The sequence below is a fragment of the Salvia hispanica genome, chromosome 4 (assembly GCF_023119035.1).
Source record: "Salvia hispanica cultivar TCC Black 2014 chromosome 4, UniMelb_Shisp_WGS_1.0, whole genome shotgun sequence".
Classification (NCBI taxonomy): Eukaryota; Viridiplantae; Streptophyta; class Magnoliopsida; order Lamiales; family Lamiaceae; genus Salvia; species Salvia hispanica.
This window is the reverse complement of record NC_062968.1, coordinates 30,734,296-30,797,414: the sequence shown is the minus strand read 5'-3', so window position 1 is coordinate 30,797,414 and position 63,119 is coordinate 30,734,296. Positions and strand designations below refer to the sequence as shown.

Sequence of the window (63,119 nt, the reverse complement as noted above, 5' to 3'; positions counted from 1 at the left end):
AAAAAAAAAGAACTCCGAATACTCAAACAACCACAGATCTGTCATCAAATTCCACATCAAACACCTCAACATCAAAATAAACAGAGATCGACATAACAATTGAAGAAATAAGCTAACAGCAGAGAGATCTATGCAAAATGACTTGAAATTTAACCGCTAAACGCAGATCCACGAACGGTAAAACAATTAAGCATCATCAACATCAAGGTCGACTCCCAAAAGTGAAGTTCGGCGGTGAAAACAAGCAAAAGAACTGAAATTAAAACTAATTGTATCTTCGCCCTCACTCGGACGGTGTTGCCAAACACGAGATTTTCTAGAAAGTACCCTTCCGATCACGACTACCCCAGATCCATTCCCAAGTGTGTGTAAAGTGTGTGAGCTAAGAAGAGTGAAAAAAAAAACTCTCCCCCTTTTGCGTTGCATGCTCTTCTATATATATAGGCGTTTGAGTGGGCCCAGCGAGTATAGATAAGACTTTGTTGCCCTCAGCTATAGACTCCTCTGTCACGCCAATTTTCCTTGTAAATCCTGCTCACTTCGTTCCTTTCCTTCGCTAGACCATCTCCTTCAGTACTTCCTTGATCTAGCGATTTTCTTCACACACCTGGCTTAGGAAACGTGTTAGACCCAGCAAATTATAACATTTTTCGCACATTACCGATGCATGAAATTAGCCTTATCAGTCTCTCAACCATTACTGGAACGGTTAGTAGTTCGTTTTATTGGCGACTTGCTTGTGTATTCAAGAATTACAGATGAACATGTTAATCACTTACAGTCAGTATTTCAAGTTCGGCGAGATGAATAACTCTATGCTAAGTTGGGTAAAGATGAGTTTTTGCTAGAACATGTGGTATTGTTGGGACACATGGTGCCAGGTCGTGGAATAGAAATGGATCTACAAAAGATTGAACTGGTTTTCAACTGGAAATGTTTCTCGATTATTATTCAATTGATAATGAAGTTAGTACGGCATAGTTCTTCTTTTATACGAAGTGAAGCATATCAAAAGATTTTTAATGAGTGGAAGCATCGGTTGAATATGTCACCTATTTTGGTTATCTCCGCTGGTACAAGATATTATGTTATTTATAGTGATCCGCTGAAACATGGATTTGGTTATCTTTTGACTTAATGGAAAATTTATTGCTTATGCGTCGTAACAATCGCAAGTACATGAGGTTTTCTTATTCTGTTCAAAATCTGTTATTAGCGACATTATTTTGCTTTGAAGATTTGACATCATTATCTGAAGGAACGCTTATGTGGTATTCTAGTATGTTATATATTGACTGAGATTCGCGATTTACTATCTCAGTCTTGTTAAAGTCTTTTTGTGAGTTTCACCTCAGAAAGGAGTCATGCGATTCGACCAAAAAGGTTAGCACTACCTCCAGAATTAGCACAGATTCATAATGTTTTCTACGTCAGTAGGATTCGACTTTATCGATCTGATCCTTCACATGTTCTGAAAGATTCTGATATACAGATTTCTAAAAATTTGACTTATATAGAAGAACTTGTCATTATAGTGGAACGCCAGATAAAACAATTGCGAAGAAAAGATATTCCAATGGTAAAAGTTATTTGGCAAAATCATGGAGTCGAAGAGACGACATAAGAAACAGAGGAAAAGATGAGAAAAAAAAAACTATCTACATTTATTTACTGGTTAGCAATTTCTTTGAGTACGTTAGCATAGAGAGAAATGAATTTTGCGGACAAAATTCTTAAAGAGGGGAAGAATTGTGACATGTCTAACCCGAAACATGCATCATTGCATATTTATATTGTTAGTTGTCTAATAAATATATATTGATACTTAAATATATATATACACGTAGGGGTGCACTATGGTGCCATCATAGATAGGATAACACCATACCACCAATATAGTCCGTTAGATCTCATTTATGGACGTCTAGGATTAAGTTTCGTGAAAAAACACGGGTTTGCAGTCTACTGTATTAGATATTGCAGTCGTGGTAAACTGCAATATTGTTGTGGTAAGACTGCAATATTCAATGAACAGCACTGCAATCTGGTAACGTAAAATTAGAAATTTCCTATTTTACTCCTCCGTGTTTTTACACGTGGCAGCATGGCAAGCACACGATTTTCAGATCCAATAATCTAAAATGGTGGTATGATGTTACAATAAAGAGGATTGTGATCTTAATACATCCCTATATTGCATATATATTGAAAAAGTATATGTGTGAGTGCATATGTAATAATGTGAATTTGTGTATGAAAATATAGCATTACAAGTCAATATGTGCATGGAAATATAATGTGTATATGTACAAGTTGTTATATACATGTAGAAAAGTGAACGTGACTAGTGTCCTAATTATTAATGTATGTTTGTATATTTTATATTTAATATATGAAATGATGTTTTTTAGTAATCTTCATCTCACCACTAAATATATGAGTGACACGTAGCACTAGTACTTAACTAAGAATATGCCATTTGGAGTTAAACTATCAAATTCATATGCATGAGTCGGCAAGTGACCGATGTGGATGTTTATAAATTATTCTTCCTATTTATGCATAAATATAGATATATATAAAAAAGAAAAAGAAAGAGATTTTTAGGATAGTTAAGTGGAAGATAAAAAAAAAGGGAAGAAAGCTTTCAGCAAATAGCATCACGTGTTGTGGAGCGAGAAATAGGAACAAGTTCCTAACTAGATAAATTATCGTACAGGTGTGTATAAATTACACTTTTAATTTTACATATTTTATGTGATTGATTGCTATGTGTTAAATTGGAGTGAGTATTTGAATCATATGATGTGAGCCTAAAATGGTTATGTGTTATTTGATATTGATGGTGGAATATTGAATATGTGAGTGGTGCTATGGATATATTTTTATATAGCATTAGAATTATTTGTATCATTAGATTAAAGATGATATGTGACAGTCTTGCCCTGGGTTCTACGGGTCATATTCAATGATAAAGGACCTACGGGCCAAAGAAAATGTGCAAAGAGGGGCCTTCGTGAAAAGGTCAAATAATTAAAAAGAACCTTCGGGTCAAATATAATGGAAATCCCAGGCAGATACCAGGCTTGATCTGAAACAAAACAATAAAAAGAACGGAGAGACATATGCATATGAATATTAAATTGTTATGATATTTATTACGTCTGGTGATATATTTTGGTGAAAGAACGTGTTTGACTTTTGTGATGTAAAATTAAAGGCAAGGTTTATACGCACTGAGTTGTGGCTCATATAAACCACTAATATTTTTCAGGAATAAGATATCAATGATGCGTGGGTTGATGTGAGTTACAGTTATTATAAAGGTCGGCGGCTGATGCGTTTTGGCAACCTTCCCCTCCTCATCATTTTTGCATGTAGATAAATGTGTAGTATATAGAGTGGTGAGAGGGTCCCACTACTGTGTAGAATGTTTTGAAATATGTATTTGATAAATAGTGGTTTTTGAAATTATATAATATGTGTGTTTTATGTACTTGAAGTGTAGTTATTATTTTACAATTTTGAATTTATATATAGTAAGTGTATAAGTCATAAGGGTTGAGGTGTGACACAAATAGTTTCAATTCGATATTATTGGTCAAAACCGATAATTAATGACAGAAAATAAAAATGAATTTAATTTACTCCTCATCCCTGAAAATTTGTCACATATTTGATATTTCCATTTCCGCCCATCTTATAAAATTTGTCATATTTCACTTTTTACTAATTTTTGTAGTGAATCCCACATTCCGCTTATTCATTCTCTCACATTTTTATTGTAAAACTAATATTTAAATGTAGTACTTTAATCCACTAAATTTTTCAACTCACTTTTTGTTACATTTTTTAAAATTTATGTCCAGTTAAAATGTGATAAAATTTAAGGAACAAAGTGAGTAATAGTATACTGTCTTAAGTTAAAACGTCGTGATTGGATTTGTAAAGGTGAAAATAATCATCGTAAACCATAAATTGGGATTAGAATATACTATCAAATTGGATATGCACGAATAATTCCGAGCACCTCTGGCTCTAAATGTACTCGAATGTTTCCTAACTCATCTAAAGTACATTGTGAATATGTCGGTGCTCGAAAACTCCCTTAATAAGTGAGCACTGTATTAGACATTATTGTATGAGGCGTCGAGTTCGAGCCTTCTTGACATCAATTGTAATTTCCTCCTTTATGTGGGAGTTAATTTTTTTATTTTTTTAAAAAGCATTAATAGTCTATGCTTGGATATATAATTCACTCACTTATTTATAAATCCCTTAAGACCATAAATTTTACTTATTCAAACTCGTTTTTATGTGGAGTACAAAATATAGTCGAATAGTGCTCAAATTATTCATTTTATTTACAATATGCTGGCCCAAGTAGTCATGCATGAACATAAATACACGTCCATTTTCTCGTGAAACTCAAACTTTGTATAGATAGATGGAGAATGTAAATAAAATAGTTTTTTATGTATCTCCGAATATTAAAAGCCACGGGATATAAATGCAGATTTGGTCTTCTAAAATAATGTTGGCAAATCAATCGAATAAATTAAACACGTCAAATCAGATATTGGCAAATATATAATCCCAAAATATCAAGAGGAATATATGTTAATAAGTACTCGTACAATGGTAAATTGCTTTTATGACAATAACCATGCCCAAATTTTAGAATTATACATGAAAACATGCTATAAAAAGCCAAGCCAATAGCATACTTTCTATATCAATCTCATATTTTCTCTATCAATCTCATAATTAAGTTAATTTCTAGAAAATGGAATCAAAAAGAGTTGTTAGCACCATGATGGTTGTTTATATGGGACTCATTTGCATGTCTTTGCTCTCAAGCTCTGTATCTGCAGGTGTGCTTATACATCGATTTTTTTATTCATTTTAATTATATATGTTTACATATACAAGTAAGAACTATTAAACTGATTATTTTCTTTATTATTATTTTCTTTTGTGATTTTCAGCGGAAAGACGTGAGAAAGAAACATGGATTCTTCAAGGGCCATGCTCAAACTATCCAAATTGCAATGATCATTGTGTTAAAACAGGATATGCAAAATATGGAGGAAAATGTATTTCACTTGTTCCAGGAAAAAGTGACTCCCTCGTCTGTGTATGCTTAGCGCAAAATTAGATATTGTTATGATGATATATTGTTTGATGAAGTACTAATCATGTATGGAGGATATATTTAAAACCCTTCATTTAAAAGAAATTCTACCGAATTCTCGTCTAGTTGTGTATTCATTTTCATGAGAAATTCTAGAAAACATATATCTATTAATATAACGTGCATTGCTAAAATTTATTAATGCAATTCAGATTCGAATTCATTATATCTCCAGTGTTTGAAACACGTATATAAATATAACGGGCGCAAATAATAGTTCATCCAGTCCATATATATCTCCATTTCTCATTAAACAATGCCCAATTGGCGATTATTTTATGCAGTCGAGTATATAATAAAGAGAAGATAAATTTACATACTCCTTTAATTTAGAATTGGATAGGATTGAATTTTTGAGAAGGTTCATAATTTTATGTGGTCGAGTATATTAAATTGGAAGTGTGTTTTTTTTTAAGAGGTTCAACAATAGTTCCCTATCTACGAACCTTCAATCTATAGATTGGAGGTGAATAGTTTTACCAACCGAGTCTACTTGAGGTTGTGATTGAGGTGCATAATTATTTTTGTTGAAGATTTAACCTTTCACTTTGATTTTTTTATTTAGACGCATAATTCGTTGAATACTCTTTTGCTGCATTCTTTTCGAGTAAAACCCCCCCCTAAGAATACTCTTTTGCTGCATTCTTTTTGATGGGTGAATAAAATTTCATGCAAAAATATTCTGAGTAAGCCATCTTCTCTTATTTTCATATAACTAATGACAAATATTATCATCTTAATATTTCTATGATAAATTTGCAATAAAAAAGAATACACATTGCATGTATTATAAATAACAACAATATTCCTTCTGCTCTCAAACTATGCAAGGGGCAGTGATCATACGCAGCATCACTAATGATCAACCATCATTCATCATTGGGAGGATTGTCCTCACGGTCGACAGGCTCCGATTGCAGGGATGAGGCTGTAGAGTTCACAGACTCAGCAGGTGAGTATGTGTTCGATGCTACACCATTCACAGCTGATGTCTTGTCCGCACTAGACTTAGCCTGGGGAACGAGCCCTTTCGCTTCCATTGCTGCTTGCTCTTTGGCCCGTCGAGCCTTTTCCAACACCTCATTCTGCAGCAACATATACAGCTTAGATCTTAGATTGCCACAACTGGCAATTCTTAGAAGCCTTGTTAGAAACAAACTATACTTCAACTGAAAAAGATTTCAAAGAAAGGGCAGAATGCATATAACATATAGTAGCAAAGGCACATTTGATTCACAATGTACTATTATCGTAGCTTACATCGGTAATGGCTTGCAAATGTACTAATGTAGGACATACAACATTGTTGTATTTCAAACTGACTATCACAACAGCACATGAACTAAAGGAACTTTCATGCTTTGGCTTATAGCTACAATGAATATAAGATTTAGCTAGCGACAAGTTTGCGATCTTGAACTTTTTCAACTTTTATGAGTACTAATTTTAGATGTTTTATTCGTAATTGGTCATCTCTATTTCATATGAATGCATAATCATGATCCAAAGCTTCAAAAGGCATCTACTTACCAATATGAACCACAATTCATATTACACCAAATCAAATTATCCGAGTCACCCCAGTTTTGAAAAGTGGAAATTCGAAAAATTAATTAAACCAACTTCCCATATTATGCTGGGCGAAAGCTACACTCTTTTTTTGTATATCTTGAGTGTTGAGATTTCTTGAGAAAATGTTACAATCTTTCAAACAATAGTTAAGGGAGACCATGATGTGACCATGTCACAAACTGATTATTGATCCATTGGAATTTATCTCCATGAAAACGATGTGAATCACTCTACCATGATAATAATCAAGTAAGCAAATTTCAAACATAATGACAAATGAACCGTTTGTTGGCACAGTGGAGTATCACATTACAAAATAAGGATGAATTTAAAAGGCTTATTTTCATACACTTGAAAAGGTCACAAACATTTCCAAATTCCAAACACAACAAGACTTGCTAGACTCATCATGTGTCTAATTTCTCTCAACGACGTTTAAAAATCGAAATACTGTTAAATCCTCTATAGTAAGGAGGTATTTACTTTGAGTGATAGGATAGATAGATAAAATAATACATGCTAATGTACCATCCATGTATTGATTAATTTTGAAATTGTTTGATTATCCAATGCTTCAAATACTCGATCATAGATTCATATGTCCTTTCAAACACCCCATAAAGGAATTAGGGGCACCACAGCATATCATGGCCTAAAAACAAAAGCAGATGGAGTGTAGAAACCAGTTCTCTCTCCAAAGCTCACAAGCAACACACCAGCCCTTTCAATGGTGAATTATCCCTTCTACACACTCATATGAATGACAAATGACGCAGTGGCTAACGAGCCAAAGTGTGTGGTAAGATATAGCCCCCTCATCACATGACATGAATCGTATACACAAGCAGTGATTTAGTACCTGAAACTCTTCTACTTGCTTCTGTTGTTCAGCTTGCAATCTGCCAATGGAGCTCAGAAACTCACCCACGGCCGACTCTACACGCTCATTAAGTGCTTCAGCCACTGCCTTTCCCAAGAAAAATGCATCTAAAATTGTTCTGCTCTCATTCTCACCTGAAAAATGACAACTTTTTCTTAGCTAGCGAAAATCATTTTCATCTTAAGCTAGTTTATTGTCATTACAATCGACATAATACATAATTGTCTCAAATCCCTATCAAAATTACAAATTGTATTCCCATTCTTAACTGATTTTTTTTTGAAAAAGGTAATTTCCAGTACAGACTTGTTTGTAGCATAGAATTTGCAGTTCCAATATCTGAATTCCAACTCTATGAACAGAAACCTAAATAGCTGGAACATAAACCCTAAAGAGCAACCACCAAGAGCACATAGAGAGAGGGGGGAATTACGGAAATTAAACAAAATAGGGTATTGAGATTGGTAAGCGGAGACAGTAAGGAGAAGAGGCGTACCGGAATTGCGAGTGCAGTTGCAGGTGAATGTAGTGGATGGAGATCTGGAGGAGTGGAGGTGAAGGTTGGAGGGGGAAAAGGGGAGGGCAGGTGGCTTGATAGAGCAGCGAGGGGCATGGATTATGGATGGGGAAGGAATGGAATAGGAGGGTGGGCAATGGGATGCTGTCAATCGCCCACTCATTTCCCTTCTCCCTTCGTCTTCTCTCTCCGATTACAGAAGCTGATCAAGTCCAGAAGTCGTAGGCGTCTCGTAGATTTACTGGAGACCACCCGATTAAAAATACCCAAAATTTAGTTATTTATAGGGAGATTAAAAAAATATTCATAGGTTATTTCTAACTCGCATTTTCTTCAAATTTCTTGATTTTGAAAAAAAAATTTATGTCCAATCTTACATAACTCAACAATGAAATGTTGAGTCAACTTGTTACAACTTCTATACTTCATGATTCGATTAGTGTTATTCTCATTTATCCAAACTAATCCACATTATAAGAATTTGGTAAGAGCATCCACAATGCGGCTAGCGCACGGCTAGTCGATTCGCGTCGCTAGTCGGTCGGCTAGCCGAACCGCTGGTTGCGAACAACCAACGGATCGTCAACATGTGGGCTAAGATTAGAACAGCCTACAAGAGGTACTGCCCGCACGGAAAGGACTACGGCGGGGAGGAGTGCTTGGAAGGGATGAGAACGCATTAGGGCCGCAGTCGGCCGATTTTTGGGGTTGTACGCCAACACCCTCCGCATGATGAGTAGTGGGCGGAGACTGGGGAGGACTAGCCGGAGGATAGCGGAGAGTCAATTCCCCAAGCCGGGGGTTTATAGGGAGTTCACCTTCTGGAACTGCTATCTCGTGTGCTGAAGGACTCCGAGAAGTTTTGGACGGGGGTCGACGCCGGGTGGCCGAATAAAGCAGAAGCCGAACTATTCCGGCGATTACGAGATGTGCGAGCGGCGGTTCCCACGACCTTCCCTCCGGATGCTGAGGAGTTTCCGTCCCCTCCATCGTTTGCTCGCCGCACTTGCCCGGTTGGCCAAAAGCGGGCACAACGGGCAGCGAGGGGATCCTCCCCCCTATCGCCGCCCCCCACTCGCATACACCTTCTTCTCGCGTCAAAAAACACGGGAGCAGATGTACACGGTCTTCCAAGATTGGAGGGCCGCCACTGACCCTACGGAGAAGAGGTTTCTTCACTCGATACTCGAGAGTATGCGGGTCGATTTGGATGCCGCGAGGGCACAGATGGGGGGCTCAGATGCCACCGATGTGGAGGTCCCGAGTGGCGGCGGCGGCGATGAGGAGTAGAGAGAGGCGGGGCTCGTGTGTGGAAGCCCGTTTTTTTTTTTAATTATGTACTTTTTTTTATCTATGTACCTTTGTTTTATTTAAATGAAATGAATGAATTTTCCCGTATATATCTCGTAAGTTTAATTCCGTAATTTATCGTGAATTTAATTTCGTAAATGTAGTTGTTTTTGAATTATTTTTATTGCGGCTAGCCTGTGGCTGGCCTTAGGCTAGCCTATTTGATTAAAATAATGATGTGACAGGTGGATTTTTAGTGCTGATGACGTGGCAGGAAGAGAGAGTGGCTGACCTATAGTTGGCCTATGACTGGCCTATTACCATTGTGGATGCTCTAAATTGACTCATTGTTTCATTGTTGTAAAGTGGGATATATTTAATAGATTGATTGTTTTTAAACCATGATATAGGTATATGTCTTAAAAATGATGAAAATAAGGGGCAACAATTATAATTAAAATAAATTGCGCTAGAGGTTTTTGGATTAGTATGTTTTACTATTTTGAGGTACTTCTTTTTAATTCTTGAACTATTTTTTTAAAAGTAAAAAATATAACAAATGAGTTAAAACATTAGTCCAGAGGCTGATGCAATTCATAAATTATTGAATAGACAATACTCCCTCCGTTTCGCGGTAGTTGAGTCATTTTGTCATTTTGATACGTTCCATAGTAGTTGAGTTATTTCCTTTTATGCAAAAGTCCACACATTTCTTATCTCTTACTTTACTTCTTACTTTACTCTCTCTTAATTTATTCTTTCTTCATCTCTCTATCGTTTTCACTTTTTACTTTATTCTTTCTTTATTTAACCCACTTAACACAATTTTTTTTAAATTCTGTATCGAAGAAAAACGCCTCTACTATCGCGGAACGGAGGGAGTAGTAAGAAAATAGGGACAGTGTATATAGATAACTTACTCCACACAGGATACAAGGAAGGGCCTTCTTTTTTCTTTTCTTCTTACTATTACATCAGTAGAATTTTTTTCGCTTGTACAAAAGCTCACAAGTCACATCATATAATAAAATATTTAAAAAATCCATTAAATTCGAAACATGAAATTAAGATTATATAAATCCTACCAAAATAAATTTACTGAGTCCATATAAGTTGACCCAATAATAAATCCTTATCTAGTCCATAAACATAAAGAAAACACAAATATACCCAATCAAAAGATGTTTTCCATTCAAGAAGTGGGTAACTCCACAATCTAAAACAACCACCCATCAATACAAATGAGACCCTTTATTCGTTACATCGATCTCCACAAACTTCCCATCTCCAAACAACATATACACATATCATTCATATAAACACAACACAATTAAAAAAATCAACAAGCCAACTGATCTCTAAACTGTGAGATCTCTTCAAAAATCGGCAGCCTTCTCGTTCTAGGAGGCGCCCATTCGTTCATGACACGCTCTAGAGCTTCGACAAAATCATCCTCGAAGACAAAATCATCTTCGAAGGAGGGGTCGTTGGGCAGCTTGAAGTCGAGCTCCAACGACAGCTCCCCGGCCCTATTCCTCGACTTGGGGTCGTCAGAGCCCGGGAGCTTGTGTTGCAGCACCTCTTGAAGAACCAAGCTAGCGTCATGGTAACGAGTTTGCTTGATGAGGCAGTGGCATAAGTTTAAGGCCTTGTTCGCGTCCGGATCGATCATTTGAGCTTTTCGATATACCACTTCTGCTGCTAGGAAGTTGGACTTTTGCATATATGCCCAAGCTAAGTTTCCCTGTGTTTTCAAAATAATCAAATTATTAACATATGCAACTTATATATATATATATATATGTACTCATTGAAGTGCAATAAATTAAAATCCACATACCAAAATTCTTGATGTTTCTTGCTTGACAGAAACCTGAAACTTCTTCCCATGAGATCTTGCAGTTTTGGTGGGCTTCCCATTGAAAGCTTCCCCTAAATATATGAGTTTGAGCTTATGTTTTAGAAGCACAATTTGCTCATCAACTTTTCCACATTTCTGCAATGTTTATATCCAAACATCAGTATGTGTATAAAAAACATTATAGGAGTACTATGTTAAGGGGCCGTTTGCTAAGGTAGATAACTCATTTGTCTTAGAGTTATCTGACCGAAAATGACCTAATCAAATGGTCCCTTAATGTATAGATACACACCTTGTACAAGTCTATGAGAATGTTATCAAGTGACTCTTGGGAATTTCTGGGGCAAAAGGAGCGGAAGGATTTGATGGCTTCGATTGCCTCTTGAGGTCTGTTGAGTTGCTTCATGACGACGGCCATGTCTTTGAGGGCGCTTTCGACTCTATCTCCTGCGTTTATAGCCTTCCAAAACCACACTATCGCTCCCTCCGGATCCTTCTCAACTAGCTGCAATCCAACATGTAACCATTTCATATCAGAAAAATACGAAAGCAAAAGCATAGTTGTGTTCATGTTGTTGATGAACAAAATAGTGTTAGGAATGAGATTCTATCAATGTATTTATAATTTTAACTTAATTGTTAACTCAATCAGATCGATTCATCGATTGATAAATATGCAATAATAGTACTAAGATTTAAAAAAAACAGTCATTTTTTATCTTAATTGAAGTGTTTATACAAAAAATATTGTTTGAAGTGCAATTAAATAGGAGGATTTAATACACAAACCAATCAAATCATAATAAAATTAATTACAACATAGTAGTATATTTAGTGTAGATTAATTAATGTACATATTAACATAGAATAAAAATACCTGAAATGATAAAAGACAATGTCAAACTACAATATTTTTTCTCATACTCTCATTAGATTAATCAGATACAACAATAATGTAGCACAAATATTCCTAAACTATATCATATCATCCTTATAAGATCTAAAATTTCATTAACATCTTTAATTGATCCTTAATTTGCTAGTTAGCATCATAATCAAACTAATGATGAACAGTAAAACATAAAATCTCAAAAAGGAACAAAATTGAAAAAGTGAAAAGGTAAAAAAGAGAAGTACTATGTGATTACCTGAGCATGTTTAGCTCGGACATAAGGCCCATCGCCGCAAGGAACTTTGTGAATTACATGAAAGAGATCATTTCCTCTCTTCTTCCTCGACCCACTTTCCATTTTTTCTCTCTCTATGTATATACTATATATATATGTGTATCCAATTGGTGAGCAAGATATTGGAATGAATCTAGGAAAAGGGCAGATGCAGATTGAGATTGAGAGGGAGAATTGTAGTCATTTCATTTATATGCAGAAGAATAATAGAGGGGCGGAGGCTAAATTATGAGAGGTAAATGAATCTAGACGGTAGGACGTCCAGGTTCGTTCCGAGCTTTGTCAACACAAGGTTTTCCACTTATCCAATCTGACACGTGTGAGTTTACTCCCTTTCGTAAATTCATCGCCAAAAATAGTAAAAAGTAAATGAAACAATTATTTATGGAACGACAAAAATGACAAATTTAAATGATTAATGCCGAACGAATGAAATAGTAAACTCGAGGGAGAATTCGGTTTGAGCAGACTCTAGATTGAATTGTCTCGTGTAGTAAACTGAATTTGTATTGGAAATGTTTATCTGAAATTGGTTGACAGTCCGACACTTTTATGGGGTAACTCAAAACCTATAAAAGGAAAGGTTGTTTTTTTCTTGTTATTGCAAGAGATCCCAATTGAATCTATTGCAGCCTCGCAGGGATGATTTCATCTAGGAAATTTCATTCTTTTACACAATTTTATGTATAATTAATAGTGAAATGGGTAATTCAATTTTTGATCTTATTATTAAGATGAGTATAATTTTACATTTTTTTATTGAGATCATGAGTATAATTTTATTGTTATGGTGAGAATGGGTATCCAATGATTGCTTTGACAAATATTTTGACTAGGACTATTGAACTAAAACTCATCAGAGTACTACAAAAGTGGGGTGAGTGCAAATTAAGAATGCCCTTCTGTAATTTGATAAGAACAGATGTATCTAAACTAACTTTCTAGAAATGATTTAAGTGGACTGTAAAAAGAAACACAAATCAAAACAAAAACATTCTTGAGAAGCCACAGAATGAATCTGGCCTTCAATACAAGAAAGATACATTATACATATATGTATGTATATATGGTGACGGCAACTTAGTTAACCTTGTTCTGGAATTTGGCTTAATGAATCTGGACGATTATTTGGTAGGTAGCTTACTGTAATTAAGTGACATGACAGTATATATATATATATATGTCTACCATTTTTTTGGAGCTGTAATTCATACATTAAACACCACACTCAAGCACATTAAATTGATAGGCTCGCTTTAGTATAGTGTACATTTTAAAGACCTTATAAGCTAGTTATGAAATTACGCACACGAGTAGCTAAATCCTTCGTAGGGTTCTACGGGGGAGATACAATGATTCTTATGTTTAATTGATTTCCTTTTTCTATGCCTTGGCTCTTGTGGTTATTTTGATTTCTTCATATGCTTATACATTTATCTTCGTCTGTCGCGCCTTTATAAATGCATGTGGATTTTACTACAAGAACATTGAGAAGTGAGTAGTTTAATTTGAAGGAGAAGAAATTGACGTCTTTGCCAATATAATCGAGAGATTTGAGCCTTTGAATGAAACTAAGTATCTTAGGATCTATCAGGAGTTGTTGCCTTAGTTCTAGGAAGGAGACTTCGATTCACAGGTAGCAATCTACAAATTATATGCTTTGATAAAAGATATAGTTTTACCCTTAGTGATAGCTTAATAACCCTTGAGACCCTTTGTTGGCATAGTTAGGGAGTTAGTTGAGCATAGGATAGTTGTTATCGATCCCGTAGGATTCTACCTTCTCATCCTTGATCTACATCCGTTTTCTTATTTGACTTTTATAATAAAATATGAGTTGAATAAGTTGGTGGAATGTGGGGTCTATTTACTATTTACGATAAAAGAAAAATAGGATTCTTAAGTTGGGACGGACGGAAATGACAAAACAGGACTCTTAAGTTGGGACGAAGGGAGTAGTATTTAATTTTTAATGTTTTTCGAATTTCTTTATGTATATATTCCTTTTCATATTCTCAAAAATATTCATATATATATTTATGCCCCCACCTAAATTGAATTCTTGGCCCATTCTTGCAAGCGACGCAAGTGGTGATAAAGTATGATGATGAGTGTCTACCCTCCAAGATTTTTACTGGGAGAAAATAAGAAAATGTTTAATAATAGGACAAAAGTGATTGCAAGCGGGTTGTGAAATTGACGAATTTTAGGGCTTGCACATGGGCCTAAAATTTTAATAGTGTTCTTATTCTCATAAGATTCTAATTATATATTGTGGCAATAAACACATAATTAGACTAATTAGTAGTAGTAATTAATAAAATATATATATGATTAAATTTTTTAAAAATAAACCACTATACGAATATCTACATTAATTAGCTAGATGGGTAGACCCATTCGATTAACAGGTATTACAAAAACCAATTCTATCAATGCATCCCAAATTGATAATCATTTGATATCGGATCTAGTAAACAAAACTCATGAGGCAGCAGTGGATTGATCGACCCCTGGCCCTACTTGGATCCGCCACCAGGGCATGCAACAACATATCAAGTTGCTTAAATAGTTAGTTAGCAAGAAAACAAATCTTAAAAATTAGTTGAGACATATGCATAGCTAGTATTGATTAGCATGTGCACTACCTTCATTAAACAAATAGAACTTCAATAATCCAACCACAAACTAACATAAATTTCCTGACATTTCAACCGATAAACATGGCAATTATGACATGTGAAACATTAGATCTCTGCGTCCGATCTTCACAACTCCAGCACAACAACTGTCCAAAATTAGTAAAATGTTATAATTAGATCACTATTTACTAATTCAAATCATAATTAAGCAAAGTCACTTATATACACACTCACATTCAGAATCAGTGGTGATCCAGTTTCCCGGCCGAGCGTGGCCTCTAACGCGCAGAGGCGTGGAGTTCAGTGAGGATGCACCGAGGAGGTGGTCGTGCCTCAGCGACGAAGCCACTGCAGAGATGGCGGAATAGACAGATGAAGTGGTGGAGCAGCTCTCCACATCCCATCTGAAGCTTATTTTTGGAGAGTCGTTGCTCAGCTCGTCCTCGTCTCTCACCACCTTCAACCCGGCTGATTTGTTCCTAAAATGCAACACCTGCACATCCCGATATAAGAGGCGGATGCAGGAAAAAAAATTTGCGAGACAAGGGTGCTAAAATTGAAAATAAGTAAATAAACAGTTTTTCCATTAACTACTAATCGTCTTAACCGTAAATCACATGAGTTTTAATGTAAATTTGATAAAATAAGGAAAACAAATGTTAGTCAAAGTTGAATAAATTAATAAAATAAGACTATGGTTAAATGGTTGTAGACTTGTGGAGAAAAAAATATTTTAACCTTTTGGGGGTGCTCGAGCCCCCCAAAACATCCGGTATGATATCTCACAATCAAATAGGCAATTAATGTTATATGGTCAATGATAGAGGGCCGTTTAGCATTCTAAATCGAAAATCTTGGATCTGTCACTGACAAGCAATATTCTCAAAAATGAAATAAATATATGTACAAATAGATGTTGTTACCTTTCTACCAATGTATTTTGCTCCTTTGTCAGTCCTGGCAGCTGCTGCCCATTTCAGCAACACCTTCATCCTTGCAATGGTGTTCATCTTGTCGCCTTTCGTCTTCTCTTTCTTGCTGTCTGCGTTTGGACATTGTTCGCTGCTTGCTGCTGCTGCTGACGACGATGCTGAATCAGTTATAGGCAAGACTTTGTTTCCTACATGAGATGCTGCAGAATCCACCTTGTGATTAGCAATCTCTTCTTTCTTAGTCTTCATGTAACCTTTTCCCTCTTAATTTCTGTCTCCTCCTTAATTCCCCTTTCAATTAAGGATCTGTTTTATATATAGTACTATAATAGATTTGTTATAATTATTTTTGCATGTGAACAGCGATTATTTTGGTTCAAGAAATTGCGTGGATAGATCAGCTGCATGTTACGTTTTGTTTATTTTTTATTTAAATGATTCCTAAATGTGGATAGTGAGGAGAGAATATGTGAGACAGTTTGTTTGGTCAAATAGGACAGCAATGGTAATCTATCTGTGCTGTCTCTATATCCCTAAGATTCTAACACTTTGCCAATTTCCTCTAGTGGAAAATGGAGAAATTAATAACTTAGAAATGAGAAGATATTTATATGTACATTTCAATAAATGTGATCAGTATAAGATGGTGAGACAACTAGGCAGTGAGTGGGGACTGGTTGGCTTGTGATTCCAAAAGTGTATTATTTTTATAAGTGTCGTCATGTGATTAATCATGAAATTACTTAACCTCTACTTATGTACTACTAATATATTAATTATTTGAAATTACATTAGGTGCTTGTTTGAGTGAAGTGCGGTTGATAACAAAGGATGTTTAATTTTCATGGGTACATGCGTGAAAAGTAGATTCTAGTACGTGTTTTTGGTGGACGTGTGAAAATATAAAAATGCACATATTTTGCGGACTAAGGAGTACTAATTTTAAAATTTAACAAGCGATTTAGTGTAACCAGATCTAGCCGAACCGAGGCTCATCTCAATAAGAGTTCGTTAGCTAGCAAAAACAGGTCGAAAATCGAGCTTCAAATGAGGACCAACATCTATGTTTAATGAGCGGCTGATTTAGCAAGGCTCGTACATGGAGTAAGTATAAAGCACTATACTACTCCACTAGATATGGTGCTGGACGTCTGTAGCGTTAGTAATTAAGTCTTGTGATTATTTTCTTAATACACTGTGGTATTAGGGTGAGTTGCTTATAGAACGAGAAAAGTAGTGATTTCAAGGCAATTCCTAATTTTTAGTTCGAATTTCTAATCAATGGATTAATGGTCATTTAAGTCCATACAGTTTAAATAGGATCATCAAATCATAAGGTTTCATTTTTTTGCAATTGCTCAATCCGTGTGCAAAACAATGTATTCTAGTGACGATAAAAATAATGTCATTTTCTTAGAAAAAATAACTTTTTTCGTTATTCTTTTATTTATTTTTTGTCCTATTTTAATGAAACAACGTCGATTTGAGTACAACCAAAGGACGTTGTTGTGTTTGAAGTTGAGATAATTGAGAAAATTGAAACTAAAAGACATCTTTTTGTTTGAAGTTGAGATAGTTGAGAAATACTCTCTTCGTCCCACGGCAAGTGGGGCGCTCTTTCTGGGCACATGATTTTAGGTTTGTAATCGATTAGTGGTTAAATAAGAGATACATTGTTGTTTTTTGCCAATAAAAGAAATGCATCAAGTTGGTCGACTAAAAAGGGAATACGAACGGAGAGTGCATTAAAACTGTCTTTAAAACCTTATTACTGATTTCCCGGCAACTTAAATGAGAGTGTTCTGTAGGGAAATTAATATGTCTGCCTAAAATATGGCTAATTTTAGTAGCACGGCTTCTAATAATTTTCATTGCGTCACATATTATTGTGCGAGTAGATTTTAAAATACTAGTAGGTGCTCTGGTGCAATAGTGGTATTTGTGAAATTATTTGAGCAAGTGTGGTTGATATAACAAAGGATCGAAGGATATTTTTCAGATACTTGAAACGTATTTTTCAGTGGACGAGATAAAATATAAAAATAGACATATTTTTGCAAATGAAAGAGTACTAATTTTCAATTTTGACTAGTGATTTAATAGAACCAAACCGAGCCAAGCCGAAGTTCATATCAATAAAAGTTCACATGAAAAAACAAATCGAAAGTTGAGCTTCAAATGAAGACCTGCATATATGTTTAGAAGCGGCAATGGACTAAGGCTCGCACGTAAATACTAACACTCTACTAGGGTGTTGGACGTTTGTAGCATTAGTAATTAAGTCAACACTAGAACAAACTGTTAGGATCGTCGACTGTATGAGTTTGTCATCCAGGCCCAACTCAAAGCCACCTGGGCTCTGATACCACTTGTTAGGATCGTCGACTGCACATATTAGTTTTATATTGTTCGATTTGGGTCAAGCCTGCACAGATTTATTTTGGGTCACTCCCAAAAGACCTCAAACTAATCGGGGTTGGACAAGAATTATATACAATTTTCAACTTCCCTCCTTCATCCGATATGTGATGGGTTTGTAACCCAATACAAACTTATCATGTAAGGACACAAATTTAGAGATGAATTTATTTTATTGGTTTTTGAAAAATGACCAAAAATTAAAGGAAATAAAACACACTTGGGTTGAGGATACAATTATCCACTACATCTTAATCTTTTAATCTTTTGTATTTCTTTGACGTTTATATTTGTGTCCCTTAATTTTAATTGAGACAATAGTACACTTTTTTAGTAAAGAGTAGAATATGTATATAGAAATACTAATTGACATGTCATCCTAGTTTAATTAAAACGTGTCCTTAGACATTCATTTTAGATTATTTTCTCAATACACTAGTATTTATATTAAGTTTAGAATTACTCCTATTAAATTACTTTTTCACTATAATCATTTGTCTTATCATATTGTGTAGTATATTATTGTGACCATAATTTTATAATATAGTACAAAGGTTATATAGTTCTGGAATTATATAATTTTAAAAAAAATTATAATTATGCATCTTATTATTTTGAATTGTTTATTATCAATTACCTATAATCTTATAAATTTTATGAGGTTTATACGCGCCAATAATTAAATAAACGTTGTATGTTGGTGTTGAGTGTAAAGCAATTATTTGGGGAAAGACTATTTAAATTGTGAAGTTTATTCAAATTTTGATTAAGCATAAAATTTGAAAGTGAAATATTAAAAACTTACTAAGTTTATGTTTTAGCTATCTCATCTGTGCATAAACAATATATTTTGGACTTTTCCAATTAAATAAGAAAAGAAATGAAAAGAAAAGAAAGTACCTGAAAATCTGAAACAATGTCATTCAAGTTATTTTATACACGGATGAAATAAATGCGAAAAAATAAAACATTGTGATTTAATATATTTTTTTAGCCTTATGAAAGTGAGTAGAATTGGAGTAAATTCATGATTTTAACGATTATCATCTCAATAAATTACGAGGCTTGTTGTTCCCTAATATCCATATCAGCCGCCACTAAACCTAGATCCTTTAAGTACATCAATTGTGCTAGTATCTTACCAACTAATGCCAAGTCATGTCAACTTGGCCATAAAATCACCTTATAAATATGATGAGTAACCAAACTTTGTAAACACAAATCAAAAAGAAATATTGAAAAATGTCTACCCTTAACATACATGCAACTATCCTCAGCAAGCAACTAAGTCGTCTCCACAGCTCGGAGGTGAGGAGAGCTTCAAAAGTGTGCCCCGTCCCGTGCACTGCACCTGCTGCTCGCCTTCGGGCTTCTTGCTCCGCACAACAAGAAGCTCGACGCTCTGGAAACTACCAGCCTGCCCATTGGGATTTTAGTTACATTCAATCTTTGAACACTCAATATAATAAGGTATCATTCTTATCAACTAAACATTCACGGATGATACTCAACATTTCACATTCTTATACCATTATTACCGATATTGAGTATTTATTTCTGTGCTAGCTTAGTTGGTTGAGGTCGTGGAAAGGTTGCGTGTTCGATCCACGCCGATCTCTCTCTTTCCGGTTTCCATTCAAATATGCCTTTTTTTTATCTCTATTTTGTTTTTTTGTTTCATTCATTACTTTTGTTTTTCAGTTTCATATTTTTTATTTCTTTACAAAATATTCCTTTATAATACTAGTATTATTTTGTGTACGAAATCCTAGTACTATTATTTACAAAAATCTATTTTATAGATTTATATTATGTGATGAATAAAATATTCTAGTACATATTGACTAATCGAATAGAAAATGAAAATGTTGATTACTTTATAAAATAAATTTATATTATTTTTTAAATAAATAATTTTAGATTTTGATAAGATTAAATATGTAATAATATCATAATATTAAATTTAACTAAAAACTACTCCTATTATTTTATTCTTGAAAAATATTACTGTATTTGATTAATTATTTAGCATTTATTATGCATTCTCAAAATATTTTTTTCACATTCAAACTATATTTCTTACTTCTTACAACTCAATATCACCTATATTGTAGACTGGTGATGAAGGAGAAAATAATTTATACATTTTTGAATCTCATCCATAAAAAACTAGATCTAAAAGCCCTAATTTGGTAGGGTTCGGTGGTTCGGTCTTTAAGAGTGGGTTTGTGGATAATGGGACTCTATATATATATATAGGATTTTGATCCAAACAAGAATGCATCTTGATAAAGAAATGCAGACCAATTATAGGCCCTTGGATTTGGCGACTTCATTATCTGATCACGTGATCTAATGGCTCCATTAATTTGATTATTTTTCTATTTTTAATTAAGTGTAAATCGCTTAAGGCTATAATTGATATTTTGTCACCTCTCTTGTAATGGTAATTCCTATAATCATGCATTAGTCTTATTTCCGTTAAGATTTCATTCTCTCCTTCCATATCTGCGTGATTATTTTTACACCAGAGTTTGGTTCAACTTCATATCCTTCATCACTCCAGGCTCCAGCGGCAAGTAATTTTTCTATCTCATTGATCTTCAATCTAAACTCATTTAATTTCTGAAAACTTATTAGTGAACGCAATACTCCATAAAATATTTTTTATTTTCTACACCAAATTGCCATTCGATTTCTTCTCCTTCATCACTCGATTGGTAATTTTTCTATTCACCTCCAATCTTGATTATTGATTTTTCAGAAAATCTATTCATTTTTAAGAACTATCATCGTAGAACTAAGTACTCTTCATTTAACTGTTATGACACGTTTATACCCTTATTATGCTCTATTATGACTTAATTATGCCGCTCTTATGCTCGGATATTCTATTAGTATGACACAAATTGGCACCAGTATGACATTGTGGAGTAATTCTCACAATGACTCTAAGTTGCATTTTCTATGACATAAGTTGATCCCGGGTGTCCTCATACTGACTTATTAAATATTCATTATTAGCACAACACACACAAACATTGCATGTTTGATTATTTTTGCGTATCTCTTTTTTTTTTTTGCTAACATGACCATAATACGCATACAATATGAAATAACAAGAGCTTGTTAGGCACTAAAAAATGAGTCGTTTTCATATATAAATTGAAGAAAAAATAACATCTGATGTCATTTCTAAAACATCATCAAAACATGTAAAACTAATTTGTTTAAACATCCTTAATTTAAAACAGTGGTAAACAATAAAAACGAAACAGTCTTTTAAGTTATGACATAACCATCGCTTAAGATCTGTAGTTTGCTATCATCTTTTCAACGTCGATCTTCACTTTCTTGTAATTAAGTTGCATCAACATTCTCTACCACTGTACCTGTACAGATAAATGAGTTCATTCTTAATCTATTTTTATGGCATAATAGTAAGCATGATCCAAAATTATCTAAAAATGACATCCGTATTTGAAATGAGGTCATTCTTAGTCTATTTTTATGGCATAATAGTAAGCATGACCTAAAACGATCTAAAAATGACATCCGTATTTGAAATTAGGTCATTCTTAGTCTATTTTTATGGCATAATAGTAAGCATGACCTAAAATGATCTAAAAATGACATTTGCATTTTTCAAATCCGGATTTCATACAATGACATAAAACAATCTCAAAATGACATAAAACAAAATAACGATGTTCTACAATGACCTAAAATAAATTTCGGGTTATTTTAACCATTTCATGTTGACGTAAAATTACCTATTTTCAACCAAATCACATATCAATCAAAAGAATCATCAACCACCATGTAATTTTAAATTAAACTCAATTTGTAGAGGACTTCATTATTTCGGTGGAGAAATTTATATTAACCTATCAAATGATGATAACCTAGAAAAGATCATATTAACCTTGTTTTGGGTCATCGATCATGTGCATTTTCATTCGACGAGTGCGGGCTAGTTACTGTAGCTGTTTAGGAAGATAATCACCAATAGTAAAAAAAAGTGCCAATATAAATCGCACCCAAATGACCCAAAATATTTTAGAAAAAATACCATTTTTCATTTTTGGTTTGAGCGATACCCTCTTCTTCGCAGCCATCCTTCCTACACTAGTTTTGAGAAAACCCAAACAAGAGAAAATTGCGTCAGATTTGACTGCATATTCTGGAAAATTTATGATTTAGAAACCCTTACTAACCTTTTCTGTCATCCTTCGCTGTTCCGGAAGCGCATGATTTAGAAAATCGCTGAAAATCCGTCGACGAGGAGACATTTGGTTGATTTCAGAAGCGAGAGTTAGAGTAGATTAGGATTTTGTGTCGCCGATTTGTGGAATACGCGTTTTGTGAATGTGTTTTTGTTTTAAGGAATTAGTAAACTTTTTCACTCTCTCACTTAATGAATTAGTGTGTGGAGTAATCACTCCCATAAAATCCGCCCACTAAAAATGGAAACGACGGTTCCACTCATTTGCACTCCCCAAAATACCCTCCAATGACATAATTTGCTCTTATCATGACACAAAAGAAACACTTTACAAAACAAATCATGGCCATTAACTAATAGATCTAACGCTTGATAGTAGGGCTGTATTTTGGTACTTAAGGCCTTCTTTTGATAGATTAAAACCATATATATATATATATATAGGGTAGTGATAAAATGCAAACTTATATATTGTACAAACTCAAAACTCATCAACAAAGCTTCAACACAGTTTCAATACAATATCAACTCAGTGTAAAATTTCAAGATTTTAATGTCAACACAGTATCAACACAATATCAACACAACATCAATCATTGACTACCGTTGAAATTCTGTTGACATTTTCCTGTTGATGCTTTTTTGTGATCTGTTGACATTTTTCAATGGTCCAGATCATAGTTTTGAGTTTGTAGAATATTTAGAGTTTTCATTTGATTACATACCTATATATATATATATATATATATATATATATATATATATAGAGTCCTATTATCCACAAATCCACTCTTAAAGACCGAACCACCGAACTCTACCAAATTAGGGCTTTTAGATCTAGTTTTTTATGGATAAGATACAGAAATTTATAAATTATTTTCGCCTTCATCACGAGCCTATTTTAATTCATCCGAAGGTAAATAAGTCATACTAACATGTTACGAAGATTTAACTTCGTTCCAGAATATATTACTTCATTCTAGTAGGTTTTTACTTCATTCCAGTACGTAAATGTGGTTTCGCCGTCGCGTGCCGTTCTTTCTCTCTACAATATCTATCACCAACGCCATGGCGCTAATATGGTTTAATAAATACATGGAACAATGTAATAAATTATTGGAATGAAGTATGTGTAGAAGCATTTGAAGTACAGAATGAAGTAATAAACCTATATAATGAAGTAAAATGGGCTTATAATAAAGCCGAAAAAATTTTCACAGCAGCACATCTCATCAAAAAAACTAGATCTAATGGCCCAGATTTGGTCTCTAGTTCGGTCTTTAAAATTGGTTCGACATTGATCACAACTCTATATATATATATATATATATTCAGTGACAGAACACCTCTTATTAATTATACATTCACAATTTAATGTATTCACTATTTGTACCTTAATAAATTCTTGGCTCCACTCATGGATGTGTACATGTACATTTGCATATATAGGAGGAGAAGCACTTAAGTAGGAGAGAAGAGTTGATTGTGCAAGTGAAGATGATTCTGCAAGAGGGAAAAATGGAACATGTTCAACAATTGGAGTTGATTGACGACTTGAAATATTTGGGATTGTCTTACTTTTTTCAGGATGAAATTAAGGAGATTTTAGGTTTTATACATAGCCACCACAAATGCTTCCACAATAATGAAGCATGTGATCAAAGGGGTTTGTATTTCACAGCTCTTGGATTCAGAATCCTCCGACAACATGGTTTTGATGTGTCCCAAGGTGCTAACACTTTTTATATGACATATTTAGTTAAGTAAATTTACTGAAAAACCATGAAATTTGATAAAATTATGGTCTTTCTCATAATTTTGAATAGTTGGATTCACAATTATTCCATGACTAATAAATTCAGTAGCTTACGTGCTGACCTATATTGTTTCCAGTATATATAGGCGATATCATGTAACTCATTGGCGGTGACACTATTTTATATGGTTTTCCGGTTACCATATCAAACACAATTTCGCCAAACAAATCTACTTAAGCATATGCAAATTTCATGGGTTTTCAAGTTGAGTTTTAATATTACTGGACGGACCATAATTTTACCAAACGTTATGATTTTTCGTTCTCCCTATAATATTGTTTCTATGTATAACTAATTAATCTAATAATCCAAGCTTAATCATAATCGCAGAAGTATTTGATTGTTTCAAGAACGAGAAAGGTAGTGATTTCAAGGCAACCCTTTCTCAAGATACGAAAGGGATTTTGCAACTTTATGAAGCATCCTTCCTTTTGAGAGAAGGTGAAGATTCATTGGAGTGTGCAAGAGTATTTTCCACAAAATGCTTGCAGAATAAACTTGATGAAGGTTTTGATGATAATCTATCATCATGGATTAAACATTCTTTGGATCTTCCTCTTCATTGGAGGATTCATAGACTAGAGGCAAGATGGTTCTTAGATGCTTATGCAAGAAGGCCGGATAATAATCCACTTATTTACGAGCTTGCCCTATTCGATTTTAAAATTATGCAAGCAACATATCAACAAGAACTCAAAGATATATCGAGGTATAAAATTAGGAAAAATTAATATTTTTTCTACGTCTGTCCCTGTATATATATAGCCAATCTGACACTTCATTTTTATATTTTTGCCTTTGACAACGTTATAGCTGGTGGAATAGATTAGGCCTTGCTGAAAAACTCCCATTTGTGAGGGACCGAATTGTGGAGTCCTACTTTTGGGGAGTTGGGTTGTTTGAGCCAAGTCAATATGGATATCAAAGAATAGCATCGGCCAAAATGATTATGTTGGCAACAGTTATAGATGATATTTACGATATATATGGTACTATAGAGGAGTTGCAACTATTTACCGATGCTTTTCAAAGGTTAGTATATTATATATATTGTCTTCGTAATACGTATTATTAGATGTAACACTGAGCTTTTGGGATGTTCAGTTTCAATTCAAACCAAACATGTTAACCAACGTATAATGATCAGTTGATATGACGATTTCCTTCTAAACCAATAGATTGTCGGTTCGAGTCAGACAATTATTGATTGATTAATTGAGATTAAATTTCAGATGGGATACTGAATCAATAGGCCAACTTCCTTAATACATGCGAGTTTGTTATTTGGCACTCTACAACTTTGTTTCTGAGATGGCATATGATACTCTCATCCAAGACCAACATTTCATCAGTTTCCCATGGTTAATAAAATCGGTACCTTTTCTACTCTATATGCTATCTAGAATCACTTTTGAAAGGTACTAGTTCTGAGGCTTTCGCAAGTAACTACTTGTCGCTTTTATTTACAAGAACAATCACTTTTATTTGAACGTACGATGAGAGAGAGCTCATACGAGATTTTTTTTGTTATAAATTTGGCAGTGGTACGATTTGGGTGTATCATATTTAAAAGAGGCAAAATGGTACTACAGTGGATATATTCCGACCCTAGAAGAGTATATGGCCAATTCAAAGGTTTCTGTGGCATCTCCAAATATAATATCCCAACTTCATTTCACATTGCCAAATTCAAGTTATGACAAATCAACCATCGAAAGTTTGTATGAATATCATGTCATACTTTACTTATCAGGAATGCTTTTGAGGCTTGCCGATGATGTCGGGACGGCACAGGTAAGTACCTAACGTATTAACGTATTCAAATTTTATGCAAAAGCCACTATTTATAATCCGAATAACTTATAAATTATATTTTGAAGTAAAATTAAAAATTCAGCCTCTGCTAATATTTATTTTTGTGTCCACCCATGTTCGCCTTCCCCCTAAATCCACCACTATTTGCAATCAAAGAGGACATGCCCTTGATTAATAAAACTAGCTTTGTTTAGAACCAATTTATTTATATTTACCATTCTTTGTTCAATTAATCTAGTTTGAGCTCAAGAGAGGAGATGTGCAGAAAGCAGTCCAGTGTTACATGAACGACACAAATGCTTCGGAGAAAGAGGCGGAAGAACACATTATGTATATTTTGAGGGAGTCGTGGAAGGAGATGAACACAGCCATGGCTGCGGGTTATCCATTCGAGGATATTTTGGTGGAGTCCGCAGCTAATCTTGGAAGAACGGCGCAATTTATGCACCTCGAGGGAGATGGTCATGGCGTCCAACACTCGGGAATTCATGAACAGATAGCCGGCTTGTTGTTCGAGCCATACGCCTGAATAACCTACAATATATCTCTCTAGGCTGCTTTGTCATTTATTATCTATCTATCTATCAATCTTATGATTTCTCATGGTTTTTCTTCTCTATGTGCTTTGGCTTGTTATTTTTTGTTTGTCCCCCTTTCAGAATTTAAATGATGAATTACAAAGTTTAAAAAATTCTCACCTATTGCATCTAACCAAATTTGTTTATTTTCTATTTGAAGGCTCAAAACGGTGGCATTTAGTTGTCTACATTGTCACACTGATGCACGTTTGTGCCACTATTCATCATTATCACTAAAAAATTTATGTGTATGCCGACCCAACATTGCATTTTCCCATAAAAACTCTCCGTTGACCAATTGCAAATTTTAATTTACCATTCAAATTTTGAAAGAGGCTGAACAAACTAGAATTTGAATAAACTTCATAGTTTATGCATCTCTACGCAAGAAAGATGACTCATTATATTTGTATCTCTACTTTATTCTATCTTCACTAAACTCAAAAACTAATAGTACTATATAAAATTTCGTAGCACCCAAGGAAAGTGTCTATCTTCCTTGGGGCGGAAGGAATATTTTTGGGTTTGTCGAAATATCTGGATGTTGTGGATCAATTAACTGTTCAACAAATTAGATATTACAATACTAAAACCAAATTAATTAGTACAAGCCCGAGGCATAAAAATAAATTAGGACCGAGATTAAAAGGAATGTAACGGGTTAATCTTGTATCATTGTAACCAAATATATACTACATGACTATTTAACTGACTCAAGCTAATCTTGGGCCTATTTGAATTGCCTTTCTTTGGTAAAATCACAAAAAAAAAACTCGCATAAATAATTGGTCCAAGATGCATATGAGCATGTAGATAAATAGATTCAATTCTTGGAAATGATCCAATGTCAGAATATACATCTGGATGCTCGATTCATGGTATTGAGAATGTAAACCAAAAATGGGTGCCAAATGTAAGGAAGTGAAATAAAATCTTACTCCATCATTTAAATATTTAAATCTGAGCAGCCCATGCGGCTTTGTGTATAACGACTGATTCTTTTAAAATAGATAAAAGAAAAAGGAAAATTGAATATGAGAAAAGAATTTGTGATGAAAATGTTAAACTTGAAAATGGAGTAGAAGTAAAAGAGGAACAAGTTGGATAGGGTTTGGCGGTGGAAAGTCAGGATAAAAATGGGGCAATTACTGGCTAACCCCATCACCCCCTTTATGAGTAAGAGAGAGAGAGACGTGCAAATTGTTGGATACTAGCATATGGCATTCATGACCCTTGATGACTGTGAGCAGGATTCATTTAATTATACCATTCATAAAGCTATATTAAATATAGTAGATTTTAAAAATCATCTTACTTTACTCTCTCCTACTTTTTTCTCTCTACTTTATTTACTTTATTCTCTCCACCTTTTTCTCTCTCTTACTTATTTTATCATTCATAAAGCTATATTAAATATAGTAGATTTTAAAAATCTATAAATTGGAAGGGTATGAAGTTTGAGTTGTTGGAATCACTTAAAGTGTGTCTGAATCAATCAGGAAGCGGAACTTGTGGGATCGAACACAGTTAGCGTCAAAAGGCAGAGGCGGTGTAGTGGTCGTCGCTGCTAATGGATGACGGATGAAGAACGGAAGTGAATCCTAACCCCAAAGAGTTGGCATAGAGATCGCCGACGAATCTATAAGTCAAATTTAATTGATTTTTCCGACTCTGATGGGCCTGTAGTAGGGTCTCGGCTTCTTTTTGAGAATACATATAGAGTCATAGTTTTCTTTGTTATTATTATACCCTAAATAAAATATAAAAGAATAAAAACATAATTTCAATACATATATTAATGAAGCATGAAAGATTTTTTTGAAGAAAGTAAAATAAAAAAAAGAGATAAAGAAAGAACATGGTATATGGGCATATATTCCAGTAACAGGTTAGTTGAATCTGTATAAAAACCTCAAATTTTGAGCACTCTTTTTTATGAACAAGATAACACCAACATACAACTACATCTCAACTCATCCTTCCAATAAAAATACACAATCAATTTGCCTGAAAAAGGGTAATAATCTTTACACACACACTCTCTCTCCAATCACTCTCTTCAAAAACTACACTCTGAGTTGAGTGAAAGAGCATTTATCTCTTCTCTTATCTCTTCTGTGTGGACCCATACATACCACCTTCTCTTGTGCCAAATGTCTCAAATCCCAATGCACACTCTCCCTTATAAATACCACACACACATTCCAACCTTAACCAACATCTCCTCTCCTCCTCCTACATTCCAAATCAAAATTCAAATCAACACACACTACTACAACAAGATTCAAGACTCTTCTATCAGGTTTGTTCTCTTCTCTACTCATCTTTCTCATTTTTTTAGTTCAGTTAGAGTGGACAATATCATACTAATGTGAGTTCAGAAGTGCATCAGCGAATTCTCACATCTACACTAGTTGATCTATTATTATTACAAAACAAATGGAGATGACTCGAACTTCCAACTTATTAAACAGGAAATGGAGGGCTCACCAAATAAAGGAGAAGAAGCAACAAAATCATTTCCATGCACATATTGTTCTAGAAAGTTCCACAGCTCGCAAGCGCTAGGCGGCCATCAAAACGCCCACAAGAAGGAGAGGAGCGCCGCGGGAAAGACGAAGAGGGCGGGCTCGGACTACGCTCTGATGGCGTCGCCGCCGCCCCTCATCTTCTCTCCAGGCTACCCCGTCGGCATTATCAATCCGGCGCAGTACGCGGTTCACGGTGCGGCGGCGTTCGAAGACGTGGCGGCGTTGTATCAGTACAGCCTTGCGCATGACTGTGGCCAGTGGAGTAGAGTTAGGTGCATCGACGACGAGGATTATCATGAGAGGCGGCGCAGGGACCAGAAGCTTGATTTGTCTCTGCATTTGTAGACAAATCACAAATGTAATGTGCCCACACAATTCAGCTTTTAATCAACGACTACTAATAATACATAGTCTTCTGATTTCATCTGTGGCGGATCTAGAACATAATTTTGTGGACACGGAAATAATTTGCAGTGAACGAATACTTTGGTAAAGGGTAAAATTATAATTTTATAATATTTATTTTTATGAAATTCTCAAAATGATATTTTTAGACGACGGAAAGTAAAATTTAGACCCTCTTGTCGGGTATCTTGCTAGATCCGCCACTGCCCAGTGAGTGGGCATCACAAAGGAAAATTAAAATTTAGTGAGTTGATTATTTTTTTTTTTTTCGTTTTATGTAATTTTAGGATTTTAATTGTTATGTTTCAATTCTTTTATAGTAGTAAAATGTAATTTAGAATTTTAATGAATTTTGTATTTCAGTTAAGTTATGGCGGATTGAAATTAATCAGAATTAAATAGTAATATGAAATAAAAAAATGAATAAAATATAAAAAGATGAGGTAAAAAGTACGGTTGATGAAAAATGTAGATTGTGGTCTGTGGATAACCAATGTGTTGTGTGTGTTTCCGACATCTTTGTCTCGGATATAGATTGCATAAATGTATCTCTCTCTCTAAGACTATTAGGCAATAATTTAGTTATAATCACATAAAACATGCATTCTGAACTAATATTGGGTGTGCTTTAAGACCAACTAATGCTGCCGGTCAACTATAAAAAAACTCATTCGTTGTGGTCAAATAGCAAACACCCAACTCTATAGAAACACTAACCAATTTTTTAACTAAAAATTATCTTCTCTCATCACTATTTATATTATTAACATACAACAATATTTTGGTCATATCCCACAGACACCACAAGTCATAGAATTCAAATTCGTAAATGACACGAGAGACATATGAATTCTAAGCTAGGATGAAAATGGAAATTGGAATTAACCTAATAATTGACCTAACTGACGACGGTTAAGTCTAAGTCCAAGTCCAATTAAGTTGGGCAAAAGACAATGCAATACTACTCCCATCTTCGCATAATTGTATACGTACGTGGACTCTCCCCCTCTTTCTTCCCTTCCATATGTATATAAACACTCTTGCACCTTCTCCAATTCAATCATCTCATTCATTCCTATTGATTCTTCACCTCGCAAGCTTATATCAATGGCGATTTTCTTCAAAACATTTGCTCTCTCTATATTTCTGCTGCTCGCCATTGCAACTCCCGCCGCATCAAGGTATTAAATTATCTAATTCACTCATCTTTAATCAATGTGAGTTCATCAATTAAATTTGTTTTCTATGGTTTGAACTTGCAGATCAGAAAATGCAACTGAAAATGTAGTTGATGATCCCGCAGCTGTAGCTGCCATGGTTCATATGTAAGCACCATCATTAATTACATTGCATTCTTTTTCATTGATTACATGCATGGCGAAGGGGAAGAGTTTAAAATTTATATTTATAATAATTAATTAACTTTTCAACGAAAATATAGGACTATTCGAAACCGAACCGAATCGAGGAAGTTGGAGTCCTTATCATGTGGGACTGGAAACCCCATCGACGACTGCTGGCGGTGCGATCCCAACTGGATCCGCAATCGCCGCCGTCTGGCCGACTGCGCGATCGGCTTCGGCCGCAAGGCCGTCGGGGGCCGGGACGGCCGCTACTACGTGGTGACCGACCCAAGCGACGAGGACGTGATGAACCCGCGCCCGGGCACCCTCAGGCATGCCGCGATCCAAGACCAGCCCTTGTGGATCGTGTTCAAGCGCGACATGGTGATCATGCTCAAACACGAGCTCCTCATCAATAGCTTCAAGACCATCGACGGCCGCGGCACCGACGTCCACATTGCCAACGGCGCATGCCTCACCATCCGGGGCGTCACCAACGTCATCGTCCACGGCCTCAGCATCCACGACTGCAAGCCCACCGGGAACGCCATGGTCCGGACCTCGCCCACCAGCTATGGGTATCGGACCATGGCGGACGGTGATGCGATATCGATCTACGCGTCGAGCCACGTGTGGATCGACCATAACTCGCTTGCCAAATGTGCCGACGGGCTCGTCGATGTAACCATGGGATCAACCGCGATTACTATTTCCAACAATCACTTCTCTCACCACAATGAAGTTATGTTGTTAGGACACAGTGACTCATACATGGGAGACAAGGGGATGCAAGTAACTGTGGCATACAATCATTTTGGGGAGGGCCTAATCCAAAGGATGCCAAGGTAATATACTACTAATATTTATCTAAAAGCAATTAATTAAAATATAATACATCTACAATGCTAATTAGACCAACAAATTGTATTTACGATTCAGGTGCAGGCATGGGTATTTTCATGTGGTAAACAATGACTACACTTCATGGGAGATGTATGCTATTGGTGGTAGTGCAAATCCCACCATCAACAGCCAAGGCAACAGATTCCTTGCCTCCAACAACCCTTTTGCTAAAGAGGTTTATTTCAATAACAACTTCAAAAAAGCTTAGCACCAAATTATAGAAATATTAAAGTATTTTTCAACCTGTCAGGTAACGAAGAGAATAGTGAATGATGAGACGTGGAAGAGCTGGAACTGGAAATCGGAGGGTGATCGTCTGCTAAATGGCGCGTATTTCACAGCGTCAGGGAAACGGGAAGCAAGAAGCTACGCTAGGGCTTCGAGCCTTGCAGCCAAGCCTTCTTCGTTGGTAGCAACACTCACCAGAGATGCTGGGGCACTACACTGCCGCAAAGGTGTCCGCTGCTGATCATCAGGATTATATCTCTCATTGACGACAGATTGCATCACATTATTTTGACATATGTTTCAGTTAGAATGAATTAAATTCTTTTAGACGCACATAAAGTTATAGCAATTGATTTAACCAATATGTACCTTTGTCTAGTCTTTACATGTAACTTGGGAATTCAATTTAGTTTTTTTTTTTATTATAACCATTAAGAAAATACAACTGGAAAAATTATATGGAAATTTTCAAGTCAAGAAATGTATGAAACACCTAATAACTGGGCAACTTATTTTATTTTCCAGTCATTACAAATACACATAAATCACAAGGAAAAAAGGGGGGAAGGGGTGCATAATTGATCAAATTTAGGCTCTTAAAACATGAGTACTATATTAATTGTGAATAAACTCAAAGAATCTAGTGAAGGAACCTGTGTACAGATCAATGAGCATTAATCATCCGAGCATAACGCTGCTGTAAATGCAATATATTAACTTCATCCTTGTAAATATTCCATCAGATCTTGTTGAGTTTGTAAATCCCATGTGACTACCTTGCCATCCAATCCTGTGATAAGAGTGTGACAATTGATTATACAAGAGGTTGTGGTACGTTAAAATTTGAGGAAAAGTTGGTTCAACAAACAAGTGCTGCAATGTATTTGAACCTGCAGTGGTGAAGGTCGTAACTGTGGCATCCCTTGTTTTCTTCAAAGGCACAACAGAACTAGAATATGGAAGCACGAAAGAGGATAAGGCCAATGGCTATACAGTATTTCTTCGCTTGTATGAAGAAGTGAAGAGGAAAACAAAATGTACAGTTGAGGAAGAGGAACAATAAAAACAAGGGGGTTAGAGTCATACGTTATACAGTTATCATGAGCACGTATTCTTGAAGACTCACTGGCCTCATTGCTACCAGACTTTGATTGGCCGTACAATTTTCCAAATGTCCCTGATAACTGAACAGAATGAAAATTAATATCAGAGTGTGCTTGGTAATCAACAAGATATATCCAAAACCAACTAGTTTATGTCAACTATTATTATTTTCCCGTAACAAACAAAAGAGCAGGGTTAATACTTGTTTCACAAATAAAGAACACAGACATTGTACTTTTGAGCTGACTTGTAGCTGCACTAAAATAGTCTAGGTATAATAAATCAAGCAATATTGTGAACTTAAAAATTACATTACCTACAGATCTAAAATTTTTTTGTGATTTATACGAGTCATTAATTGTAAATTGTGTGATGACTAAACCAGAAGAGCACATACCTGCGAACCATATTTTGCATTTGAAGTTTGTTTCCTCTCATCAAGAAACCTCAAGAAACTCCTACAATTATAAAACAAGAATCAGTTAGTTTGAACTCTGGCATAGCTATGAAATGCATCCTGCTGATGTCACTTTGCCTGCACTCTCCAATTTTTATTGGTCATTTAATAGATAAAGGGAAAATCATTTAAGAAATCAAAAAATGGTGACTTTCTATTGGCCAACAAACACTCGTATAAGTTAACAGGTACCATTAAAAACATGTCTCAAAAGTTAATGGGCAACCATTAAACTCTTCAAAGAAAACTTTCTGATGAAATATGTGACTTCCTGAGAATGAATTGACCACCAGGTTAAGGTAGCATGCATTTAAATGTTAAGTGGACGAGTTAGTACTCATTAGTCATGATCATACTATGATAAAGTTGATGACTATTTGATTTTTAGTTGAACAAACTTTTCTGTAACATATACACAGTGGAAGTATATAGTGATACAATAATAACAGAGAAATTCAAGACAAATAAATCTGAGCCACACTATCCATGTTATTAACATATGAATATAGGAGGAAATAAAATAAGAAAAGCTAAGTAAAAAGTTCATCCTACCATAGTCCCCTTTCATCGGCCGCGAATACCATGGGATTGCAATCATATCCCACACCAATAACCATTCTTTCAGAAAGGAATAAAACCTGAATTATATACATCATGAAAAAATTATACATAAAGAAGATCAAAAGAAAAGCTATCAATGTTTTAGAGTGGATGCTGACCCACATCTCGAAGAGGCAGATCTCGGAATGCTACACTTTGAGCAGATGGAGAGGGACCAATTTCGTCAACAAAGTAGATCATCGAATCATGGCCTATTCACAACAGAAAACATATGTGTCATGAAAACTGATTTCAAATCCCAAGAGCTGCAGCTAAATAGAGTTTGAACTATAGAGCTGCAGCATGTAACAATAGAGCTCCTGGATCAGACCCCATGGACTAACGTAGTCTTAAAGGATCTGTGAAACACTATAGAGCTGCAGCACGCAACTAAATAATAACTGATCTTTTGGTGATTCACAGATCTTTAAGCCAAAGTTAGTCCATGGGGCACTACAATCCAGGAGCCTATGTCCCCCATTTATCAAAGGATTCCTTCTCTTCTTTTCTAACTCTTTTTGCAATATAAATCAGCAGCATACAGTGACATGAAGTTTTAAGTAAGACCTTTGTGGCAACAGAGAAAATAATTATTAGCTCACCTGCATAGGCTAAGGTATTTCCACTTGGGGACCACCTGATACCAAAGGTCCAACTGTGTGAAAGATCAAGCTGCATGATTTGCTGGACAGCAAAATAATGTTACAGAGACAATCAAGTAAGTAAATAGATAGAGAACAATGCGCTGCAGGATGAAACTTAGAAGGATCAACTCTCCTCATAAGCCACTATTTTTTCTAGTAAAATCACTATAAGATCATTCTCATGCTATTGCTCTATTTTAAGAATTTAAGTGCTTCACTGCTTCTACAAATTTTCTTATTGATAACTTATATCTTAAGTAGTCCAATTATCAGTATTACAGAACAAATTTTAATTCATTGCATATCAGTTGATGAATCAATTTCCAAGTAGAATAGAGGAGCATTTAAACTAAACTAATGTAGGAATACAAGAGAACATTTGTGGTGCATCAGAAACCAAAAGTAAACTCAGCAGTCAGAGCTCACATTATAAATCAGACCAACAATGAACAGCCATCAGTTCAAATGTTTCAATATTTAACTAGTCTGAAAGGAAATGTCAACAAAGATTCTGCAGTTCCCAGCCCCAGGCAATAATTTAAGCAAATGATTTGTGCTTGTGGGAAAGTTCTATACTGTTTTTTTCCAAAATTTTGGAACTTCAAGTTGCTGACGTTTTTTTTGTATAAAACATTCAAGACTAGAAGTGACTGAATGACCAAGAGTATATCGGGAATTACATCCAGATAATGATGAACTAAGCCCCATAGTAAGTTCAGCAGGTAGGCCGTAGACAAACTTGTTTCTAGTTAAGTAATGAAGAACGACATCAAAAGATTAATATCAAACTATCAACAGATACTTCTTTCTGACTCTATCAAGGCCAAATTATTTTAGTGTTATTTTAAAGACAAGCAAATTACAGCCACAATGCTCAAGATGCCTACTGATACCAGTAAGTCAGAGACACTGCTGGATTTGTTTTACTTTTACAAAAGAACTTAGCCTAAACATACAAATTAGAGCTGGCTGCTGAGGAAAATAAATTCTAAGAGCTGCTCCTACAGTGTCACCTGCAATTACATTTCAACCGCCACGAACATTATGGTGTATTGTTACCTTATTAAAGCTTTTAGCTATAAACAAACAATACTACTAGCATATCATCAACATCTAGACTAGGCTATTTACATGTGAAAGGAAACTATCAGTACCTCTCCGAATTTTGAATCAGAACCACTGGAAGTATGCCTGCGAGATTATAAGATTAAGTATAAATACAATTATAAATGAGAACTCAAATGACTGAGAACTTTGTGCAAAGATACATACTTGGTATCTACACCTTTAATGAAAGTGGAGAAAACTCTGCATTTTCCATCTGTTGAGGTGGTTGCAAGTAATACCTGAACAGATGTTGAGACTAAAGAAGTAAGAGAATGTAGTTAAGCCTTCTAAATTTAGAAAGCAAAAGGATATGTTACTTTATTGTCAAAAATTACTGATTGACATTTCAGCAAACAGAACTGTGCCTTAAGGCCAACTTGGTGTCCCGGAGATCATTATACAAGACAATAATTATCATATTCTAAATGGAAAATACATGTGGATGCACGACCCTTGGCAGTGCTTGTCCAAAGCTGTTTTTCTTAAGACACAATGTGGCTTGATGACAAACTAACTCAACTGAACTCGAACTTCAGCAATTACTTACATTCATTTACATACCCCATTTACTTGTTATCTATCAAGTGCTTCACGCACAGGCTTCATAAATCTCTGAATCAAAGTGCACACGATGCTCAAGTACATCACATGTTACATACCAATGTTTTCCTAGATATTAAGTATAGAATACAGATATATTGGTAAAGAAAATATCACTGAGAAGCCTCACATTATTAGGATGCCAAGCAATACTTGTTACAGATGAATCATGCCGCTTCCGTATAATTTTACTGACCCACCTGTAAGAAATGTAAAAGATCAAATATTAATGCACAGACTGTCACTCCTTCATAAACAAATATATTAAAGAAAAGGAAACATTTCAGAATTCTGACAATGAAGAAGAAAAATATCATAATGTACTCAAACATATCTTAAAGATCAATTTGATGTTAATTGACCCATCTAAATTGCAAGATATGCTATTAGAAATGATCATGTATGGCTATATTTTCCATTCAAATTTCTAAATTATAACTTGCTATGGGAACAAAGAGACTAGGATATCAGAATCTTGGCCATAGTTCACTCAGCTGTCAGCTTCCTGATAAACCTAGTAAAATCCTTCTATCCAAGTTAAACTCACCCCTGCAAACCATAAATAAGAGTAGCTCATAGCTATTCCCATACTGGAATTCCAAATTATGCTGTCTTTCAGGAATATGTTTTCTTTAGTTTCTTCATTGATCCACGCAATTTGCATTGCAAACGAACTGAGTATGTTGTAAATATAACAAGTTCATAGCCACCATTTTTTTTTCTGGAAAATGCCCTTAATAAAGCAAAAAGATCTTTACTGACTAGGTATTTGATTCAAATTTTTTAAACGAATTTTTTGTTTCATGTTTATTCTAATTCTGTTAACTGTATCTTGTGTTTGGTGCATAGAAAGATATTGTAGCTACCTTAAAATGTGAAGTTCAGATTTTTCTATACGAAAGAAATTAATACCACTGAACTGAAATTGAGTATAAGAAATCACATTCAATGTTTTAAAACCAGGTTAGCGATAGAATCATAGAACCACTAGCCTTATAGGCCACTGGTGAGATTGATCACCCAACTCAACTACATCATCTCATATACAAATGATAAGGAATCAACATTGGTATTAGTACTAGTAGATCTTACCAATTGTTCTCTTGCTCATAGTAGCATACACAAACAGTTTTGGCTCCACTTCCAACAGCAAATTTGTTCTCTAAAAGCGAGATATTAGTTAGACAAAATACTGAGATAGACTCTTCAGATGCAAAATCAAGATTACCTCTAGTAATTTTCCAGAGTTTTTATATGGTAATATTATAATTCTAAAAGACAGTTTCAAACTGAACTATAGAATAAATGGCAATATACATGACAAGAAAATAGAGTCACCATATCATGCATTGATAGATTTTATATTCATCTCAAGATACTCAACCAATGAAACTTGATTTAATTGTTCATCAGTTAGAATAATCATCACCACCCTTATTCACACAGTCACACATTAGCATAATTCAAGAACTGCTCAAGAAACCTAATCAAACAACTTTATGTATATCTCGGCTCACAGTCTAATCAAGAAACATCATCAGTTTCACTTTCAACAAATCCATAGATAGCCTGCTTGCAAGAGTATCCAGTTTTTGGGAGTTAAAACGCTGGAGAAAGTAAGCAAGTAGCTAAAATAAGAATGGAGAATTTTTGGGAATGCAGTTCAAAGGTGGAAATAAGATAGGAGGGTGCAGATTATATTAGCTGCAACTGAAGTAGGAGCTTTTACACATCCTTATATGTATTCTAAATTGAATTTTGAATTTTGACTTAAAGAGATTCACTTCAAGAAACTTAAAACATACTGTATAATAGATACATTACCAGATGTTACATTCATATATAATTGAAATACTGTACAAAATATAGCGATGCAGAATAACAAAAATATTGGACATGCAACATATACAAATGATACTCCCAGTGTCCCACAGCTTTCAAAAAAAGGCAAGCCAAATACTCTGAATGTTAACACTTTCCCCAGCATCATGTACCATACATCCTAGCCTCATAGTAAATGACTACTATGCAACATTTAGCTATAAGTTTTATTCAGTACAATGTAGATAAGGGCTGAATATGAAAAGTGTTGCAAAATTATAAAGTATAGAAATTGCGTATGACATCAATAAAATGAACTTGGTTAAGGTACCTTTTGGACTCCATTGCACACAAAGTGCTGCACGGTTTAGCCTGAGGATTACAAGAGTTGGGACCCATTCCGATGCTTCTTGTGACCAAACATATCTAAGAGAAATAGAATAGTTTGTCAGTGTATAGATCAACTGCAGCAAGAAAGTGTCAATTGCATCAACTAGCAGGAAGAACGCAAGAGAAAAGCTAGCAACAAATTAATAATAGGAACTAATACATAGTAATTTTAATAGCAGAAAGACTACTAACGCTTAAACTTATGGCCACTTACGAATTCCGATCATGAGAAACAGTAACTATTTGATCCGTTCGTCTGCTCCAGTCTATTCCTGAAACAAGTTGATCATGCTGCAACCAGAAGTTAAAAGTAAGAAGAAAAGAACTGATAGGAAACTATCCTCTAGAGCAATAAGCAATAATTTAGATGAAAGACTTGGACTAAATAGGGTGCTTGGTGGTGAATTCAGGGAAAAAACGAAATGGAACCGAAGCTGCTGTGTGGTACAGATGAGCTATTCCTCAATGGTACTTTTGATGCCCAAAAGTGAGAATCAACCATACCCTAAAAAATAGTGGATCCAAACCCCTTGCCTATCTATTGTCAGTGCTCTTAAGTCCTCAGTCGTGACCAACTGACCATATAAATAACTCAACAGCGATGACTTCAAGCACCATGACAGCACAATTAACTAGGATATTTGATTTTAAAGTTTCGCTAGTTCGTATGCAAGTGCCAGGTTTGCACTTGATCAGGATAATTTCTATTAGGGGAGCTGTGTGAAATTGCCAAAATCGATTCACTAGCCTTGAGAGAAATATTGTCCATAATATTCTTAACTTCATGACATTGTTTTTATCCAAGAAGACCCATCTATCAAATTGAACACTGTCACCGCAGAACTATGCCAAAATACAAAGAACCATACCTACAGAGAAGAGCTTCGTCACTTTCTAACTAAGGTGTCCAATGTTCTATCACAAAGCACATTCCATAAGATGAAGGATGCTGGAAAACCACTCTAATTTCAACCAACCATCTCTCTCTCTCTCACTGTCACACACATACACATAAAAGGTCGTCACGGTTTACCTTATGAAGAACATGGATCTTCTCCCACTTGCCTTCCAACATCTTATAGATATGCACTTCGTTGTTATTGGGACAAAAAGCTATCACTACAATTCGAAAACGGGGGAAATTACGAGCAGTTCAAAATCGCCCAAAACCACGCATAAAAAAGAAAGAAAAAAATCATGAGAAGGGTTTACTGGATTGATCTGGGCTCCAAGCATGACAGGTGATGCACGGAGCGAACTGATGAACTGATACTGAAGCCATTATCGCATCCAATTCTTCTAAAAGTTGAAATGATTCAGAATTCTTCAACCAAATTTCAGGACTTTATCGGGAACGAAATTGAAATCGAAATCGAAATCGAAATCGAAATTGAAGCGATGGGTAAGAGTAAGATCTAATTTGATGGCATCGATGTACCTTATGGAAAGAAATTGAATAGAAGCTAGATTGTCTTCATCAACTCAAATCGTCATGCTTAAGATTGCTTCCTTGCTAATTACTTAACTGATTATTTTTTAGTAGGAGTAGCTCTGATCTCTGAAGCAATGGGCCGATCCAAATAGATTGAAATTATTTATAACTAGTATCGCACCCATGCACCGTCAATTTTATTTTCTTCAAAATATAAGATATTTATTTTAAATAAAAAAATATTATTATGTGGATCTATAAGTGTAAATTTATTATAAACATATACTCACAATAATACATTTGATAAAAATAGTAAATTTTATTAGTGTATAAACATTACTTATTCTTAAGAAATCTATTTTATAAAAAGATACTCCATTATAGTCGAGCTTCATTTCATTCTAATATAGTGACCCTATACACTAAAAACCCTAACCTTGAAACCTAAATCCTAAACCCTTAACTTTAAAATATACTCATCATGACCAACAAATGAGCTAAATATCAATAAAATTTTCCCTCTGTCCCAGTTCAATTTTACTTTGTTAATCACTTATCTATTTTGAGGTTTTTGATATGTATTCGATATTCAATATCTTACACTGGGTCGGCCTACTTGATAATCCTTACTGATAGTAGAGGTTTTTTTTACCTGAATTTTGGCTGTAAATATGTTTAAATGTTCATATCAAGAAAGTGTTTTACAATAGAGCTATGTGAACGGTAAACAAAAAAAAATCTTGCTTGCATTCATCCAAGCATCTATTCACCCAATGGTATTATTTATTGGAGCCGAAGTAGTATTTTGTTGAAGCTATACTTGTAAAAAAAAGTTTAAATATGAACTACATCAGTTAACAGAGAATGATCCTCCGAATAGGATTTAAAAGTGATAGTTTCATTATGATATAATTTAAAAATAGTTCTAACGTCACCAAATTATTTCTCACGACTTTAAGCTTTAAAATGGTCTTAGATATACAAATTTTTTAAGTTACTAATTTCATTTTCATATACTACGATTTTTAAAATAAATAAGTATATATGTATATAACTATCTAAATAAATAAGTATATTTTTCTATTGAGAAATTGTAAGTTTATAACATTGTATTAAATACGTAGGTTAAACTATACTTTGCAAGTTTGGGTACATAAAAATATTTTTAGTAGATACACAAAAATTGTTGTATCCAAAACGAAGATTAAAATTGTGGTGGGTTTACATTTAAATTATGAAATCATTCTAGTAAATTGTAAGTATGTACTTAGTAAATTTATGAGAATTACTCAATTAATATGCTATTAATATTCTAGACAAATTCTTTAAAAACTTTTTCCACTTTACTTTTTCCAAATTATCAAATTATCAAAAAGTTAAATATTAAAACATTTTTGCTTTCTCAATTTTAATAAAAAATAGTACTACTAATAAATTGCGTTAAGATGAACATGTATTAGGGATGTCTCAATTCCCTTAAGAATTGTTAGAAATATTAAGATAAAATTCTTTAACCATATACAAGTGATACTCTAACTATTACAATTGAAAAAAAGCAATCGTACAAGGAATGAAAAGTACGATGAAAATATTAAAAAAAATACGAACTGTAAGTCGAGTCAAGGAAAGTCATCTTTCCACAAGACAAATTATTTTGTGCTAAAGCTCTCGGATTGACGTATTATCTCTAAAAATAAAATGACTTCCTCATATCATGTAGAAACACCTCAAACCCGCTACGCGCTGAAAAAGTTGATGGAACTCCGAAAATCAAGCAATACAGTGCCTTATAAAATACGCAATATAGAGCACTTGAGAAATGAGGAAGAATGCTTTTAATGGTGTGTATTTCATATACAATTCAAGCCTTTTATAGGCATAAAATAAGAATATAGAAAGACACACCTTAAATAATAAAATTAAGATAATTAAGTTTAAAAGAGGTGAAAAGTCAAAGGGCTACCATGATCCTATTCCATTACTCACGCCATTTATGCACATGAGTCCCAAATTTATACGGAGCATTTCATTATCAATTTGTTACAATTTTTTAATATTCTGTTCATGCTTGAAATCATTCAAAATTATATGTATAGATTGTCAATTGATTGGTCCAAACTTCAAAGTGGCCATGGAATAGGCGGTTACATGATTTTTCAATAGTCATAAAAAAATTTAGAGTAAAAGTCCTTTTTGATCCTTAACATATGTCGATTTTTTGATTTTGGTCCATAACATTATCTTTTGAATTATTTGGTCCTTAACAAATAAAAATCAGTCACATTTAGTCCGAATTGGATGAAAATGGTTAAATCTAACGGTCAACTAATATTAATTGAATTTTGACAGGATTAATATTCAATTAACTGTTTTTTTTATTAATATTCAATCAACTACGGCAATGCGCCACCCCTTTCTGGTTCGCCGGCACCGCACCCTCAAATCCTTAAGATTCCAAAACACAATCTCTGGCACACATTCTCCATATCCCTTCCATGGCTCCTCGCTCTATTCCGACACCAAAATCCCTAGCGCCACCGATACCTTCATCGGAGTCCCATACATACTCCATGAAACATTGTCATCAAAATCCCTAGCGGCACAAGCAGTGTGATTCTGTCAAACGACAAATACAGAGAGGGGTACCATTTCGCGGCGAGGCTAATTCGGTTCAATTTCCTCAATTTCAACATCTCCATGTCCAATCTCAACCGATCAGCGAAGAGGTCGGAAATGCAATCGTGCAGAAACCTGAAATCAGCGTCGTGATTGACCGCTCTCCTCGCTATTGCTGAATATTAATTGATTTGTAAAAATAAAAAAACAGTTAATTGAATATTAATCCGGTCAAAATTCAAGTAATATTCGTTGACCGTTAGATTTAACCATTTCCATCCATTTCGGACCAAATGTGATCGATTTTTATTTGTTAAGGACCAAATAATTCAAAAGATAATGTTATGGACCAAAATCAAAAAATCGTCATATGTTAAGGACCAAAAAGGACCTTTACTCAAAAATTTATAACGTAAAATGCCTAAACTTTATTAGCTAATTAAAAACTTATTATTAAATCAATGGAAAACGCCTAAATTATTTAATCAATGGAAATTAAAAACTTATTATTTAATTTCCCAGTATTAATAATATTGAATGGAAAGTGTGAAATGATTCAAAGCATGGGAAGGCAACGTCTATATTATAGTTTTCATTCTTAAATGTCTACATTATAGTATCTAAATTATATATTTAAGTTTAAATTATAGTTCCATAAATACCCCAAAACTATCCTTAGTAATTTCATAAATACTCTCAAAACTCCCCCTTTATATATGTATAGATTATGACCCGAATTTTTGTGGGTTTATTACTATCTTTTATTTTGGGCTAATTCTAATCTAACCCATCTACTGTGATTGAAAATTTTAGGGCCGATTATGACCGTGGAATTTGAGTTTCAAGCCTCCCTAGTGTTTGTCAAGTACTAATATTTTCAACAAGAATTCGTAGTAGTATAAATTTGAGTATCTCCCTTCTTGCGCCTAATTTTTCCGAGATTTAGTACGACGGGGTGATAAACTCACACAATATTTGGGGATTAATTGTCTTGTTTTCAATTGAGTTAGATGTTTAACAGGAGCATATATATTTAGGTTTATTCCTTAAAATTTGTTACGTATATTGTTTAAGTTTGTTGAATTTTTTAGGAAAAAGAAACTAAATTAATTATTTTTAATTAGCCGCTAAAGGAATGTTTGCACACCTTAATTGCAGCTATGTGAAGAGAGCTAAGCCCAATTTTGGGAGATTATAGGCAAAATAGTAGCGCCAGAAATTTTCACAATTATGTAATCTCTCTTTTGTGAAATGAAAGCACAATTTTCACTTAGAATTAGATCATGCGTAGGTGAGTAACTCTCTTATTTTGTTTTAATTTTTTATGCATTAGTCACGGTGAATAGGACATGTTAACATTGATAATTAAATAAACATGAGAATTCAGAACAAATATATGAGAAACTCAAATATTCAAAGTTTTGTTACTTATATGAAAAAGAAATTGAAAATAATAACATCACATCACATCACCATCATTATTTTATTATTCCTAAAACTTACTTTAACGCATTAAACATTACTAATAATTTTTAGTCTTTTGTGCCAAGAAAAATGCTTCCGGAACTTTATTATATAATGTATAAGTATGACCGATATTCTTGTAGTTTCTCTCACTCACGAAGTCAAATAGAGAATTCACTGTGACATGTCGGAGTAGTATTAATAGAAGATCATGAACTCCAAATTTAGAAAAGAATGATAAATAGAGTAGTGCTGGCTCTCACAATTTAGAAAAGAATCATAAATAGAGTGGTGCTGGCACATGAGAGGAATGATACGCTATTTATATAGTTAGTTCAATTATAATATATTAAAAAATATATAAAATTTTTAATTTCATAAAATTCATAAAAATCAAAATTTAATTTATTATTTTATTAATTTATTTTAAATTATAGAGAAAACGAACCAATAGAGCTTATTTTTTTATGAATTTTGTGATATTTAAAATTTCAATAATATTTTTTAATATATTAGAATCAAACTAGCTAAGTATATAACCGAAATGAACAACACTAAACATACGTCAAACGAGAGTTGTATTCACACTAGGAGCTACGAATATATGTAGCATATCATTCCTATATATATATATAGTGGTTCTAGTAATTTTTTTTATACTAGTAAAAATAATACTCCTCCGTCCACAAAAAATAGAGCACATTTACAATTTTTGGTCATCCCAGAAAAAAAGAGCACAATCATTTATGGAAAATTTTCAACAAATAATAACCCTACACATCATTCCACTAACACTACTTCTCTCTTACTTTTTTCCCTTCTTTTTTACTTTACCATTCTACATTAAAACCCCTTTTTTCCCTTCTTTTTACTTTACTATTGTACATTAAAACCCGTGTCATACACCAATTGCTCTATTTTTTTTGAACGGCGAGAGTATATTTAGTACAAAATCATTTAAATAGTATTACTCTCAATATATCTCAGTAGCATTCCTAACATTGGTACATTTCTGCTACATACTGACTATATATACAAGGGAAAGAATAAGTAAACATTTGGTTGAACAACAAAAATGTAAAGAGAATTAAGAAAAGAGAATTAAGAACACATGATCTTCTGATAACAAACAACTTATTGACACGAGATTACATATTATTAATTCGGTGTTTGTTAATAACAATAGAAATAAAAACTACTACAGCAAAGGATGTGGTTGCTGCTGAAGGTGCAAAATAACCTAGGAGGGCCAAAATGCTTATGTACCACTATTAGGATTTAGGACCCATGAAATATTCATAGAAGAACAACACAAGTAGTTAAACCCAAACTCTGTCAGTTGGAACATATACACCTTTCCACGGCCTCATACCAGATTCATCTTATAGCCTGTCTGATCGGAGCAAGCGGGGAGGAGCTGTTGCCACCGAGCGATGATAGGCTTCGTACGGTTCTCCTTGCCGGCTTCTTGCCCTCAGATTTGCCACCCGGCTGTCGCACTTTGACTCCTCGAATCATCTGTGTCAAGCCAGCCAGCATTCGAGTAAGTAGGAAATTGAGAAACATTCAACACCATGATCATATTAACAACATAATTAACTTACATATTTCCCACATTTGGTGTCTGAATAGATGACAATGAAATCTCCTTCCTGAAGTCCATTGGCCCTCACAAAATCCCCTATAATTAACAACATAAATTAAATCATAAGGTAATTGGTAAAAGATCGATTTCCCGGTAGCAATATATGGTCTTCTTTACCAGTATTCTCCAGAAGGTACATTCTGCTTTTGTTGTTAGGCCAAAACCTGAAATTAATCCCCCGAAATGGAAGTTTAATCGCAAAAATGATAGTTGGAAAAAAATACAGAATGTCAAAGTCCGATCCAACTTAATTCGAAACTATTACCTGTAACGCATATTCCAAACACAAGAGGTTCCAATGTCTTCCATGGTAATGGAAATCCCATCTCTTGTTTCCAGTTCTGGGAGATGGCTTTCAGCCTCTTTCTGAAACCACATTGCAATTTAATTTGTTTAGATCTCATAATCTCAATGCCAAGTAACAAGAAAATCTAACTCATCTTTAAGCAATTTTATCAGAGGAATAGCAATCATTTTAATCATGAAGCTTGATCAAATTATGATGAGTCTTGTAATGTATGAAAACGGAAAACTAACTAAGTTTCAACAGTGGAAAATTGAAACTTTGTGATTCAAGTATTCAAAAACCTTACGAAATTCGCAAGAATATGACCAAAATTCGTGATTTAAATGACTATTGTTGTTTTATGAAACTAAACAAAAACAAGCAATTAAGAAAGGCAGAAGTATACTTTTGGCAGCACAATTCTTCCCAAGTTACCAACATCACTTTGCTTCAACACTTTCTGCAGCAAAAACTTCAAGTTCTTCTCAGTCTTCCAACCCTAAGCACAAACACCAAATATTTCACAATGTAATAAATCATACAAACATCTCACATTAAAAAAAAATGAACTACTATTTAACAACTCAAACCCAACCTGTTGTGGCCTCCGATCAGAAGCAGCAGCCGGCCGTTGGCCGTTCTGCTGCTGCACAGCAGCTTGATCCACAGAATTCGGTTGCTGCCCGGCCGTAGGAGAGGGGTCGACACCTTCACCCTGGGCCCAGTACCCCCAATCCCCCAGAGAACCATCATGCTCGCCGCCATCATCCCCACGAGAATCGTGCAGCTGGCTGTCTCGCTGCTGATTCGAGCTGCCAGAGTGACGGTGAGGGTGCGGATACAGCTTCCGCTGTCGCGCCATTCTCTTCTTCCTCGCCTCCTTCGTCGCAGAAGCCCCGAGTCTCATCACCCTATCCCCATTCGGATCATACATTTGGTACGGATTACCGTACCGGTTGACAACGGTTCCACCATTCTCAGGAAAGGGGCTGAACTGCTGCTGCTGGAACGGCGGCGGCATCGCCCACGACGGCGCGTGCTCCATCATTGGATACTCCGCCGAATGCTGCAACGGAATGCCATTCACAACTCCTTGATTCATCGGCATCGGCTGCGCAAAAGATGGGTGCAGAGCCACCTCCTGCTGAGGCTGCATCCACTGGGGCGCGTTTGGATCAGGATTGTAAATGAAATTAGGGTTTGGATTGATCGAATCACCAAAATGAGCAGTCTCATGGAAGGGGAAAGGTGCGGGGGCGGCCTTCTTCTGGAGACGGTGCTGCTCGACCCAGTCGAGGATGAGCCTTAGAAGCTGCTTCTTTCCTTCACTGGTGGTCCCCAATTTCTTCGAAGCGCTCTCAATGGTGGAGCGCTTCAGCTTGATGCTCCTCATATCCTCAGCAGATATGTAATCCTTGTTCTGCTTCAGCCATTCTAAGAAGATCATCGCCAGCTCCGCATCCCCTTGCAGGAAGCTCAAACCGCCAGTCTCATCCTCCGCCACCGCCGGCGCCTGCTCCTCCACCAATTCCTGAGGGTTTTCACTCTGGAAAACAGACGAGGGGTCCCAGAGCTCGTTGCAGTCGATCAGATCCATGTACCCGAAGCTCTCCATCATGTCAGCATCGGAGGCGGTGGAGGATAGCGCCGCGCCGCCGTCCATCTTGACCTCGTCCTGAAACTGCTGGAAGCTCATCCTTGCGGCGCTGTCCTCCTCCGCATCGGACCTCATCACCGCCCACGACACGGCCGATGTGGCCGAGGAAGACGAGGAGGTCACCGCGATCGGCTTCAGCGCAGGCTGAGTGGAGGAAGACGAAGACGAGGACGACATGCAAGGGAAATCCGGCAGCGAAGGGAAATCGTCGCAGAAAATGGAGGCATCGTCCATGTCAAGCCACATGTCCTTGTCAACAATCGGATCGAAACCGCTAGGGTTTTGATCTTGCTCCGCCGCCGTCAGATCTTGCTCCGCCGCTTCAACTTTTCCCATCTTTCAAAATTAAGAGAGAGGAGATGGAATATGGATATAGGAAATAATTGGTACGGACAGATTTTGTAATTGATTTAAGGAAACAAGTGTATGAAAAGGGGCTTCAAGTACAAAACAAGGATATTGCAAGTTGCAGCAACATAAAACATCTGAGATTTGATATTTAGGGAGATTGAGAGAAAACCCTAGAATTGCAAATTGCAGGCAAGAGTGAGAGAGCACCACCACACTTAAATAGGTTGCAAGCCAACAACCACCATGAATGTTCTGGAATTGCTAATTAAATTTTCTTTGCTACAATGGCTTTTTCTTGGGTGCAGATAAGTTCAAATCGGTTTTTTTTTCTTCTGTTAAGTTAGAGAGAGAGAGAGAGAGTTTGAACTTTTTAGAGAGAAAGAGAAAACAACCAAAAAATTTCAGAAAACCTCGTGCTATACTTCCTCCAATTTATCTCCGGTTTATCTGCATTTGTCCATACTTTCCCATTTCAAAAAGCAAACCAAAATTGTCAAAAAAAATAGTATTATGTCATTGCAAGTTCCATAGCAGCTCAATTCTCTCTCCACCTCAAACAATATTCAATGCGGTTATAGATACAAACTCACATATACATACAGAGAGAGAAAGAGGGAGATTGGACCGACTGAGGGAAAGGCTTCTTGCTTAATGTGGCTGGAATTGTCACCATTCGTTGATGAAACTGTGACGCTCTTTGCTTTTCCACTAAATTTCCCCCTCTCTCTCTCTAAATTTTCTCGTCGTTTTGTGAGGATGAATTTTATTTTAAGAAAGGCATAAAATTAGCCAATAATAATTTAACACGTTAATTTTAATTTTATTTAATATAATTATTTTAATTTAATTATGGTTTTAATAAGTTGGTCTAAGATATACATATGGGTTTTGTTTTGGGAGCCATGCAGTTTGCATGCGGTGTCGTGCTCACGTGAACAGTTGAATTTACCAAATGGTTACTAGCCACGTCATGTCATGTGGTGATGTGGCGACCTTTGCAAGCGGTGGAATGCGGCAATGTCCCACTTTTAAGTTGGATTTTGTTATCAAAATAAGACATGATTTTATTGCACACTTAAAATTTAAAAATAATATATGTATGTCTTATTTAATTTTTTTTAAATGGAGAAAGGCTTTTATGGGATTTGGTTATGTAATTTATATTTATGATAAAAATTCACATATAAAAATTGATAGCATTCTTTATTTTATTATATTTACATTATTTTCGTCTATCACATGTAACCGCCGCAATCGACAAAATCTCATCATCGCATTATTTCAATTTTCCGATTTTATTTTCGGCTACCGAATATTTCGATGTATTCTATATAAGATTGTTGTATTTATTGCAATGTGCCCATTTTTTGCAATGGCAAACTTTTTCGAAAGTCTTCTCATAGTTGAAACATTTCTTGCATCTGCTCATAAATATTCAACGCATTTTTGAGATTATTCGTTATTTAGATTCGCTCCTTTATTGTGACTTCCCGGTGAGCGCACATAGATTTTAAATTTCAAAATTAGTGGTTTTGAAGTAAAATCAAAACGCCCAAGGTTTTGCGATAGATATAAAACCACTCGACTTCTTGACTGACAGTTGTCCTTACACGTCAACAAAAGTCTTTCCAGCATGGTCTGTACCCATTAAGAGCATTTCCAGCCATTTACATTGGACTCAAACTCATTTTAGAATAAATGTCACATCAAGTAGTGATTTTAATCCAACCATTTAGACTAAATTCAAACTTAAAAAAATATTCTTAATGTAATTTGGGTTTGTTTCAATGTAAACCTAAGATAGGTATATTTTGCTAAAAAAAGATTGATTTTGGAGTACCATTGAAGCTAATTACCTACTACATTTTGAGTTATATTGTACCATGAAAGATGCTCTGACTACCCGGCTCCTTGACTCATAGTTCTCCTTGCATACCAGACTAAACACGTTTAACCTTAGAGTTATTTATAAGATGGACACCTCTCCCTACCAAAAAATCATCTTATTGGTATGAGTAGTTAGGGATGGTAAAACATATTACTGCCAAAATACACTTAGAATATTGTGAATATGCCAAATTTTCGGTATAGTAATTTTTGGTACAGTAAGATACTTTTCTAAAAGATTTTGATACATTAAGACCAATGAATCGTAACACCAAATGAACTATACTTAGAATATACTAATTCTTTTTCCATTTATCTATAACTATTATGATTCAAAACCTTATAAATAGTTTTCTTTCTACTATAATTTTTCTATATACCTTTAATCATAGATCTAACTCAACAATAGAATTCAATGTAGATTATTATAAATTGAACCAAAGATGGATTAACTATTTTTTATAAAGACCAAATTTTAAAATTAAATTTACTGTTATTATATGGAGTAATATATTTTACATATTAAATATCATTAATAATAAATAATATTTGAATAGGTTAATTCATGAGAAGTGAAAATCGTAGAATACTGTGAAGTAATAGTAGAAAGATAAACTAAATATAATGGTGAACAAAAGAAAGAAAAGTTGTATATGGGCTACTAAAAAGGTTCGGACAAACAAACCTATTTTAATGTATATCACATAAAATATTACTATTTTTTTACTCTAATTATTTATACAAAATTCAAACGTTAAAAAATATTTCTTATTTGTTACCTATTTTTACTCACAAATACAAAATTTATGCTTGTTTTAATCTGAACATAAAACAGGGAACATATTTCACTCAAAAGCTGAAAATAAAATTAATTTTAAAACAACAATAAAACTAATTTTGAAGTATTATTGGAGACGGTTCAATAACATCAATTACACATGAATATATAATTATAAAAAGTTTAATTTATTGTGGGCCCAGGGTCCTATGTAACCCCCCCTATGTGTGCGCATCGAATATCAAATCAAAATATTAGCCTCATCAGCCATAGAGGTCCTAGGGAGGGAATATTGTTGAGTGAGCCTAAATTAAAATGACTACAGTTTGTTTATGTTGATTTTACCAATAAATAAATACGAAAATATATTATATTTATATTAATACCAATTTATTCGTTATTGTTAGACTGCGATTTCTTCACTTATCTAAATTAGAATTAGAAACAATCCTTATCCTTGACAGCTAACAAATCCTAATTGAGGCCACAATATTAATCCTCGGTAAATGGAGTCCAGTCTAATTATTTCATACTACTATATTTATTTAAAAATAAGAGCTAGGAGTTTGACCAACATTTTAATTTTAGCGTGAAACATGAAGATGGATCATATTCTAACTTCGAGAATCTAGTGATGTTCTATGTATTATATTTCTCTTATTTATTTCATTTATATTTCTGGGTTGAATGTGTTGCATATACTCTTTTAGTCTTTTATTTTACATGGACTACTACGTAAGGAAACGTTCATCTGATTGAAGATACTTCTTGATTGATTCCTAATAATAGCACCACTTCTTTAATTAATGTGTTAGCTACCCTCAACTAAATAACCTAAATTTTAGTAGTATTAAAAATTTACGTATTTGTATAATTACAATGCGATTCTTTTAAACATTAGAGCATTCACAACGCAAAGCTTTCATCCCGGGGCACTATAAAAAAATGCGTTGTTGGCGTTCCATCCTCCTGTCGGTTACTTGTCTTTTTGTTGATAACTAAGGTTACTTGTCTTTTTGTTGATAACTAAGTATTGTAACAGTAAATAAACTATCATAGTACTCCATCAGTCAACAAAATGTTGTCCAAGTTTGACTTGGTACGGGTTTTAAGAAATATGAAGAAAAATGAGTGGAAAAAGCTAGTGAAATGTAGATCCCACATTTATATATTATTTTTATAATAGATTGTGAGTGTAATGAGTTAGTTGAAAGTGGACCAAAAATGGTAAAAAAGCAAAGTGGATAACATTTTGCGGACGGATCGAATGACATAACTAGACAACATTTTACGGATGACGGAGCGTATATTTTTATCCATCTATCCATAATGGCTACTAATGATTCAATTTTGTACACTATTCATTTTATATTTTTTTCTAGACATTTTTAATCATAGAATTCCAAGTGAAATTATAAGCCCACATAATACTCCCACTGATAAAAATTGAGAAATGCTTTTACGGAATTTTGTTATGTAAATTCTTATATTTTTAATAAATTTATATATAAAAGTCTCTAATTTTATTATATTTACATTACTTTCGCTCATCACATGTAAACATTGCAATAGACAAAATCTCATCATCGTATTTATCTCAAATTTCCTATTTTATTTTTTAGCTATCGAATATTATCGGCGATTCTATATGATATCATCGTATTCATTGCAAATTGCCCATATTTTGCAATGGCAAACTTTTTCGAAAGTCTCCTCATAGTTGAAACGTTTCTTGCCCACCTGCTCATAAATGTTCAACGCATTTTTTTAGATTTTTCGTCTAATTATTCGCTCCGGTATTGTGATTTCACGTTTTATAGAGCGCACATAGATTTTAAATTTCAAGATTAACAGTTTTAAAATAGAATTGAAGCGCGCGATATTTTGCATTGGGATATATAACCACTCGACTCCTTGATTGACAGTTGTCCTTACACACCAACAAAAGTCTTTCAACATAGTCTGTCCTCACTAACTATCCGGCTCCTTGACCCATATTTCTCCTTATATATATATAAGGCTAAACACACTTAAACTTGGAGTTCTTTATAAGATGGACTCTCTTTCATAAAAAAAAAAATCATCTTGTTAATATGAGTAGCAAGATATAGTGAAACATATTATAACACCAAATAAACTATAGAATATGTAACGACAATTAATCATAACATCAAATAAACCACTATAAAATAAATTTATTTTTCATTTATCTATAGCTATATTAATATATTATAATTCAAAATCTTATATTAGTATTCTTTTGATAAATTTTCTATACATCTTTAATAATATGACTCAGTGATGTAGATTGTTATAAAGTGAATCAAAGATGAATTAATTTTATTTATAAAGACCAAAGTTTTAAAATTAAATTTATTTATATTTTATAGTACTACGAGTAATATATTTGCACATTAAATATCACTTATAATAAATAAATTATAAATGGTTAATTCATGAGATGTAAAATAGTGTAGATCATCTTGAGAATAGTGTAGATCATTCATGAGTAGTTAGTAGAAAGATAAAATTAAAAAATACAAAATAAAAATACAAAAATATATACTCCTTCCGTCCACAAAAAATAGATCACTCTGTGTACGGCACGAATTTTAATGTAGAATTGGTAAAGTAAGAGAGGGGAGGAGAAAAAGTAGGTAAAGTAAGAGATGGGGAGAAAAAGTGAGTAAAGTAGGAGAGAGTGAAGAAAAAGTGAAAAAAGTATAAGAGATAAACTTTCCATTTTAAAAAAGTAATCTATATTTTGTGGACATCCCAAAATTGTAAAAGTGATCTATTATCTGTGGACGGAGGGAGTAAAAACTAACGTAGAAACACTATCAGAAAAAGAAAAGGTGAACAAACGAGAAAAATTGAAAATAGTGAAGTAAACAAAACAAAAGAATTGTTACATATGGGCTAATAAAAAGGTTCGGACATTGGTTGAGGCCTAAAAGTTATTTTACTGTGGGCCCAAGGTCCTATGTACCACCCCCACCCCGAGCATATAATATCGCAAATGTAAATATTAGCATCATCAGAAAATGAAAGCCATAGGATTTCCTAGGGAGGCAATGAATTGAGCCTAGAATGACTATAATTTAAATAATAATTAGAAACACAAATGTTTTAGTAACATAGACTCAGGCAATTCACTATAGTGGACGATAGTCCGGTTCGAGATATATATCATGCACTATAGTAGGGACTCGTCCTTTTATCTTGCCCTACGCCATTAATATAATGCATTTAATTGACATACACAAGTTACTGAATTACTCCCTCCGTCCTATTTTAGGAGTCCCATTTTACTATTTTAGGGTGTCCCACTTTAGGACTCTCAGTTGGAATATTCCATAATTAGTAATAGGGTGCACATTCCATTCACCTTTTTCTACTCACATATTATTATAATAAAACTAATATATAAAAGTAGGACCCACATTCCACTATCTTTTTTCACTAACTTTCATTTATATTTCTTAAAACCCGTGCCGAACTTAACCGGGACTCCTAAAGTGGAACGGAGGGAGTAACATTTTTACTATATTGTGTTAACATCACAAGAATCATGAAAACTGCAATATACTTATAAGAAATGATTAAAAGCGTATTTTCAAATTAATTAATAGTATAAAATAAATTTCCACTTGACACCACTAGACACGACAATATCGTTTAAATCTAATAACTAAGATTTGATAGTAGTTAACAATTAGCAAATATTCCAAGTTAGCAATTAGTCACATCTATATAGAAAACCTTTGTAACATATGTAACTAAATTGAGGAGTGTGATTAATTACTAACTTTCTTAAGTTACGAACTTGCTAATCATCAATACAGTGTATTAAAAATTTAAACACATAATTTTGTTGAACTTCAATATATCATATACTAATATTTTGAAATACAAATCAATAGATACAGCATGATTTGCATTACACTATTTTCGTTATCCTTTTTAGCTTATAGGGTCGGGACAGTTTTGCTAAATATTACTCCTATTAGATTATGATTTTAATCAACAAATCATCTTAGGGTATTTCCCAATAAATTAACAATAGTTTCATATTTAATTAAGGAGATGCTGTGTTTTAACTTCGTTTTATTGCATAAATATTTAGATGCAAATAGCTGGACATTTTATTTAAATTGGGCTTGATAATTGGGCTTGAAGTTGGTGAGAATTGATTTTAATTTAATTATCTCTTTTATTGGCCTAGCCTATAGAGAGGTTCATTTCAAAATATCGCAAATAGCTTAAACTAGGTATTTAATTCCAATTAATGTATTTCGACAACTAATGATGTAAGTTGGTTTGATCATTATTAATGTAAGCTGAGCAAAAAAGTTGCGTGAGTTCACTTCTCCCTGGTTATGAGTTAATGACCACTTCGATATGTGTAATTTTGTAAGTAGATAATCAATGAACCAATTCAATTCTTGCATTCATTTTGTAATTAGAGTTCGTTGTGTAGGAAAATTAAACTGTGCATTTCCCAATCGAAGAGACTCACTAATTTCTTGGGTAATAGACGAGTGGACTTGAACGAAACAGATCACGTGGTCCTCGCGTGCCACTTTTATGATCGACATCATCTGTAGTTAGCATGTTGCTTGGGCCCACTGAATATTGTATACCCTGGAGACTGAAATAGTAACTACTTAATATTATTTTGGCTTCATAGGATTATATACACATTTTAATATTGATAAATCGTCGGAAAAACCATAAAGATTGTTGAAGATTATATTGAAAAATATCATGAAGTTATGATATGTTATGTTCATTATATATTCTGACTGTCACGGAGCTGAATAAACGAAGCAATCATTTTTTCTTTTTTTTTGGTAATTACCAAGGGTATCCACCGGCGAGCTCAGTGATTATTCCCCGCGCTGATTTGTGGGCACCTCAATGGGTGAGATAGCTGGTCCAAAGGTTTAAAGCTGCTCCATACTCAAAGGCAGTTGGCCCAAGGATTTAAAGCTGCTTCATACTCAAAAGCAATCCTTTTAATTAAATATGAATTTTGGATTTAATGTGTACTAATGTAAAAATATAATAATAGAAAAATATCTATCATCTATAAGATCTATTCTGAATATATAATCAAACGAGCCCTTAGTCATAAATATCAATTACTATTGATTTCGAAGGATCGTAGATAGAAACTATTTTTAAAATATAAAATAAATAAAATATGAACTATGATCAGTTACAAACTTACAATATATAGTAAACATCATTTTCAAAAGTTGGCCAATGGCAACTCAACAAGAGTGACATTTATTTGGGTGTCGTTTTTTTGTCATTTGGCTTCACATTTTGCCAATTTTATTAAGGGAATGGTTAATCTCACTATAGGTACTAATACTTTAGTTCGGTGTTCAAATCAAAGACTAAACATATGGAGTATATACAATCATTAGATTTTTTATTGTATAAGTTAAGTTCCACGTGCAATTCTCAAACTTTAATTTTCGACAATATAACTATGCAGCCACGTTATGGTTCTCTTCACAAGACTTTTATAATAATAATAATAATAATATAAATTAATAATTCAAATAAATGTTTAAATATTTTAATATTTTATCAAGAGTTAAAACATCTGAAATTTTAAATTTGTTACTAAATTGAAGAATATTTATCAAGACATTTGTGTCGTCGTTTTGATTGAAAAATGAAGAATAATCTTACAAAGAAATCACCTGGAAAGTTAAACAATTGTGCTAGTACATTTTACAAATTGTAAAATGTGGTGCAAAAAGAATAATATGACCGTTACAAATTGAAGATAGGGAGGCAATATATATTCATCAATGTTGAACCCAATATATGCATGGGAATGTGTGCACTAAATATAGTAGTAGTAATTATTATACTACTTTCTCAAGGACATGCTATATTATTACTTGATATGTTCGACACAAGTTGGATATATAAATGAGTATGCAAGTACACAAAATATGTGGTGAATAGGCCAATTTTATTAGTAATAATTTATCTCATTTATCAAAGTTAAGTTATGCATGTAGAAGATAGTAGATTAGCTAGCTTAAAAGTTTATGTGGAAATGGAATAATTGATCTGTAAAATAAGTGGAACTAAAATTGTTTACAAAACTTATTGTAATCTATATAGTATAACGTATATTTAATTAAAATTAGAAATATACACTTATTATATATATATATTTAAATAATACAATAATAATGAAACAAGATAAGGCGACACAAACATAATTCAAAACTAGCAAGCTCGAAGCGGCTTCCCGCATAGGCAATCATTGTAGGTAAACGACGACGCTTCGAGGTGATCAAACGGAGCTCCCACCGGTATGGGCCCACAGAGGTGGTTATGGCTGACGTCGAGGTGCCCGACGAACGTCGCCGTCGATATCGATTTCGGAATCCTCCCTCTCAGATTGTTGTACGACAAATCCAGCACCGTGAAGTACGATCTCGGCCCGAACGCATCCGGAATGTAGCCTTCCAGCGCGTTCCTGCTCAGATTCAGTATGCTAATTCCCGAATTGATCAGCGTCGTCGGAATCTGGCCGGACATTTTGTTGCCGTCCAGATTTAGAGTTGCGAGAACCGCCATTTTGCCGAGCGATGCGGGGATGGGGCCGGAGAGCTGGTTGAGAGACAGATCCAGATCTGAGAGGCGGTAGATGTAGGAGATCGAGGCCGGAATTGCGCCGGTGAGCTTGTTTTTGCTGAGCAATGCGCGGCTGAGCATTCTCAGTTTTCCGAAATCTCTCGGAATCGAGCCGGAGATGTGGTTGCTGCGGATGTCGAGGTGCATGAGGGAGGAGAGATTGGTGAGGGAGCGGGGGATGGAGCCGGAGATCTGGTTATCGGCGACGTTGAGGACGGTGAGGCGGGTGAGGCGGCCGATGTCGGCGGGGATGGGGCCGGTGAACTTGTTGCCGACGAGGTCGAGGATGCGGAGGAAGGGGAGGGAGGTGATGCAGGAGGGGATGGGGCCGGAGATGCCCTTCCAGTCGGCGATTGTGAGGCTGGAGAGGCGCGTGAGGCGGCAGACGGCGGGGGAGATGTGGCCGATCATGTAGCCGGTGCGGTTGGCCTTTTCCAAGATAGGATCCTCCGATTCGCCGCGGAGGTTGATGTCGGCCACGCGGTGGCTCTCGGGGTCGCAGCTGACGCCGTACCAGCGCCGGCAGCAGTCGGTGCCGCGCCACGTGCGGAAGATGCCGAGGTGGCGCTCGATCAGGGTGGATTTGAAGGCCAGGAGGGCGGCGCGGTCGGCGGGGAGGCAGGCGTTGGAGGGGAGGGTTAGAGAGAGGAGGAGGATGGCGGAGAAGGCGCCGGCGGTGGCCATTAACTCTATCTCTTCTCTCTCTCTCTAGAAGTTGAGGTCTGTGGCACAGGTTTGCATGTGAGAGTTGGGCTACTTGTTTCAGTGAGAGCATGCACGTTAAATAGTGCGGTTCTACCGAATGACGCTTTTGCCCCTCCACGTGTCGTGTTTGAATAAGGGTATACAGGTCAACATGGTTTGGACTTTGGAGATAAGATTGGGTGATCAATCATGAATGAAGTAGCGTCACATATTAACGTTACAGTAAATTAAATGGGAAATTGGGAATGCTCCTACTTTAGGGGTTTGAAATGTACTGCCACAAAATCAACTTAATATCGTGTCAATCTATTAAGCTTAAATTTAGATATCACTTTTTAAGAAAATTTTAAATCGGATCGTAAACTCAACATGCTACATTTAAATTCAAACACTGTCTAGACACGATATGAATCCATTAACAACGTGATCATGTCAGTATTAATACATTATGGTATCGACATAAACTCGATAACATAGGATAATAACGTGAACGATTCAAGCATGATGGTGGTAGTTGTGATAGATAAGGCAAGGAAGGGAGGCGTAAAGAACTTACGTATTGATAATGAAGGCATGATGAAATGGAATGGAAAAGAGGCTCAACATGAAAGTGAAAAATAAAAGCATATTCATAACTTAAATATAGTACTTACTCTAACTAAAAATTAGAAATAAGAATAATTATTACCATTACTGTTATTATTGGTAGGATAAGGACACAAACACGATAACACTTTATACTAATCAATTAGTTTCATGTGTGTTTGTCATATTTTGAAAACTTTTGTATTTGCATTGCACGGTACATATCCACCGATCATTTTATCTACATACAAATCACGAATAAAATACCCTTTAATAGTGAATTTATCTTATTTGCATGTCTATAATTTACTATCAAAATCGTATGAGCTTGTTAATCAAAATTTTAAAGCCAATTGATTTTAATTAAAGGAAAAACAACAATTAAAGCATAAAATAAGTCAATATTATCTCAATTATAGTAAATAGGTGGATTAACAATGGAGCTTCTGATAGTCGAACTGGATCCGTATTTTATTTTTTAAACTTAGTTGAGAAAAAAAAGAAAATAAAATTAGAGTAGTTACTGTTCACATGAAAAATTATTATAAAGTTGGATAAACATTGCATTAACTTTTTGTAAAGATTGATGGGGTCAAATGCTCCCCCATTTTGGATCACTCCCTGGAAGTGGAGACTACAGCTTCATTATCCTTCAATCATGAGAGATTCATGATCCAAAACTATTACTCCACTACAAAACTAGAGTAAATTTACCGTGAACTAATATTCATTTTAATAATAAATTTATAATTACAAATTTGTAATTAAATAATCTCAAGTATTTTTGATGAAAAAGTATATTGAAAACAAAGGGAGCATAACAGTTTCCGGAATTTTCTTTCCGAGGAATTTCTCATCACAGTCTCACTTGTCGGTCGATAATGATATTTTTGAAACTAGTGGTTAGTGCAAACTAGACTTCAATTCCTAGTATAGTAACAACTGTAGCTTATGGAAAAGGAGAGGAAATGGAGGATGTTTTGCCACGTATCAATTAATCGTCCAGATTCAAGGTATCGTTTATTAATATGCACAATTAATTATTTAATCCTTGTCAAAATCATGCTAAAAAATCGAGTCTAGACATGCACTTAAGGTTACGATTTGTAACATTTTGTTTGTCTCCTAACTAAGGTAACGATTTTGAAAAGGATTTCCTACATGTTTTCCAATATTAATATTAAGTATGTAGTTAATTAACTATGAAACACGTCTGAATTGATAAAACGTTTTTCTTCTATTCAATAGGTCAGTTGTTCATGTTACACAAAATGAATTTAAAGGCTTAAAGCTAAAATCGAATGAGAAAAAGGAAAGCAACTTAAAGTAGAATTTGAGTTGGAAATGAGTAACATGATTGAATTCGTTTATTATTTTTTCACAATTAATTGAAGAGGTCCACCGTTTTTGGCTGCCTCCCAAATAAATGTGCACATGATTGATCTGAAGATATTGAATTATTAGTTTTTGGAGGAATTTGTAGATATTGATAGTAGCATTTTAATAAATGGCTTTTAGGAATGGCTCAGATGAGAGAGAGTAATCTATTATGGCTTTTGATTGAATGCATTTTGTCATTTGTTGAATGCAGAATCGAAAAGAGTATTTTTATTGAAAAATGAACATACTAACTCAATCACTCTACCATTTAGGCCAACTCAATACTTACATAAAATATGCTAACTTAATATACATAAACTTATCTTGATTTAGTTTGTTGGTGCTTCCATGCTAAGTTAAATGTTCTACTACTAAATAGTACTACTACTCTTAAACTAGGGCCAGGGAAAAATATTGAAATACCGGTCTTATCGTATCGAAAATACCGAATTTTCGGTATACCGTGACTTTTGGTACGGTATGATACATTACCGAAAGATTCCGGTAAGGTAACGGTATGAATTTTCAAATACCGCGGTATACTGCTGCATACCGAAATTCAGTATATACCGTAAATTAAGGTATATACCACAAAATATAAACACAATTATATATAAAATATATTTTATATATTTTTAAATTATAAAATTTATTGTGAAATATAAATATAATTATTATTTTTTAAATTATAAAATATAAATAATATTCTAAAAACTCTAATTTTCTATTTTAATTGATGTTGAAAGTCAGGTATACCGCAACTTCGGTAACGGTATGCCGAAAATGAGGTACGATATCGGTATGAAAATTCGTCATACCGAAAATAAGGTATACCGAAGTTTGATATATCGAAAACTTTGGTAAGGTAAAGAAATGACTTTTTTGCATACCGTATTTACAATAAGGTATACGGCATGGTGGTTTCGGTAAGGTATACCGTACCTACCCACCCCTATCTTAAACCAAGATAATATATTTATCTTGAACTCATCTACTTTATCAAACGGGGCTTGAAAGTATATACTCTAGGACTAGTTAATTAAATTTGAAATAGAATAGCAAATGCAGTGACGATCTTAGGCTGCTGGCGCAATTTTATGAAGTAGTAAATCATAATGACAATTGACGCAAAGTAGAAGTGACTAATTGTCATCTCACTATTCTTATACTACTAGCTGCCAAAATTCACACATTCAACATTTTGTGTAACTAATTTTAGTCACTACAAAATTGGGCAGCCACTATTATTTTTCTTTAGCAGATTGCGATTGAAGATTCTAGCTTGTCCCACGATTTTAAAAACTAGTACTATTAGTAATAGTGAGAGATTTAACATTATTTGTGATTGTACCGCGTGATCTAACTTAGCGTGATCTAAACTTAAATAAGATTATATTTGATATTCAACAATATTTTGCTATACATTGTCCTATATAATTTAGGATCATCATATGGAGGAGCGAATTTTTTTTTTTGTCAAAAGCTAAAGAAAGGGAGAGGCGATGTCGGAAGCTATTGAAGGGGGCGACAATGGAAAATTAACATCCGGGTCCACGGTAGAGGGTTGCCGGGGAGGGGCGGTCGCCCCTCTTGCCCCCTGGATCTACCACTGTTTGATATGACAATTATACGGGAATAAACCTATGGACGACTTAAACATGTATGTACAATTACAATAGGAGGGAACATCTTTTTTTTGCCTGCGAACTTTGTCAATGTATCATTTATGGTCCGTAATGTTTCAAAATGGCATTTAACGTCCATAAACTTCGATTTAATATCATATGAGCTACTTTTTCATGGTTTAAAAAAAATTGGTGAAAATACCCTCAATGCCATGAAGGGCAATTCTGTCTATTAGAAGGAACATATTTTTTGGGTGGCGAACTTTGTCGATGTATCATTTTGGTCTGTAATATTTTAAAATACCCATAAACTTCGATTTAATATCATATGAGCTAATTTTTTATAGTTTTTTCAAAAAAAAAAAAATAGCTAAAAATACCCTCAAGGCCATTATATATCTTACTGTATTTAATTTTCACCTTTTTTAATTAGTAGTTCTCGTAGTGCACTAACATATTTTGTTTATATTTTATTTTACTTATATTTACATTTATACTCACGTTTCTTCAGACTTTTTTAAATTCACAGCGATTGAAAGCGAGACACGTATTTGCCGAACGAAGAGAGTAAAATAAAATCATGGTTTTATCAATCAAGTTGGCATAAACTCTATCTTTCAATAAATACGATTCCGACAATAATCCGAACTCTGTCCCATTTCCCATGTTTGGTACATCAAGCGGATTTAATTATATACTATTATTGACATATTTTTTTTATTGATAATTGACAGGTTACCACTATCACGTAAAAACCGGAAAAATTCATATATTTTGGCATAAATAAAATAAAAATACAACTGTTAATTTGAGGATGAAGTCCATTTCCTCGGTTAATTAGTGTCACCGTCTCTCATTAATACTAGTAGTAAATTTTTCCTGTTTAGTTCTTCATAAAGTTACTTTATTCTTTTGGTAATTTTTTCATTAATAACGTGCTTTCATTTTCATTAATAATATTTACAATTATTTTTCTAT

At 34.5% G+C, this 63,119-nt stretch overlaps 8 protein-coding genes, 1 long non-coding RNA gene and 1 pseudogene across 11 annotated transcripts; 3 read left to right on the top strand and 7 right to left on the bottom strand.

The window, feature by feature from the left end:
* Positions 1 to 5,925: 5,925 nt before the first annotated feature.
* LOC125219175 (uncharacterized protein At4g13200, chloroplastic-like) lies at positions 5,926 to 8,412 on the bottom strand. The gene is made up of 3 exons (XM_048121079.1): positions 8,143 to 8,412; positions 7,626 to 7,780; positions 5,926 to 6,279 (listed from the first exon to the last, which is right to left on the bottom strand). Exons 1-3 carry the CDS (start codon positions 8,324 to 8,326, stop codon positions 6,064 to 6,066), a joined length of 555 nt encoding a protein of 184 aa, XP_047977036.1. The 5' UTR covers positions 8,327 to 8,412; the 3' UTR covers positions 5,926 to 6,063.
* Positions 8,413 to 10,620: 2,208 nt separating this feature from the next.
* On the bottom strand, positions 10,621 to 12,683 carry LOC125219149 (protein SULFUR DEFICIENCY-INDUCED 1-like). Its single transcript, XM_048121036.1, has 4 exons — positions 12,463 to 12,683; positions 11,607 to 11,819; positions 11,294 to 11,449; positions 10,621 to 11,197 (listed from the first exon to the last, which is right to left on the bottom strand). Exons 1-4 carry the CDS (start codon positions 12,562 to 12,564, stop codon positions 10,793 to 10,795), a joined length of 876 nt encoding a protein of 291 aa, XP_047976993.1. The 5' UTR covers positions 12,565 to 12,683; the 3' UTR covers positions 10,621 to 10,792.
* A 2,394-nt stretch (positions 12,684 to 15,077) lies between these two features.
* LOC125218141 lies at positions 15,078 to 16,343 on the bottom strand. Its single transcript, XM_048119745.1, has 3 exons — positions 16,067 to 16,343; positions 15,378 to 15,636; positions 15,078 to 15,289 (listed from the first exon to the last, which is right to left on the bottom strand). Exons 1-3 carry the CDS (start codon positions 16,322 to 16,324, stop codon positions 15,270 to 15,272), a joined length of 537 nt encoding a protein of 178 aa, XP_047975702.1. The 5' UTR covers positions 16,325 to 16,343; the 3' UTR covers positions 15,078 to 15,269.
* A 3,392-nt stretch (positions 16,344 to 19,735) lies between these two features.
* Positions 19,736 to 26,897, top strand: LOC125218140 (annotated as a pseudogene).
* LOC125218142 lies at positions 21,626 to 22,856 on the bottom strand. Of its 2 annotated transcripts, XR_007175886.1 has the most exons (4): positions 22,711 to 22,856; positions 22,566 to 22,621; positions 22,419 to 22,479; positions 21,626 to 21,885 (listed from the first exon to the last, which is right to left on the bottom strand). It is a non-coding gene; the product is annotated as an uncharacterized LOC125218142 (long non-coding RNA). The 2 variants fall into 2 exon arrangements; XR_007175885.1 differs by lacking the exon at positions 22,419 to 22,479.
* Positions 26,898 to 29,150: 2,253 nt separating the features above from the next.
* On the top strand, positions 29,151 to 29,883 carry LOC125185543 (protein LATE FLOWERING). Its single transcript, XM_048082092.1, has 2 exons — positions 29,151 to 29,230; positions 29,403 to 29,883. Exon 2 carries the CDS (start codon positions 29,406 to 29,408, stop codon positions 29,802 to 29,804), a length of 399 nt encoding a protein of 132 aa, XP_047938049.1. The 5' UTR covers positions 29,151 to 29,230; positions 29,403 to 29,405; the 3' UTR covers positions 29,805 to 29,883.
* Positions 29,884 to 30,971: 1,088 nt separating this feature from the next.
* Positions 30,972 to 32,688, top strand: LOC125220897 (probable pectate lyase 1). The gene is made up of 5 exons (XM_048123029.1): positions 30,972 to 31,045; positions 31,127 to 31,189; positions 31,306 to 32,052; positions 32,147 to 32,285; positions 32,361 to 32,688. Exons 1-5 carry the CDS (start codon positions 30,972 to 30,974, stop codon positions 32,577 to 32,579), a joined length of 1,242 nt encoding a protein of 413 aa, XP_047978986.1. The 3' UTR covers positions 32,580 to 32,688.
* Positions 32,689 to 32,819: 131 nt separating this feature from the next.
* LOC125223104 (actin-related protein 2/3 complex subunit 1A-like) lies at positions 32,820 to 40,635 on the bottom strand. 2 transcript variants are annotated; one of them, XM_048126084.1, is made up of 16 exons: positions 40,500 to 40,635; positions 40,274 to 40,360; positions 40,095 to 40,180; positions 39,276 to 39,352; positions 39,003 to 39,097; positions 37,943 to 38,012; positions 36,981 to 37,050; positions 36,416 to 36,489; positions 36,298 to 36,334; positions 35,102 to 35,183; positions 34,623 to 34,711; positions 34,452 to 34,537; positions 33,840 to 33,900; positions 33,425 to 33,522; positions 33,229 to 33,287; positions 32,820 to 33,128 (listed from the first exon to the last, which is right to left on the bottom strand). In XM_048126084.1, exons 2-16 carry the CDS (start codon positions 40,341 to 40,343, stop codon positions 33,058 to 33,060), a joined length of 1,125 nt encoding a protein of 374 aa, XP_047982041.1. In that variant the 5' UTR covers positions 40,344 to 40,360; positions 40,500 to 40,635; the 3' UTR covers positions 32,820 to 33,057. The 2 variants fall into 2 exon arrangements, with proteins under 2 accessions (XP_047982041.1, XP_047982042.1); XM_048126085.1 differs by having other exon boundaries at positions 40,274 to 40,357; positions 40,500 to 40,623.
* A 5,039-nt stretch (positions 40,636 to 45,674) lies between these two features.
* LOC125218188 (B3 domain-containing transcription factor ABI3) lies at positions 45,675 to 48,811 on the bottom strand. Its single transcript, XM_048119812.1, has 6 exons — positions 47,100 to 48,811; positions 46,911 to 47,003; positions 46,484 to 46,584; positions 46,336 to 46,382; positions 46,178 to 46,254; positions 45,675 to 46,091 (listed from the first exon to the last, which is right to left on the bottom strand). Exons 1-6 carry the CDS (start codon positions 48,495 to 48,497, stop codon positions 45,951 to 45,953), a joined length of 1,857 nt encoding a protein of 618 aa, XP_047975769.1. The 5' UTR covers positions 48,498 to 48,811; the 3' UTR covers positions 45,675 to 45,950.
* Positions 48,812 to 57,349: 8,538 nt separating this feature from the next.
* On the bottom strand, positions 57,350 to 58,595 carry LOC125224365 (DNA damage-repair/toleration protein DRT100-like). Its single transcript, XM_048127758.1, has one exon. It carries the CDS (start codon positions 58,528 to 58,530, stop codon positions 57,436 to 57,438), a length of 1,095 nt encoding a protein of 364 aa, XP_047983715.1. The 5' UTR covers positions 58,531 to 58,595; the 3' UTR covers positions 57,350 to 57,435.
* Positions 58,596 to 63,119: the final 4,524 nt, after the last annotated feature.

Coding starts and splice junctions, on each gene's coding strand:
- LOC125219175 (XM_048121079.1), bottom strand. CDS start 8,326: ATGAGTGGGCGATTGACAGCATCCCATTGCCCACCCTCCTATTCCATT. Junction 7,781..8,142: donor CAACTGCACTCGCAATTCCG/GTACGCCTCTTC, acceptor GTCATTTTTCAG/GTGAGAATGAGAGCAGAACA. Junction 6,280..7,625: donor AGCAAGTAGAAGAGTTTCAG/GTACTAAATCAC, acceptor ATGTTGCTGCAG/AATGAGGTGTTGGAAAAGGC.
- LOC125219149 (XM_048121036.1), bottom strand. CDS start 12,564: ATGGAAAGTGGGTCGAGGAAGAAGAGAGGAAATGATCTCTTTCATGTA. Junction 11,820..12,462: donor TCCGAGCTAAACATGCTCAG/GTAATCACATAG, acceptor GTTGGATTGCAG/CTAGTTGAGAAGGATCCGGA. Junction 11,198..11,293: donor AAGAAACATCAAGAATTTTG/GTATGTGGATTT, acceptor TTGAAAACACAG/GGAAACTTAGCTTGGGCATA.
- LOC125218141 (XM_048119745.1), bottom strand. CDS start 16,324: ATGAAGACTAAGAAAGAAGAGATTGCTAATCACAAGGTGGATTCTGCA. Junction 15,637..16,066: donor CAAAATACATTGGTAGAAAG/GTAACAACATCT, acceptor CGGGATGTGCAG/GTGTTGCATTTTAGGAACAA. Junction 15,290..15,377: donor GATCACCACTGATTCTGAAT/GTGAGTGTGTAT, acceptor AATTTTGGACAG/TTGTTGTGCTGGAGTTGTGA.
- LOC125185543 (XM_048082092.1), top strand. CDS start 29,406: ATGGAGGGCTCACCAAATAAAGGAGAAGAAGCAACAAAATCATTTCCA.
- LOC125220897 (XM_048123029.1), top strand. CDS start 30,972: ATGGCGATTTTCTTCAAAACATTTGCTCTCTCTATATTTCTGCTGCTC. Junction 32,053..32,146: donor CTAATCCAAAGGATGCCAAG/GTAATATACTAC, acceptor TTTACGATTCAG/GTGCAGGCATGGGTATTTTC. Junction 32,286..32,360: donor ACAACCCTTTTGCTAAAGAG/GTTTATTTCAAT, acceptor TCAACCTGTCAG/GTAACGAAGAGAATAGTGAA.
- LOC125223104 (XM_048126084.1), bottom strand. CDS start 40,343: ATGGCTTCAGTATCAGTTCATCAGTTCGCTCCGTGCATCACCTGTCAT. Junction 36,335..36,415: donor ATTAAAGGTGTAGATACCAA/GTATGTATCTTT, acceptor ATAATCTCGCAG/GCATACTTCCAGTGGTTCTG. Junction 35,184..36,297: donor CTGATTCAAAATTCGGAGAG/GTACTGATAGTT, acceptor TTTGCTGTCCAG/CAAATCATGCAGCTTGATCT.
- LOC125218188 (XM_048119812.1), bottom strand. CDS start 48,497: ATGGGAAAAGTTGAAGCGGCGGAGCAAGATCTGACGGCGGCGGAGCAA. Junction 47,004..47,099: donor CTGATCGGAGGCCACAACAG/GTTGGGTTTGAG, acceptor GTTTGTGCTTAG/GGTTGGAAGACTGAGAAGAA. Junction 46,092..46,177: donor ACACCAAATGTGGGAAATAT/GTAAGTTAATTA, acceptor GGCTTGACACAG/ATGATTCGAGGAGTCAAAGT.
- LOC125224365 (XM_048127758.1), bottom strand. CDS start 58,530: ATGGCCACCGCCGGCGCCTTCTCCGCCATCCTCCTCCTCTCTCTAACC.